The 72,089-nt window shown below is 37.9% G+C and overlaps 2 long non-coding RNA genes across 3 annotated transcripts in view; one reads left to right on the forward strand and one right to left on the reverse strand.

The window, feature by feature from the left end:
- The window catches only part of LOC103105199 (uncharacterized), a 15,924-nt gene extending 11,135 nt beyond the window's left edge, over nucleotides 1-4,789 (forward strand). For both annotated transcript variants that reach the window (XR_457448.3, XR_008915005.1), the window contains one exon: nucleotides 1-4,789. This exon is cut by the window's left edge. This is a non-coding gene — a long non-coding RNA (uncharacterized LOC103105199).
- A 37,507-nt stretch (nucleotides 4,790-42,296) lies between these two features.
- Nucleotides 42,297-54,112, reverse strand: LOC103106691 (uncharacterized). Its single transcript, XR_457451.2, has 3 exons — nucleotides 53,007-54,112; nucleotides 48,270-48,407; nucleotides 42,297-47,846 (listed from the first exon to the last, which is right to left on the reverse strand). It is a non-coding gene; the product is annotated as an uncharacterized LOC103106691 (long non-coding RNA).
- Nucleotides 54,113-72,089: the final 17,977 nt, after the last annotated feature.

A 72,089-nucleotide genomic window follows, 5' to 3' on the forward strand; every position in this document is an offset into this window, starting at 1 on the left:
ATTATTTCTTTGAGTGTAAAGCTCCAGTCAGAGTCTGTCAACTAATTAATAAATCAACCATTCAGTCAGAGTTCTGTCTACCAGTCTACACACTCCTGTTACAATATTGCTTTTCTAAAAAGGCATCTCTCAGGTAGTATCTTGACCAGAAGGTGACACTCTAAAGATTGTGTGTCATGCCAGCCACTAGGTCTGCTACCATCATGACCTTGTTGGTCCAGTGTCATCCATCACAAAGCTGATTAAAATGTTCTAACTGGTAGAAGTTGGCTCCTCTGACCCAAGACCCTAAAAGAAAATCATTTCTAACTGGTAAATGTGGAGCCATTTTAGGAAGAGTTCCTTCTCAATAGATTATTAAGCACCAAATAAATAAAATAAAACAAAAGAATGACTAAAAATGATATTTTTCTTGTATTTAAATTTATTTATTTAGAATATTTTCCCATGGTTACATGATTCATGATTTTTCCTGTCCCCTCTTCCTTCCCTGCTCCTGGAGCGTGAGAAGAAATTCTACTGCATGATGTGTGTATCATTGTTCAAAACCTATTTCCATATTATTCATATTTGCAATAGAATGATCTTTTAATGCCAAAAACCCAATCATATCCCCATTGAACCACGTGATCTATCATATGTTGAAAAACTCAATTTTTAAAAATGTGTTATAAAGACCATCCCATAGACTCTATGGCATAGAGTGTACTTTCCTAGTTCCCCTTGACCATAGGGCAGATCTTCCTCTGGCTGTGTTATGACCTGGTGCTAAAATAACTTGATTCTTTTGTTTTAGTATCAGTTGACAAACCTTGAGGGAACCTTTGGTCCATTCCCACTTTGGAGCAGAGGCAGAGGGTCAGAATTCTGTGTGTCAATAAAAGAAGAAGAATCTTCTTCTTGGTTCTCTCTTCCTTCAGTCTTCCATGGGGCATCATATAACAATGACAATGTCATTCATCACCAGCAACTTGATGGTGATTTCACCAATGTAGCAACTGGGGCAACAGGATCCAATAAGCTTGTGTCTGAGCCCTTGGCCATGTTTTCTGCCTTTCTTTGTTCTTCTTTGACCTTCTGTAATTAGGTATCTATTCTGAGGTGGACATATTCAGTCTCGAAAGTGACTTTATAAAAGGTTTAGAGATCCTGTGTCCACTGAGGGAAGCTGATGAGTATCTAGGTATCTATTCATTAGAGAAGATGACCGCCAAAAGAAGATTAGCCCAAACCTAGCCATTTTACCAGAAAACATGGTTAGGTAGCTGTTTGGACAGTACAGAACCAAAGTGAATGTAAAACAAGATATCTCACAAACTAGTTTATGTTGGGATGACTTTAAGGATCAGCTTCCCAGCACATTATAACAATTATTATAACTTACTAAATCCAAGAAGGATGATGACTAGGACTCTTGGGTCTTCAAGTTTTCCCTATAGAATAAAGACATAAGTACATGCTTTGTATGTATATCAAAGACTATTAATTAGATTGGGCTTCCACCACTTATATCAATTAAACAATTTCTTAGGTTGTTTTGGAAAGAGAATTCTACATGTTCTAGCATGGTTACATGCTATGTAACTTCAAGTGATATCTTCATGACATATAGAGCTGAAAAATCTGAATGCTGGTAATAATTGAACCTGTGCATGGAAGCATGTAGAATATAGAGATAAAAGAGCCAAGGAGAGAGTTTGGGTACAAGGGTACAGCTACATTGAAGGGATGGCAGTAGGATATTGGACTAAGGAAACAGCCAGAAAAGGAGCAATTAGAAAAGAGAGGGAGAATAATAATAGCTAGCATTGATCTAGTACTTTAAAATTTGCAAAGTACTTTATATATGCTTATCTCATTTGAACCTTACAACATCCTTGTAAGGTGAGTTGTGTTATTATACTCATTTTATAGAGGAAGAAACTGATTTACCCTGGGTCCTAAAGCTAGTAAGGGGCCCAGTTTAGGATTTGAATTCAAGTGTTCATGTCTGCAGGCACTCTATCCATTTGTTATCTTTCATTTTTCAAAGAGGACAAATGATATTATGGGGTGATATCTTGACTTGCACAAGTACTGGACTTAAATGAGGCAGAGTTGCATACAATCATCAGCCTCACTCTTCCAGAATCATCAAAATCCAAGAAGACAAAGTCAGGACAACTGGCAATGGCCCAGAATGCTGTGGATGACCTTGATGTCTTCAATGACTGACCAAGCTCTAGGTACTCCCTGAGGCCTGCTGCAGGCACCCTCATGGCCATTGGAACAATTGTTCTCATCTGCCCTTTCCTCAGGGGTGAAGTCTTCACATGCTTGGAGTAGACATTTCCCTAATTCATTAATGGGTTTGAGGGCTGTTGGTCACCCTCAACCTGGTTTAGCCTGTCTACTCAGATAGTTTTATTGAGGTGCATACTAGCATGAGAAGCATGCTAGAGCTTCTTGGAGCCACAGGTGAGAGCTGGGTGACAGATGGACACCAACAGTGGATGAACAGCCCTGAGAAGGGTTCTGCAAGCCCTCACACCCCATACACCCTAACTGCCTAGAGAACCAGAAGACAAGAAAAGGAGGAGAGCTCATTCAGGAAAAGAGGGTAGACAACAATGTCAAATACAGAAAAAAGGTCAAGGAAGATTAGAACTGAAGGAAAGGCTGTCAGATTGAAGAATTAAGAAGTCATTGGTTAGCATTAAGAAAAGTTTCATTGGGAACCAAATTGCAAGAGGAAAGGAGACAGATTAATGAGGACTATTTGAAAATACAAAAAAAAAAGTTGTTTATACTGTAAGAGTGCCTAAGCCAAGAAAAGTAAATAGTTTACTTATTAAAAATAAGCACTAAAGTGGAGCAGTGAGTGTCAGATGCCTTGCGAATGTTGGAGATCTGATTATGTGCTCCTTGTTGGAAAAGCCTACATTTCTCTACTTTTTTATCTTTCATAACAAATGATACAGTCCTCTCTTTGATGATTAATCAGTTATTATTGAAACAATAGCACAGGGCCTGGCAGGTAATATTTTCATTAGTTCAATGAATTGATTAACTGTAGCAATGTGTGGTAAGTAGTGGATAAGGACAGGACCCCTAATTTCATGGGCATTGAGAACTCCTGAATGGATGCAGAAACTCCTGTTACCAATGCAAATCGACAACTTATGGCCTTTTCTGCAACTTATGGTCTTAGAATTTGCCTGAGGTCAGTGAAAGGTGAAGTGATCTGTCCAGGGACACTGTATGAGAAGATGGACTAGCCCAGGTGTTCCTGGCTTTGAGCCTGGCTCTCCATCCACTCTACCACACTATCTCTCTTACTATATACAAGAGCTAAAAATCAGTGGGACAATTCTTCACACTGGGCTGTGGCTGCAGAAGCCTAACCTGTGGAAACAGTAGCCCAGGATGTTCTGGGGATTGCTGATTATCAGCTCCCCATTGATTATCTCTCTCCTTTCATCACTGAGAAAGATGAGAAAATGTTAACAAGAAAATAGCATCTAGTAAAGGAAGAGGACACAGATAAAGGCTTTGTTGTGTTTTAATGTTTGTCTTATTTTGTCCACAACAGTTGGAAGCAGGTCAAGTCATGGCTCTTCTTTTTTCATCATGGTGAATAGTAGTCATCATCAATTCCTTTTCAACGATTTTTGAATATAGTTCATTTGGTTTGAAAGAACACTATATAATTGACTTGGACAATAATCAGTATTCACTTTCCCAAATGGTGACAGGGAAGAGCAGAGCCAAGATGGTGGCTTAGTAGCAGCTAGAAGAGAAGCTTAGAGCAGCAGAGAGCCTCAAAATAGTCAAAACAACTGAAGTCACAGAACCAAGGAGATGGAGAGAGGGGGCTCTCCTGTGCAAAACAACTTGAAGGGTAGACAGAGAGAATAGTTTTTCATAGGATAATGGGGAGCTGGAGGTAAAACTGCACACAGAGGAATATGTAGGATCCACATCCAAAGTTGACATTTCTGAATTAACTTGATGCAAAGTCCTTTTCTTCACCATTCCGTGGGCTCCTGAGCCAGGGTCCTGGACTGTTCCCCATCAAGGTACAAAATGATATGGTGGTCAAGGTGGTTTGACTTGCTTGGTACATGCTGCCTTCAGCTAAACTGGCATGCCCTTCTATATCCAGCTTGCCTTTTACCCCTTGAAAGTTTATAATAAATTCAAAATGCTACTTTCAAACCTGTCTGACTGGTTTGTGTTTGACTCTGAACTTCTTTCAATTCCCTTCCATGCATTTTTAAAACAAACTTCACTGATGCTATTTATTATAAAATCTCATTAGCTACCCTCCCCTTCCCAAATAAAATCCATAATGCTTGTAATAAGCATAGTCAAGCAGAACAAGTCCACATACTTTCCACATGCAAAAATGTATATTTAATTCTCTTCCTGGGTACACGACCCCTCTGTCAGGGGCTGGGTGGCATACTTCTTCATTGCTCTTCTGGAATCAGAGTGAATCATTGCATTGATAAGAGTTCTTAAGTCTTCCAAAGTTATTTTTTCTTTTCACTGCCATTCCTGTTTAAATTGTTCTGCATGTTTAGCTTGTTTCATTCTTCATTAGTTTATGCAAGTCTCATCTCTTCTATCCTTTCCTGTTGTTCAATATCATTGCACTACTGATCATATCAATAGATGCAGAAAAAACCTTTGACAAAGTATAACAATCTTTGATACTAAAAATCCTACAAAGAATAGGCAGAAAGACCTTTTTTTTTTTTTCATAAAAAGCATCTATCTGAAGTCAAAACAGGAGTGAAGTAAGGGTGCCCACTTTTCCTATTATTTGATATAGTTCTGAAAATGCTAGTAATAGCGATAACATAAGAGAAAGAAATGAAAGGAATAAAGATAGGTAATAAAGTTTTCTTATGATGGCTTACTTGGAAAACCTTAAGGAATCTGCAAAGTTACTAATTGAGACAATTAACAACTTAAGCAGAGTTGTAGGCTACAACATAAATCCTTAAAATTAATAGCATTTCTACATAATAATAATAACAAAACACAAGAAGCAGTAATAGAAAAGGAAATCTCATTCCAAATAACCACAAAATCAATAAAATATCTGAGGATCAACCTCCCAAAGCACACCAAAATAAGAGTATTGATTAAATAATAAAGTGTTTTTAAAGAAATAAAGAACAAATTAAGTAACTGGAGGAATATTCAGTGCTCAGGGCTAGGCCATACCAATATAATAAAAATGGAAATCCTAAACAAATTAAATGCTATACCAATCAAATTACCAAGAGAATTCCAGAACTTGGTAAAACAATAATTCATTTGGAAAAAACAAAAACTCTAGAATACCAAAGGAAATGATGAAAAGAAGTAGTGACAAATAGAGAATAGCAATTCATGATCTCTAACTATATTGTGAAAGCAGCAATCATCAATACCATCTAGAATTGATTAAAGAATAGAGAGAGAAATCACTGGAACAGACTAGATAAAGGTGATGCAGAAACAATAGAACTCAATAACCCAGTGTTTGATAAAGTAGAAAACAAATTACTTAGGGGGAAAAACCCTTTATTTGATTAAAAAAAAAATCTCCTGGGAAAACTAAAAAGCAGTTTAGCAGAAATTGGACTTAGATCAATACCTTATATCATATTCCACAATACTTCTAAATGGATCTTTATTTTTAATATTAAACACCATAATTTTAATATTAAATACCAAACTTTAATATTTATTTAATATTAAATTTTTAAATTTTTAATATTAAATACCATACTTAAAAAAAAAGAAGGAAAACAGATCATACACCTCTCACAGCTTTGGATAGAAGAGAAGAGATAGTGGCAATTATCTAAGATTAAATTGATAATTTTGATTTCTTAAAACTGAAAAGCTTCTGCACAGATAATATTAATGCACCTAGAATAAGAAGGGAAGTAGTTGAATTGGAAATATTTTTTTGAAAAATTTTGGTTAGGGGTGTGTGTGTGTGTATGTGTTATATGGGAGATGTGTGTGGTAGCCATTCCCCAGTAGACAATCAAAGGTTAGGAATGGTTCTCAAAAATAGGAGAAATGCAAAGTTTTTACAAACACAACAAAAGAATTAGTAATTTAGGTCACTAATAATAAGAGATATGGAAATCAAAACAAACCTGAGTTTTCACTTCATACTCTGCAAATTGGCAAAAACGACAAAAATGGGGACCAGCAGCACTTTTTGTGAAAGCTAAGACTTTGAAACAAATTAGTTGCCAGTCAATTAGGGAATAGCTAGACAAAGTGTGGTATATGGATGTCATGAAATATCACTGTGCTATAATGTACATATTGTGTAATTGGAAATTGTGAGCCTTTGAACTACATTTCCCAGGAGTCCACTAACTTCCTGTTGTCATTTGCTGATGTAGGTGGGATAAAATGATTGGGGTTCCTGGTCTCGATATTTTTCCTTCCTGGGTTGGAAATTTTATTAATAAATCATAAAATATATTTGAAATTATTATATATTGATTTTAATTTATATATAAAGTTTTTGTAAATGTAAATGTAAAATTATATACATAGTGATGTATGTAAAGAACACAGAGAAACATGGAAAGTTCTATATGAACTGATGAAGAATGAAGTAAGCAGAACCAAGAAAACAGTATACATAGTAACCATAACATGTAAATGGAAAGAAAAACATCAAAAAATCAAAAGTAAATGCAACAAATTTTACAAAGATCAAGCAGAACTTGAATAAAATGGCATGAGAAAACATAAAGATGGAAAAACCACAGACATTATACACTGCACACATTTTTGGACTTTTACCTTGTATTGATTAGTTGTGCTGATTTTTTTTCTTCTCTAAAAAAATACTATTTGTCACATGGGATGACTCCCTCAGAGGAATACTTGGGATTCTTCTGTTGATGTAAGAAACAGACAAATAAATCCATAAAACTTCAATAAAAATAATCAATAAAAATCCATAAAAACTTCTTAAAAATTAGAATACAGAACATATTACATTACATTCATATATAATAATTTGTGTTGATGTATACCACTCTGTTCCAAGTTCTTTACTATAACTAAAAGTACTGTCATAAATGTTTTTGTATCTGTGGATCTTACTCCTTTTTCTCGATCTCTTTGTGATATAGGTCTAGTACTTCTATTGCTAGATTAATGCCTTTGGAGGCATAATTATAATTTGCTTTCCTGAATGTTTGGCCTAATTCATAATTCTGTTTCCCTGTTTCCTTATAGCCTCTCCAGGAACTTTCATTTTCCCTTTTTGTCATCTTTGCTAACCTGATAAGTGTAAAGTAAAATCTCTGAATTGTTTTAATTTTCATTTCTCGAATTACTAGTAATTTGGACCATTTTTTATGGTCCTCCTATCATAGATTCCTATGATCTCCTATATTTCTTACTTTGAGAATTGCTAGTTCATTTACTACAGCCATTTATTAAGCAATGGCTATCATTCTCACAAATTTGGATGTTTCTTATATGTCTGGATAACAGACCTTTATCAAAGAAAATTGGTCCAACGATTTTGCCATTCATTCTTTTACCTTATAATTCTAACTGCATTGATTTTATTTGTGCAAAAACTTCTCATTTTTATGTAATCAAAATTGGCCATTTCATCTTCTCTGTTCCTTTCTACCCCGTGTTTTGTTATAAACTCTTCCTCTATCCATAGTTGAAAAAGTTATTTTCTTTCTTGTTTGTCTATGATGTAACCTTTTCTATCTAAGATAATTTTCCTTTTGAAATTTGCCTAGGTATATGGTATAAAATGTTAATTTAGACCTAACCTCTGCCAGATTGCTTTCCAATTTTCCAGTAGTTTTTGTCAAATAGTGAGAATTCATACTAGCAGTTGATATTTGTTGTGTAACTAATCTATTACACTGATCGACTTTTCTGGGTTGTTGATCTCTTTAAAAGACAGTAACAAATACTTTCCTTCTCATTTTTTTCTTTACTGTCCTTGAGAATTTGAACATTCTGTTCCTCCAAATGAATAATGAATTGTTATTTTTTCTACATATCCTGAGAAAAGAAAGGGAATAAAGGAATGGCCCTGACCTCATGGTGAGATGTGTGGAAGAGGTATAGAGGTCCTATTCTGGAGGAGTGGGGAAGAGGCATGAAAAAAGAGAGGTTTTGCATCTGGGGTACCAATTGTAATAAAAAGATATAGAGAGATGCTGCTTGAGAGATAGATATTGCTAGAGGGGTGCTCTGAAGCTGCCTATTGATCCCTAATGGCTAATAAGTCCAGATATTTTCTGCCACCCTTCCTCCCTCACTCTCTCCCTTTTCCACCCTCTCCCTCCCAGTTTCTTCTGAAGCTTCCTCCCTCCCCCCCTGAGTGGACTAAAGATTTATGAGGAAAAACTCCTTTCTTTTCCTTTCTCAGGTAAGGAGGTTTATTGGGAAACAGGAGGAGGATTGAGGTAAAAGGTAATAGGGTTGACCCTAATCTCTTAGAGTGTGGGAATTGTCAGTCTAGTCACAATTATGACTCAGAGATAGCCAGAGAGATGGAGGACAAGTATTTTTCTTCTTTTCTTCCTTCTTCAGTCAGATAATCTCTGCTTGAGTAATTCAAGTCCAGACACTGTCAAAAAGCCAGTCTCTTTTAGTCAGGAACCCAGAGAAGAGATTTCTCCTTTCTTGGTCAGTCACCCCCAGAGAGAGCCAAAGTCCCAGTTTCTCTCCCTGGCCAGCTTCAACTGCCTCCTCCTGGGAATATTCTGTTTGGAATCTTCACCTTGATTTTGCAGATCAGGTCCCCAGCTTTGTTTCTTGCATGCTTGGCTTGTCCTGCAAAACTCTCTTTCTTCATGCCTCTTCCACAAGAGATAAGGTGAAAGTTCCTCTATAATAGTAGTGCTATTGTATATCCTACTAGAGAGATATACTATTCAACCTATTAAGTTTGGGTCCATTTATTCCTATGTTTTCTAGTGATTTTTAATAGAAATTAGTTTGTTTTTTTTGTCATACTTTATCTTCCATTTATTGATATAATCTGGTGGTTTTGGTTGTTTTATTAATACTATCAATTATGTTTATCATTTTAAGGAGATTTAACTAACTTATTTCTAGTGTAAGTCCCTTATGTTCACATTGTACAATTTGTGTGATGTGTTGTTGCTAATACAAGTTTCTGGGGGGCAGCTGGCTAGCTCAGTGAATTGAGAGCCAGACCCAGAGATGGGAAGTCCTGGGTTCAAATTTGACCTCAGACACTTCCTAGCTGTGTGACCTTGGGCAAGTCACTTGACCCCCATTGCCTACCCTTACCACTCTTCTGCCTTTGGTTCCAAGATGGAAGGTAAGGGTTTTAGGGGGGAAAAAAGTCCTGATGAGATGGATTAGGGGCTAGTTTTGAGGACAAAGTATAATATTAAAAAATTAATATATCAAATGTAATATTTAGAAATTGTTTTGGAAATATAATATTAGTAAAGAAATTGGTGTGGTCACCATTTATAAAATAATTAACCCTTTAGTCATGAGGATGATAGTAGCTTTTAACAATTTAATTTTAATATATAAGAAATAAGGAGGGGAGGAAATAGAAAAATATTTCCTAGCCTGCCACCCTAATCTTACCAGCCCATGTGGGTGTCTTCTGCTCAAGTTATCAAAGTCAGATTGTAGACAAGCTTCCAGCCAAAATTTCCAGAGAAAAAAGCCCAGCCTACTCTACAGTTTCATTATTATAGTCCTCCTCATCTCAGGAACCAATCAAAGTCTCTTTGTTAGGAGCTTTCCAGCCAAGCCAATGGACTGGTTCAGAAGAGCAGGGCATTCATGATCCTGGGAAGAAGGGGTTCCCTTCACAAAATAGGTAACATTTACTAAAATGAGAAAGACCAAGGCTTATGCTTTTTTTTTCTTATGATCTTTTAAAAACATTAAATTAACTTAAATTAATTAAGACTATTTTTCCTTGGTTACATGATTCATTTTCTTTCCCTCTTCTCTTCTCTCCTCCCTCCCAGAGCTGACAAGCAACTCCACTGAGTTATACATGTAACATTGTTCAAAGCTCATTTCCATATTAATTCATATCTGCAAGAGAGTGATCTTTTAATGCCCAAACCCCATCAAACCACATGACTGATCATATGTTGTTTGTTTGTTTTTTCTGCATTTCTGTTCCAACAGATCTTTCTCTGGATGTGCATAGCGTTCTTTCTCATAATTTCCTCTGGATTGTCCTGGATCATTGCATTGCTGCTAGTAGAGAAATCTATTACATTCAGTTGTGCCACAATGTATCAGTCTCTGTGTATAATGTTCTCCTGGTTCTGCTCCTTTCACTCTGCATCAATTCCTGGAGGTCATTCCAATTCCTCCAGTTTATTATTCTTTTGAGTATAGTAGTATTCCATCACCAACAGATACCACAATTTGTTCAGCCATTCTCCAATGGAGGGACACACCTTCATTTTCCAATTTTTTTTTCTACCACAAAGAACACGGTTATAAATGTTTTTGTATATCTTTTTCCTCTTTGGGGTATAAACCGAGCAGTGGTATGGCTGGATCAAAGGGCAGGCAGTCTTTTAAAACCCTTTGCACATAATTCCAAATTACTTTCTAGAATGGTTGGATCAATTCACAATTCCACCAGCAGTGTATTAGTGTCCCAATTTTGCCACATTCCCTCCAACATTTTTCACTTTCCTTTGCTGCCATGTTGACCAATTTGCTAAATTAACATGTTATACCCTATACCAAGATAAATTCAAAATGGATAAATTCAAAATTTGCTAAATTAACATGTTATACCCTATACCAAGATAAATTCAAAATGGATAAAAAAAAGAGCAAAATCATAAATAAATTAGGTGAATATAGAATATCTGTCAGATCTGTGGGAAAGGAAGGAATTTAAGACCAAGCAAGAGGTAGAGAACATTACAAAATGTAAAATGAATGATTTTGACTATATCAAGTTAAAAAGTTCCTGTACAAACAAAACCAATGTAACCAAAATTAGAAGGAAAACAACAAAATGGGGTGGGGGTGGGGTTGGTGGGAGGAATTGTGTAATAAAACTCTCTGATAAAGGTTTAATTTCCCAAATATATAAGAAACTAAGTCAAATTTACAGAAAATCAAGCCATTCTCCAATCCACAAATGGTCAAGGCAGTTTTCAGATGAAGAAATCAAAACTATCAATAAACACATGAAAAAGTGTTATAAATTCCTCTTGATTAGAGAAATGCAAATAAAAACAACTCTGAGGTATCACCTCACACTTATGATCCTTTGAAGAAAAATTCTTGGCTGCTGAATATTTAACAATGTAAGTGTATATCTGGCTCAGGTATTTCAGATCCCAGTCACTATGGGGGCAGAATGCTGAATTAAACAGAGCCTGATGTATCTGATATAAGTGGCGAAGCCCATTTTGAGTCGCCCAAGATGGCCTCCCATTTTGTAAAGACTGGTTTCTGAAAAGTTGCCCTTCCATCTGTATTCCTTCACTTGTTACCAGACATGATTCAGCTTCTCTGCAAATTCCTACAAGTTTTCCAGAAAATGGCTCTTCCAGCAGCAGAGAAAAACTTTCCCTTATTATTTTTTCAATAATGAGTTCCTGATCTGAGTAGGCTGCCTCCAGGTGTTTTCAGTAAAGTGCTGTGGAACATTTCCAAGAAGCCTGTGACATAATGGATGAAGTCTCACATTGACAAGAGAAAATTCTTCCAATTGGCTTCCTCAAAACTTGAAATCTGAGCTAAGAAATTATTAATCGGGCTATTGAACCAACATGGCTTCCCCTGCCTTTTCCTACCCTTTAGCCAGTAGAAGTCAGAGCTTTCATACCAGAATATGGTAGACCTGAATCCTTAGGGCCTTAAATCTAACTTAATTTTCTAAAAATCCAATGACTTTTGAGATACCATAGTTCGTCATGACTCAGACATAGCCCTGCAGACCAGCCTGCAGAGAAAGTCACATTAGCAAAGGTATGAAATTAGGTTAGTTGTTACTTTTAAGCTTGTCCAGAAAGATAGAATATTTTCTAGAACTTAAGATTTCTGAAACAGTTGAAATACTTCCCACTTTTTAAACAGAATCCCCCCCTTTCTCTCTCTCTCTCTCTCTCTCTCTCTCTCTCTCTCTCTCTCTCTCTCTCTCTCTCTCTCCTTGCCTTCCATCTTTGAACCATCTTATAAGCTTAAAATCAATGAACATAAGGGCTAGGCAATAGGGGTTAAGTGACTTGCCCAGGGTCATAAAGCTAGGCAATGTCTGAGGCCAGATATGAACCCAGGACCTCCTGTCTCTAAGCCTGGCTCAATCCACTGAGCCATCTAGATACCCTTAAACAGGTTTTGTCTGTTATTTCTTCCCTATAGGAAGTGACTCTTGTTTACAAAAGCCTTGTTTACCCTGAGGCAATTAGGTGACCACAGAGAACAGAGTACTGTTCCTGAAGGAAGACCTAAATTCAAATTCTATCTCTTACTAGGTGTATGACCCCCTTAAAGTCATTTAATCTCTCTCTGACTTAGTTTCCTCATCTTTAAAATGAGAATAATGGCACTGACCTTTCAGGGTTTGGAAAATTTTGCAAAATGCTTGGCACACAGTAGGGACTTTATGCTTCCCTCCTTCAAAAGTCGTATTCCAACCCCCCCAACCTCCCAGAAGCCTAAAACAGTTTATAAGCTTTCTATCCTAAAACCTTATATTCTTGTGAAATTGAAAGTGAGTTGGTGTTGTCCAGCCCTCATATTTAGACAGCTGGGCTGCACAGTAGATAGAGTGCTGGACTTGAAGTCAAGACGTGTCCATAGTCACACAGCTAGTGTGTCTATGTGTCTAAAACTAGGCTATCACTTAACCTCTGTGAGCCTCAGTTGCCTCACCTGCAAAATGGGGATAATTATAGCACCTACTTTCCAGAGTTATCTTATAAAGTATAACTATAAAATGAGATATTTATTAAAGTGCTTGAAAAATCTTGTTTATTGTTGTTTAGTCATGTCCAATCCTTTGTGACCCCATTTGGTGTTTTCTTGGCAAACATGATAGAGTGGTTTGCCATTTCCTTCTCCAGATCATTTTACAGAGGAGAAAACAAAGGAAAAAAGAGTGAAGTAACTTATCCAGGGTCTTGATCAGGTCTTCCTGATTCTAGGGTCAGTACGGAAAAACTAGCTGCCCAAATAATGCCCTTGCCCTAGAGGAGCTTACACTTCACTGGCAAGGATACCACATGTGCAAATATATCCCTCAAGAGATAGATTTCTGGAATTGCTCTTATCCCAGCCTCTCCCTTGTTGCAGTTCAAGCATTTCAGTCCGGTCTGATTCTCCCTGACCTCATTTGGGGTTTTCTTGGCAAAGGAGGTTTGTTATTTCCTTCTCCAGCTCATTTGACAGATGAGGCAAACATGCTTAAATGATTTGCCCAGGGTCACACAGATAGTAAGGATCTTCTATATTTGAACTCCAATCCTCCTGATTCTAGACCTGGCTCTCTATCCACTGTGCCACCTAGCTGCCCCACAACAACAGCTTTAGAAGTATAAGTTGGATTGCTTTCATTTTTTGTTTTAAGGTAAAGTTCTCTGTGAGAAACATCTGAATTTAGCAAAAAAAAAAACAATTAATTTCCAATTAATTTTTAATTTGCCTCTCCATGTACCTTTACTAACTATAATTTTGGTTGCATTTGAAAAGGTTGCATTTATTATTTTGAATTTAGCACAAAAAAAGACTGTCTTCATGCTTGTTTTTAAGTCTGAAAGACTAAGCTTAGTATGTCAGTGTGAGTTAGAACATTCTTTTTAATGGCTTCTTCTGATTCACATAATTATTTCTTGATTTGATCAGCAATGATCCTGAGGACCTTATCTTAAATAGCCATGGAAAGTATTCTCTAAACATACTGCCTTGGGATTCTAGATTTAGGCTCTCTGGATGGCTTCCAGATTAGTGCTCACTTCATTTAGAATCAGAAGTTGAACTTTGTTACCCCAGGCCCTGAAAATATCCTCCAGGGTCTGAGAATCCATCTTGAATTCTTCCAGCTTCTCACTCCATAGTCATTATCCAAAGTCTATATCATCACCAAATGGACAATTTGAAAGTTGAAGCAAAGATGGAACAGAAGCCTGTTTGGCTCGAACCCTGTGATTTTGGACCCCTTTCGGGTTAATCAGAGGCTAGTTGTATTGGTGTCAGTAATGTAAGCCCTTAGAGGAAAGATATGTGAAGGATTAAGACAAAGCAATTGATATTAACTGTTTCTTTTGGACCTGTCAAATTCAAACTCTCAGGATAAAAACCAACTTGCTTAACCAAACCAACTCCTGAAAGTTTCTTCACTTGTATCATTCCTTTAAAGAAATTCGTTGCAAATGCTGTTTTCTATGCCTGTGTTTTATTTTCAACGTCTCCTTGCTCCTTGTACTTCAGACAAAGGCTTCCCATCTCTGAAAGTGTTGGTTTTTGGCTTTGAAATTACTTCTCAGGTAGTCTTCATTGAAATGATCATTCTTGAGGTGAGCTGAACAATCACATCACAATTTGTTTATTTATTGAAAATTTTAATTAGTCAATTTAGAACATTTTTCCTTGGTTACAAGAATCATATTCTTTCCCTCCCCTCCCCCCATATTTTCCCATAGCCAGTGGCAATTATACTGAGTTTTACATGTGTCCTTAATCAAAATCTATTTCCATGTTGTTGATGTTTGCACTAGGATGATCATTTAGACTCTACATCCCCAATCATATCCCCATTGACCCATGTGACCAAGCACTTGTTTTTCTTCAGAGTTTCTACTCCCACAGTTTTTCCTCTAAATGTGGATAGTGTTCTTTCTCATAAATCCCTCCAAGTTGTTCAGGATCATTGCATTGCCACTAATGGAGAAGTCCATTACATTCAAAATTGTACCACAGTGTTTCAGTTTCTGTATATAATGTTCTCTTGGTTCTGCTCCTCTCACTCTGCATCAATTCTTGGAGATCATTCCAATTCACATGGAATTCCTTCAGTTCATTATTCCTTTTAGCACAATAGTATTCCATCACCAACAGATACCACAATTTGTTCAGCTATTCCCCAATTGAAGGGCATCTCCTCATTTTCCAATTTTTTGCCTCCACAAACAGTGCAGTTATGAATATCCTTGAACAAGTCTTTTTCCTTATTATCTCTTTGGGATACAAACCCAGCAGTGCTATAGCTGGATCAAAGGGCAGACAGTCTTTTATCACCCTTTGGGGATAGTTCCAAATTGCCCTCCAGAATGGTTGGATCAATTCACAACTCCACCAGCAATGCATTAATCCATATCCCCTCCAACATTCATTATTTTCCTTTGAAAATAATGTTAGCCAATCTGCTAGGTGTGAGGTCGTTTAGATTTGCACCTCTCTGATTATAAGAGATTTAGAACACTTTTTCATGTGCTTATTAATAGTTTTGATTTCTTTATCTGAAAATTACCTATTCATGTCCCTTGCCCATTTATCAATAGGGGAATGGCTTTATTTTGTACAATTGATTTAGTTCTTTATAAATTTGAGTAATTAGACCTTTGTCAGAGGTTTTTGTTATGAAGATTTCCCCCCCTATTTGTTGCTTCCCTTCTAATTTTGGTTGCATTGGGGTTTTTTCGTTTTGTTTTTGTTTGGTTTTTGGTACAAAAACTTTAATCAAAATTATTTATTTTACATTTTGTAATTTTTTCCAAATCTTGCTTGGTCTTAAAATCTTTCCTTTCCCAAAGATCTAACATGTATACTATTCTGTATTCACCTAATTTATTTATAGCTTCCTTTTTTATATTCAAGTCATTCACCCATTCTAAGTTTATCTTGGTGTAGGGTTACACCACAATTTAAAGCAAGGCCTTGACTGACAATAGTTTCCCAAGACCATGTCTGAATGTCATCTGACTGGTCAGCAGAGATGTTGTGAGTCATTCACAGTTGATCATTTTACAATATTGCAATACTCTCTGGGTTCTGTTTATTTTATTTTGTATCAGTTCATATAAGGATTTCCAGGCTTTCCTGAAAGCATCTTGCTCATTATTTCTTATAGCATAATAGTATTCCTTTGGGAGCCGTCCAGCAGTCTCCCTGAAGGTCCGGGCTTGCTCAGTTTAGATGTGATGATCCAGTCAAGTAATGGAGATGAGAGACACTGTGCGCTCGGGCCCACATGCATAGGTGTCACACGGTGTTCTGCCATAGCATGGAAGTTCAGTTATTATATAGGCTGGTGATTACATACTTCTTTGGCACACAATTTTCTATAGATGTGTTTCCATGGAATTTAACAGCAGACACATAGCCTAAGGAGATAGTCAATGAAACATTGTTGTTATAGATGAATGACATAGACAGGGTGACCTAGAGATTAGTTCTCCTTGACCTAGGAGAATCGTTGTTGCTTTTGGCCAGCTTTCACAATCAATTCATAGCTAGGTACATGGTTAGAGGGTATTTTACCAGGCCAGATTTGGGGTTTGCCTCAATTTCCAAATCACATTTTTCTTGTGTTTCACTCAGGTACTTGGCAATGTTGCTCTGGCTATTGTAATATAACAAACCAGATAAGTGTGTCTTGTGGACCTGGGCTTGAAGGTGATTGATGTTCTTGGCTTGCCTGACTTGTAATGGGAGTGAGTGTAACTCTGTGGAGAGGGAAAGAAGGTGGGAAATGGGTAGTGATCTTTAGGTTTTCATTCTGTGAATATAATCTTTTAAGGTAATAATCTGGGTGGATTAAGTTGGGATATATGTGTGTTAACCCTATAAGTCTTTGCTCTCATATTATTTCTCCTGTATTGGTGAGAGAGCAATAATCATCCATTATTGAGGGAAGTTAGAGAGAGAGAAATCACAGAAGGGGATGGGGGGGGGGGTGAGGCTTCATTCTCTGGGGGCTGCCTTGCAGTTCTCATCTCCCAAACTGTAACCTTGTCAGCCAGTGGGGGGTATGATGGCCTCCAGCAGTATTCCATCATAGTCATATACTATAACTTGTTCAGCCATTCCCAGTTGCAAATCTTTTGAAATAGACTGCCTCCCTCTGGGAAACCAACCTCTAATTCCTCAGGGGGAAAAAGTAACAGAATGGAAGCATTAGCCTGGGAAGGTAGGTCAGGTAGTGCTCTAGAAGAGGTTGTTATTGTCCAGTTGTTTCAATCATTTCTGACTCTCCATGACTCCATTTTAGTGTTTCTTGGCAAAGAAACTGGAGTGGTTGGCCATTTCCTCCTCCAGTTCATTTAAGTGTCTGAAGCCACATTTGACCTCAGGTATTCCTGACTCCAGGTCCAGCACTCTCTCCAGTGCACCACCTTACTTCTTGGTAGACACCCAGGTTACTGAGACTTAATTTCTTGGAACCATGAGTCTTTGAAAAGACTACTATCTGAATTTTGTGTAAGAAAACATGGGGACTAAGGATAGAGAGGATTCATTTTTTTCCTGTTTTTTTTAAATATTGGTTGATAAATATCAAAGTCAATAAAAATTTATTAAACATTAATCATACATAAGGCACCCTACTAAGTATGGGGATAAAGAAGCATCAGAGTCCCTGCTCTCAAGGAACTAAAAAGTTAAAAAGTCAGAATCATTGCCTTGGAAGCCTTGGGTGCTTATAGGGTAAAAGTGATTTCTCCTAGATCCCCTGATCTAGGAGCAAAAAGCAAACCATGGAAAGGTCTGAAGGGAAATCTTGTTAGGGATCATGAACTAAAGGAAATTATTACAAAAAACCTCCATAAATTTGGGACCAGATGAGTCAAGAATTGCTTTAAACATTTGGTCACATATATAAATAATAACATGGGCAATAGGTGTTTCAGTGGATAGAGTCAGGAAGATTCATCTTCATGAGTTCAAATTGAGCACACCTACTAACCGTGACCCTGGACAAATCACTTAGTCTTATTTGCCTCAGTTTCCTCATTTGTCAAATGAACTCAAACCAATCCAGTTTAAGCAAAGAAAATCCTCTTTTCCAAATGTTTCATTTCTAAGATGAAGATTAGAAAGATTAAGTGACTTGTCCAATGTCACACAGATTGGTAGGAAAAACTTGGATTTTAACAGAAGTCTCCTAACTCCAAATTCCATTCTTTTTCTATGCTAGTGTGTCTATTAGTACAGAGCTTAGTATTCTTCAGTAATCTTTCCCTCTCCTCTCTCCTCATTTATAAGGTAAACAATTTATAATCAACTTTTTTTTTTCCAGTTGGATGGTGATTTCTATATGAATCAGAAACATTTGTGTACAGGATTATTTATCATAAGAGTATATTGCAAGTATATTGCAACCCAATCAACAAAACTCTAAGATTGCATAAATGTCTTTTTTTAATAACAAGGAACACACTTGGCTCTAGAAATAACTCATTATAAAGAAGTTATGTACTAAAAGTTTACATATATCTGTTATCTAATTAAGATGGGTCTTGCTGAATGAAATAATGAAAACAAAATATAGTTGTACAAAAGAAAGAACATTGAGTTAGAAGACTTGAGTTTAAATCTAGATTCTCTCACATGATGACTTTTGGACAAGTCATTTAACTACTCTGAGTTTTAGGTTATTCCTGTGTAATATAAGAGGTTTGGCATTAGTAACTTCTGAAGACATACTCTGGCTCTAAATCTGTTTTCCTAATGCAGAATTCCATTGAATTGCCCCAACTTGGCACTCAAATTGAAGAGTTAGGGCTCCACAGAGGGACTGCTACCTTGAGGTTCTAAAGCGTAAACCTGTGGTACTATACTCCCATCCTTATAGCTCACAAGCCTCCATAAGTGTTCATCCCATTAACAAGCATCTTGTAGACACAGAGACACAGACTCCCAAAGCATAGTTAGAACAACATTGCCCCCTCATAAATTGGGGACATACTTTCCCACCAATACACAGCATCCATGGGAAGAATAGGACCAAACTTAGATTACAATAGTAGGATATCAGTATTGCAAAAGCAACTCACAAATCCTGGAACTACCAAGTCCTGGAAGCCCTTTCTTTCTTCATATATCTCCCTTTGAGCATAACATCTTCAGAGGACAGTTTGCTTGTTAGGATTCCAAGGTCTGCTCCTCTTGAGCCCAAAGCCAGATTTCCTCTCTGCTGCTTAAGACTGCCTTCACCTCTATCTCTATTTCCCACCAGATGGAATGTCTCCTACCATTGGAATGCCTCCACTTTAAAGTAACATGGCTGATTGGAGGAAGGGTATATTAGAACTAGCTCTTACCTCAAGTTCATTGTTAATCCTAGGTTTAAATCTGGAATCAGACACTTCCCAGCTGTGTGATCTTGAGCAGGTCACTTAACCCTAATTACTTAGCCCTTACCATTCTTCTGTCTTGGAATCAATACTTAATGTTGATTCTAAATTGGAAGATAAGATTTTTTAAAATAAAAAAAAGTTTCAGTTTGTATTCACACTTTGGAGATCTGCAAATGCTACAAAATGAGACTTGATTGATTATTTTGTTGATTTCTAGACTTAAGAAAGTAATGGAGAAAATGTTAATAATGCAGACTAACTTTGAAAACGTACTCCTCCTGGGAGGATAGGGATGGGAATGTGGAGGAGTTTGAAGAGAAGAGAAAAATTCTCTCCTCTTTCCCACAAGGATCTCCCCCATAAAATGCTGTTTTGTTTTGGTTTTTTAAACCCTTACCTTCCATCTTAGAATCAATGCTGTGTATTGGTTCCAAGGCAGAAGAGTGGTAAGAGTTAGGCAATGGGAGTCAAGTGACTTGCCCAGAGTCACACAGCTGGGAAGTGTCTGAGATTTGAACCTAGGACCTCCTGTCTCTAGGCCTGGCTCTCAATCCACTGAGCTACCCAGATGCCCCCTTAAAATGCTGTTTTAAGTCCCACCAAAGAATGTGTAATTTTCTCATATCCAATGAGATCATTCTCTTTAATCCCACCATAGAAAGCTATGAAGAGATTAGGGCATAGTTGCATCTTTCTAGCTATTTTAATACTTAACACCTTATAATAACATTCTAGGCCTTGGGAATAGGAGAGAATATAATGATCAGTTAAAGATCAAGTCAACTATGGCATAATAGAGCTAATATAAATTTTGGAGTCAGATGACACCTCTCTTAAATTTTTCCTCTGAGGTTTATTTACTCCCTGGTGGCCTTGGGCAAATTGCTTATTCCCTCTAAGCCTCAATCTTCTCATTTATCAAATGAATTGGTTGCACTAGATACACTCAGGAGTCCCTTCCAGATCTAAATATAGAACCAGACCTGAGGCCTATAATCCCTATACTACAAGATGTTTTAAATGATGATAATATTACATATTTTATTAAATATATTTATGATATAATTATTATATAAACATATAGTTACATAACATAATTAAATATTATAATAGATATAAATAGTTTTTACATAGAACTGTCAAATTTGCAAAGCAGTGTTATTATTATTCCCATTTAACAAATGGAGATACTGAGGCAGAAAGAGGTTAAAATCAGATGATCACCACAAAGAAATATCTTAAGCTGAAGGAAAATTTGAACTCAGGTATTTCTGACTCCAGACCTAGTACTTTATCCATTGGACCATCCATCTAGCTGCCTTTGCAGCTTTGTTCTAAGGAAGAAAAAAGTCTCTAGAAGCATTTATTGTGTTTGGACAATGAATACAATATTTACAAAGAGTTCTTATTATTGTACTTAATAGATTCTCAGAAACAACATTTCCTTACCTGAAACAATATTAATAATAATGATGATGATGATAGCTAGCATTTATATAGTGCTTATTATGTGCAAGGCACTGTGCAATTATCTTTTCATTTGATCCTCATGATAGTCCTGAAAGCTAGGTGCTATTCTCTCCTTTTTACAGATGAGGCAAAGATTTTATTTCTTTAAGTGACTTGCCTAGGATCACACAGATAGGGTGGATTTGAACTCAGGTCTTCCTGACGCCAGGTCCAGGGCTTTATCTACTGTGTCACAATAGAGGCTCCAGTAAATAGTAGAATAGAGAGAGCACTGACTAGAGTGGAAAGATCTGGCTTTGAATTCTGGTTCTGCTGCTTTTGAAATAGAGATATTTCATCTAGAAGGTTTCAGTTTCCAGTTCTATAAGATGGGACAGTTGGCCCATATAATCTCAAAGACCCCTTCTTGCTCTAAATGTTCAATGTGCTGTGATTACAATATATTCAAATATCTAAATTCTCTACTTTGAATCATGCCACTATCCCAGGTCTCAGTTTGATTAATAGGAAGGTGGAATGAAGAAGGAGGATCCCTGAAGGTGAGAGCAGAAGAATATATCCAGGAGATATGAGTCCATTTTTCATATTTATAGGTTTCAAGAAAAACTTTAGGGATAAAATTTTGCCATAGATTTGCTTCTTCTTGGGGCAGCAGTTAAAGTGTATATTGTATCTGAAAGTAATAAAAATGCCCCTCCCCCCCAGTAGATTTAAATTAATTTAGACAATTAATAAAACCCAATCTTCTTCTTCTTCTTCTTCTTCTTCTTCTTCTTCTTCTTCTTCTTCTTCTTCTTCTTCTTCTTCTTCTTCTTCTTCTTCTTCTTCTTCTTCTTCTTCTTCTTCTTCTTCTTCTTCTTCTTCTTCTTCTTCTTCTTCTTCTTCTTCTTCTTCTTCTTCTTCTTCTTCTTCTTCTTCTTCCTCTTCTTCTTCTTCTGTCCCAATCTAGAACCCCCTCTTCTAATGAAGGTCAAGAACTTCTCCTCTTAATTCTTTGGGGGCACTGAGACTTGGCTAATAGGTATCAGAGTTGGCCAAGTCTTTCTGACTATAAGATTTATTCTCTATCCACTACCCCACACTGTCCTTTATAGATTAAAAATCTGAAAGTGAGGGTGGTGATAAAGAGAAATCTTGAAGAGGGAGCATAGGAAGGGGTTAAACCTAAACTAAAATCTCATACTGCTTTCCCCAATTAATCAAGATAATGAAAATAAAACAACATTCTAGACTTTTTCTACATCTTCCCTTTAAGTCATCATAAGAATGGTTAATGGAAACAAAGAGGGATTATACCAAAGCTGAGCCAATCACTTCTCTGCTTGGTCTGTGGCCAACCCTGATGAGCAACCAGGGGATTTTGGCCCAAAGCAAACTGATGAGATTATGTCAGGCACATCCTTCTCTCAGGATAATAATAGCAGGATGTATATGATGTTCTACATGTTGAAGAAAATGACTATTTTTATTGCAGATGAAGCAATCCCAGGGATCATTTGTAAGGCATTTGAGAGAACTTTTGAAGTGAGCAAACAGTTAGCAGCAGCTGCAAACATTGATGGAATACTTCCTTAGTATGAGGTAGTGTGCTAGATTATTGGGATGCAAAGAGATGTAAGGTGGCTCCTATCCTCAATAAGCTTGAAATCTCTTCAAGGAGCTAGTACCAGTATGGTAGGGAGAATGTGACATGAAAGAGACTGACTTTGGGCAAGAAGTGACCCGAGGGAAGACAATTACATTGGCACTTCTAGAATTTTTAGGGGAAGAAAATAATATTTAGAAGGTTGATGTGTAGATTGCCTAATATGACAGAAAGGGAAAATGACAAATGTTGGAGGGGATGTGGGGAAATTGAGATACTAATGCATTGTTGGAGTTGTAAACTGTTTCAACCATTCTACAGAGTGATTTGGAACTATGCCCAAAGGGCTATAAAATTGTGCATACCCTTTGATAAGGTCTATCTCCCAAAAAGTTTTTTTAAAAAGAAAAAGTACATATTTGTACAAAAATATTTATTGTGTTTTTTTTTTTGTGGTGGTAAAGAATTAGGAATTGAGGAGATGCCCATCAACTAGGGAAAGGCTGAATAAGTTGTGGTATGTGATTGTAATGGAATACTGTTGTGCTATAAGAAATAATGAGGGGCAGCTTAGGTGGCTCAGTGGATGGAGAGCCAGGGCCTGGAGATGACAGGTCCTGAGTTCAAATGTGACCTCAGACACTTCCTAGCTATGTGACAAGTCATTTAATACCAGTTGCCTAACCCGTACCACTTTTTTGTCTTGAAACTGATACTTAGCATCAATCCTAAGATAGAACGCAAGGGTTTTAAAATAAACAAACAAACAAAAAGAAATAATAAATAGGTTGTTCTCAGAAAAACCTAGAAAGACTTAGCATGAACTGATGCAAATGAGCAGAACCAGGAGAACACTATTGAGTAACAGCAATTTTGAACAATGATCAATTGTGAACAATTTAGCTATTTTTAGCAATACAACAATCCAAGACAATTCTGAAGGGCTTATGATGAAAAATGCTATCCAGATCCAGAGAAAGAACTGATGAAGTCGATGCAGATGGCAATATCCTTTTTTTAATTTAATTTTTCTTTTTGTTTTGTTTTGTCTGTTTTCTTTCAGAAGTGAACAAAATGGCAATGTTTTGCTTCACTACACATGTATAACCACTACCAAATGACTTGCAATCTCAGGGAGTAGGGAGAGAATCTGGAACTCAAATTTTTCAAAAACAAATGTTAAAAAATATTTTTACATGCATTTGGTTATTTTAAAAAATTTAAGTGTTTTTCCATGGTTACATGATTCATGTTCTCCCCCTCTTCCCTTCCCTCCCCACTCTCAGAGATGACAAGCAATTCCCCTGGGTTATACATGTATTATCATTCAATAACTATTTCCATGTTATTCATTTTTGTAATAAAGTAATCTTTTAAAACCCAAACCTCAAATCACATACCCTTATGAACAAGTGATAAATCATATGTTTTCCTTCTGTGTTTTGGCTCCCACCATTCTTTCTCTTGATGTGGTTAGCATTCTTTCTCATGTCTGTCGGGGTTGTCCTGGATCATTTCATTAGTCTATCACATTTGATCATCCCACAACGTTTCAGTTACTATGTACAAAGTTCTCCTGGTTCTGCTCATTTCACTCTGCATCAGTTCATTGAGGTCTTTCCAGTTTATATAGAAATCAATCCATCACCATCACATACCACAATTTGTTCAATCATTCTCCAATCAAGGGACAACCTCTCATTTTCCAATTTTTTTGCCACCACAAATAGCGTGGCTATAAATATTTTTGTACAAACATTTAACAAAAAATCTCTTTGGGGTACAAACCTGGTAGTGGTATTGCTGGATCAAAAGACATGCATTTTTTTAAAAGCACATTGGGCATAATTCCAAACTGCCTTTCAGAATGGTTGTTTACATGTAATTGGGAAAAATAAAATTCTTTTGATGTATTTATTACTCTAGCAGAGTAAGATAAAAAACAAAGGTTGATGCATCTTTAATCAGGCTGGTCTACACTGGGGAGTTGGGAGAGGCAGAAAGGTAGAGAATGATTATCATTCTACAATTCTCTTGCCCTTCATGGCTAAACTCCTTGAAAAAAACTTTTTAATTGTGCACAGTAATAGCAATATTGTAAATATGATCAATTACGAATAGTTTCATATATTCATATAATGATTTCATATATATATTCATAGCTACTCTGTTCAATATAGTGATCCAAGACAATTCTGAAGAACTTATGATGAAAAATGCTGTTCACCTCTATTGAGAGAACTGATGAACCTTGGTGTATATATTGCAGTATCTTTTTCCCCCACTTCATTTTTCTTGCTGTTTTTTTTTTTGCAACATGACTAATAAAGAAATGTTTTTCATGAAAAAAGAAAAGAAACTGTTCACACTAAGTGTTACTTCCTCTCTTCTTAAGATCTTCTAAATCCTCTACAGTCTAGCTTCCCACCTCATCATTCAGCTGAAATTGCTTACTCCAGAGTTACTAATAATCTCTTATTGGCCAAATGCAATGGCCTTTACTCAGTCCTCATCCTTCTTCTGAAGCATTTAATACCTCCAAACACCTTCTCCTCTGAAATGCTCCTTTTTAGGTTTTCTGAACACTGCTATCTCCTAATTTTCCATCTACCTAACAGTTCTTTCTAGTCACAATTCTAACTCTGGATGCCTCCCACTCCCAAACATGTTCAGAGCCCTATTCTCTTTTTTTTCCCTTCTATTCTCTATCTTTTGAAGTTATCATCTCCCATGATTCATTTATCATTTCTTTGTAGCTTATTTGCAGATCTATATATCTATCCCTTGTCTCACTCTTGAGTTACAGTCCCATACCACCAACTGCCTTCTGTACAACTGAAACTGGCATCCTAAACTCAACATGCCCAAAGCAAAACGCATTGTTTTCCCCCAAAATGCTTTGTATCTCTTGAACTTCTCTATTATTGTGGAGACCAACTCCATCCTCCCTTTCAGTCAAGTTTGGAACCTTGAAGTTATCTTTTACTCCTGTCATTCACCCCTCATACACAATCTGTTGCTAGATCTGATTGTTTCTATTTTCACACCATTTTCACAGTTTGGTCCCTGGATTACTCCTTGCCTAGACAAATGCAATAACCATATCCCTGCCTCAAGTGTCTCCACACTCTAGCCTATCTAGCTCAGCTGCAAAAGGGATTTTCCTAGTGTGCAGTTTTGCTCTTATCATTCTGTCTCCCTACCACCACTCCCTACCACCAGTGAATCCCTCTTACCTTCAGGATAATGTACTGTGTTAACATTTAGTGGTCATCATAAGTTGGCTCTTTCATATCTTTCCTATCTTCAGTTCTCCCTATAATCTACCCTGGCTTACTTGCATATTTATTGAATGTGGCAGTACACTAGCCATCTCCCATACCTGAAATGTTCTGCTCTCTTTCCTACTGCCCCAAGCTTTTTAAAAATTCAGCTCAAATTGATCTCAATTTTTTCCAGAGGCTTTTCCCAATTCCCAGCTACTATTGTCTTTTCCCTATAAGCCTGCCTCTTCTCTTCCTCCTTCTCCTCTTTCTCTTCCTTCTTCTGCTTCTCCTTTATCTTCTCTCTTATACTATATATAATATAAGCATACATATTATATACACACATGCACATATATATGTCTTGTATATACTTACTTCTTTTAAGTGTTTTCTTCTCCATTAGATTGTGAGCTCCTTGGTTGGGATGTTTTTACATTTTTACATTTTATATTATTGGTGTTTTTACATTGCTTTGTAGCCCTATCTATCACTTAGCACAGCTCCTGTAACATAGTAAATTGCTTTTTGATTGATTGATTAACAGGGGAAAATGGCAGTTATGTACGGGGGTTCTTCTTGTTGACATTGATCCAGTTCTAACAATGTGATTCAGAGGACATTTTTTTGACTGATGAAATACAATCAAGGTGAGGGAACAAGCAAAAAACAAAACAAAACAAAAAAACTTCTGAATAATGAATTAAATGGGTAGTGGGTACAGACCTTTGTGTTAAATGCCAAGAGAAGATCTTGGAGATCAGGGGAACATACTGTCCATCACCAAGTCATTCCAGTCTAACTGACCTATAGCATCTAAAGCTAAGGGAGTAGTCTATTTTCCCTTCATAGGCTATCCTTCTATATGGTTCCATTACCCAGATGGAGAGAAGCTCATGTCCTCTCTCTCTCTCTCTCTCTCTCTCTCTCTCTCTCTCTCTCTCTCTCTCTCTCTCTCTCTCTCTCTCTCTCCTTCTATGGATTGTAATTAGCAGAGCCACCAGTACCTCTAGCTACATTTGTGATTAATAGATCCATCTTTCCCACCCCTCCCTGTCTGTGTAATCCAGAAGCTGGCTCTATGGCTCATCCTGAGTCATAAAACAAGCACCAGAAGGTAGATACAACTTTGTGCTTGAAATCTGACTAGCCCTGGGATTCTTTATGAAGGTCATTTTGTTGATGGGCTTGAAGGAACAATCAAATCCATCCCTTTCAGAAAACTCCAGATTGTAGCTGCAGATTTTTTCCTTCAACTTTTTCTGAAAAATAATCATGAGTTGATCTTACATACTTTAGATCTCCCTCTCCCATATACCACTTTCAATCTGTGCATTTTGAGATTCTAAGTCATATCAACTCCCATTCATATGTTGCTCTGATATAAGAACAAATGCATTTGGGGGTCTCTATTTCTCCTTGCTGGTATAATGTTAGTTTTCAATACTTTTCATATTCTCTACTTAACTTGAATCCAACAATATGAAATCATCTTCCCTAGACTAAAGATATTTAGGAGAAGGAGCAGATGTATTATATTCAGTCTGGTATCTCCTCTAGAAGGAGAGCAGAGTGGTTTGTCTCATGGCCCCTTCTCCTATTCCTCTCTTGACAGGAATCATCATCATCATCATCATCATTGTCATCATCATCATCGTTGTCATCATTATCATATTTGGCATTTTTATATACTTCAATGTCTGTAAAGTGCTTTCCAAACATTATCTCATTTTATCCTCACAATAGCCCTAGGAAATAGGTGATAGTATTATCCCTATTTTACAAATGAAGAAACTGAGGCAGGCAGAAGTTGAGTGACTTGGCCAGAGTTATAGAGTTGGATTTGAACCGAGGTCTACCTAGCTGCCTAGGAATCAGCATCTTACTTGGAGAGAGGTAAACTAGGTTCTTGAAATACACATTAAGCCTCTATTAAAGTTGTATTTAAACAACCCACTTGGATATATGCATAATCTAGATGGGCAACACACAAACTACATGTATTTTTGGAACTGATTAATGATAGATTCATTGACTGAAGTGAAGCCCATTCAGCTGAATCAAATATTTTGGAAGAGAACAAGGAGTCTGTCCTCGTAACTTAAAGAATCTTATTATTAATTAAGAAGTTTATTACTGGGGACAACTGGGTGGCTCAGTGGATTGAGATCCAGGCCTAGAGATGGAAGGTCCCCCAGACACTTTCTAGCTTCATAACCCTGGACAAGTTAGTTGACCCCCACTGCCTAGGCCTTACCACTAATCTGCCTTGGAACCAATCCACAGTATTGATTCTAAGACAGAAGGGAAGGATAAAAAAAAATCTTATTATTAATTAAAAGAGGACTTCTATCAAGAACCACCAAGGAAAACTCTCAACAACTCCATTTTTCTTTTTCCGTCTTCATCCCCTCTTCAAGCACTAGCTTGCAGCCTTTGCTTACATCCAAGTTCATGATGGTCATCTATTCTGGTCATGCATCCTGTCTGTTTCTCTGGCTGGAGCTGATCTCTCAGCAGAAGCACATCCTGTTTGTTCAGTCCCCCTTTGTCTGCCTCTGAGCAGCAGGGAGAGGGGACTCCTCTGGGTCCCTTTGCTTTCCACTTTAACATGGGATCCTAGCACACCTGATTGCATTAAATACCTGGAAATGGTCAGGAATTCCGATGGCAGAGGACTCTTGTTTAAAGCTCTATGTGTCAGGAAAGGGGAGTTGGAGCCCATTGGTACAGCACTGGAAGGGGCAGGATGTGTGGCCAGGAAAAACAAATAGACAAGTTGAAATAAAATTCACTTGAAAAACGGCCAGGAACACCATCCCTTAGCAATATATGAACTGCCTCTGACAACACAATGTGGGACTTATATTCATCTTGCACTCCTTATACATTCCTAGACAGAAACACCCACTTCCAGTAACACTACACCCAAGAGCAATAGCCAAGAGAAGCAAGTTTGGCTGCCTTTATCTTTTCCTAGAGGGACAGCTGCCTCTAGTGCCTCAGCAGAATAGGAAAATGGAAGTGGATGGATAATATAACAAAGTATGCAATAGTAGATGAACCAACCGAATAAATTTGTTTTCATTAAATGCCTACTATATGCCAGGCACTGTAATAGGAAGGAAGGAAACAAGTTTTTATTAAGGATGCCAGACACTGTGCTCAGCTCTTTATAATTATCTCATTTGATCCTCACAAAAACCCAGTGAGGTAGGTGCTATTATTATCATCCCCATTTTACAGATAGGGAAATTGAGACAAATAGAGATCAAGTGACTTGTCTGGGGTCATACAGCTGGATTTGAATTGAGATCTTTCTGACTCTACTAGATCCAGCCACCTAGCTGCCTTAGCAGAATTTTTAAATACATATGGTTACAAAGGAAACCAGTTACATAGAAATGCACCAAAATTTTTTTTCCAGGCCAGATTCATTGGTATAAAGGTCAAGAAGGTTAAGAATTAGTCTAAAAGTTAAAAGCCTACATTCTGCCAGATATCAGAATGTGTTATAAGAGAGAAGAACCTGTGACACTTCTGCTCTCGGTATATCATACTGCAGCTCATCAAACAGTAGGTGATGTAGACAATAACCCAGTTACTTCACTGAGAAGGACCCATCTGAGCCAGGAATGAGTTCCCCAGTTAAAGAGACAAATACATGATACTGTAAAACAGAAAAAGGATTGTTTTACTGGACCAGCAATATGAACAGCGAAGGATCTAGAAAGTAGGACTGAGGAGGGAGTTGATAGAGATAAAATAAGGATAACTTTAAAAAGAATAAAACAAAACCTCTCACCTTCCACTTTAGCACCAATAATGTATTTTGGTTCTAAGGAAGAAAAATATTAAGGACCAGGCATTGGGGGTCAAGTGACTTGCCCAGGGTCACCTAGCTAGGAAGTGTCCAGAGTCCAGATATGAACCCCAAACTCCTGTCTCTAGGCCTGGCTCTCCATCCACTGAGCCCCCAATGTGCCCCTAAATAGGATAACATATTACATACATATTGGTGATTAAGTGTCTAATTGGAGCCTGGGGCAACTCTGTGTGACTATTTAGGTCAACCCCTTCATTCTGCAAATGAGGAAACTGAATCCTTTGAAGGTAAATTGACTTATCCAAAGCCACACAGGTAATAAATAGCTAAGGCAAGATTCAAACAGAAAACCTCTGACTTCAGATCCAGTGTTTTCTGTTTGAATCTTGCCTTAGCTATTTATTGAAAAGATCATGAAGGCTAAAGTAGACCAGCCAAAAAGTCAGTAATACTGTCCACCTGGGGTTTTAAAAGATAATGAAGATATTATTTTTTTCCTTGAGATGAGATTTAGTTCTGAAGAGAAATGAAAAGAATTTTACCCAATGAAAGTGTTTTCTAACTTGTTTGTCTTTGAATGGCTTCATAAGGTCATAGATTTTAGAATTAGAAGATACTTCAAAAGTCCCTGTTCCAACTCCTTCATCTTATACATGAGGAAACAAAGAGAGAGGTGAGATGACTTGTTCTGGGTCACATAGAGAGTATGAGGAAGAAGCAGGACTTGAACTTGGACCTTTGACTCCAAACTTAGCATTGTTTCTGCTTTACCAAGACACCTAACCTTTTGTACATTCTGTCTTCCCTCAGTTGTCAAAATTCTGAAAAATAAAGCTAGATATTAACAAAAGCCATTGTTAGCCATCAAGAGGCTTTAGATTGGAAAACTCACTTCACATTTGCTGAAACAAATATTTAGGGTAAAGGTTGGGACTTTAGGACACTCAAAACCACACCTATTATTCTCTCCCCAAATATTTAATGCTGCTCTGTGTATAATTGAAAATCTGTTACTCCAAAAAAAAAAAAAAAGAACTACATATCCCAAGAGTCTGCTGACTTCCTGTCATTATGTACTTCCTGTAGACAGTGGATAAAGAGAGTGGGTGTTGAGGCTCCTGCTCTCTTTTTGGCATGATATAGAATCAGTAGTGATGGTGGTGAGTGGGGATTTTGAAAATGACTAACCAGCCATGGGCATGTGGTTTTTATTTTGTATCCTCTTTATTCTTTGATTTCTAATGATCATTTAATAAACCTCCTAAATGATAATATTTTTATTATTTGAGATATAAATGTAATTTTTATATCTGTGAGCAGTAGAACTTAGGAATAAGTTCTCTCCAAAGATTAGTCAACAAAGGTCACTCTGCTGGGATCCTACTTAGTTACAGCACTGTGGAATAGGACTAGCTCTAGGTTCTCAAGGAGTAGTTAGAGGATCGTAGTAGTCTCACCAAGCTAGAAAGATAGTCCTGTGTCTGCTATCCAAGAACCAACCTAGCTAAGTTTGGTAGTTTTGATATCAGGTGATAAGGCAGGGACTGTTTTCTTTCATCTTTGAATGAGACCTAACACTTTCTTTTGCATGGATCAGGCAATGAATACACTTTTATTGCATTAAATTGAATCAAAGAAATTGGGTAAAGAAATAGATTGGCAGTAGTGGTAAAGTGCAAAGAACATTCTGGATTTTGGACTACATGGCTTATGTTCTAGACCTGGTTCTGCCTTATATAAGCTGTATGACCTTGGACAAGTCATCTCTCTCTCTCCCTCTCCCTCCCTCCTTCTCTGTCTCTCTCTCTGTCTCTCTGTCTCTCTGTCTGTCTGTCTGTCTCTCTCTCTCTCTCTCTGTGTCTCTCTCTCTGTCTCTCTCTCTCTCTCTGTCTCTCTCTCTCTCTGTCTGTCTTGGTTTTACCTTCATCATCTCTCTAGGTCTGTGTTTCTTCATCTATAAAATGAAATGATTGGACTAAATGATTTCTAAGGTCTTATCCAGCTATAAACCCAGTAACCTCATACAACATAAGTCCTATAAGACCTTAGTCCTATAATTGGAGTACATGAGACTGCCCATGAAGGACATGTAGAAGGAAGACTGAGAACAGATATTTGCATTGTTTATTATTGAGTTTCCCCAGAGTCTAGTTGCTACATAGACTATATTAAAGAATCATAAAATATAGAAGATTTTTCATAGATTCATTGATTGAGAGCCAGAAGAGACCTGTCTTAGGCTAGGTAGATGCTATTTCCCAGATGGAAACTATGGGTCTAGAGAAATTGAATAAATGAGGCAAATAATAGTAATGACAACCCCTTAGTAAGCTGGTGATAAATGAGAGCAAACACTGCCACTACAAAGAAGGCAGTCCACTTAACCAAAAAAGGGGCCAATAAACAAAGCTGACTTTCAAATCTGTTCCAAAACTCCATCTCATTTCCTGAGAGTGATAGACCAAATCTAATCTCCAGGTGTTACAGGATTTAGCCAAATTGTGTATTATACAATAGATAAAATAGGTCCCTTAATCAAAGAAAATGACAAGGGATGGACACAAGAAAGAGATCTGTCCACAGCATTATTTCATTCAGTTGAGGTCATTGGTTAACTGGTTGACCTGAATGTACCTTTGGCAGTGTGACAAAAGTTCCACACACTAACCCTGTTCCTCTAGGGGGTCCCCTTCATGGTTCAGCCTGAAGCATTTAAACTCAATAGCTACAGCCCCCTGAGATCATCCATTTCTGCCATCCCTCAAGGACTCACTAGAAATTAGATTGAGCTCAGCAGAGAAGCAGCAGCAAAAACCAAGCTCACAATGGTCAAAGAAGTTACACTTCACACAGAGCACTGGGGCAAGTCCTCACTAGTAGGCATCCAAGTAGCCAAAAGTTGACAGTGATAGAGAAAGAACCTCACTAGCAACGGTGTCTTGGACCAGCTCACCTATTCCTCTGTTAAATTTAGACTTTATCATTGTCTCCAGAAACTCAGTTTCCTGCAAGATCAAATGAACTTGGCAACTCATACCTTCTTAGCATCTGCTGCTCTTTGCAGCTCTCCCTCTTGCATATTGGAGAAGGTAGAGGACGGACATCTCAGAAAGATCTTCCTAGATTTTCCATTCAAGGAAGGGGCCAGGGCAGATACCTCATAATTTCCTTCCTGACTACAAGACTTCCCTTTCCCATCCCTTCCTTCTCTTCCTTTCCCTTGTATAAGTGGAAATTTTTATCTTTTGAACTATGTCCCCCAGAATTCCTTTTAGCATTTCCACATTTGCATGGTCACGTTTGTATATAGTTTGGTGTCTCTGCCCTATTCTCTCTCCTTTCTCACGACTGGGAGCTGGATTAGTTAGCATTTTTTACTTTAGTTATTATTAATAAACTTTTAAAAATATAATAGTTATTATGTATTAATTTTATTCTGTATACCCTTATCTTCTTTCTCCCTTCCTTTCTTTGTCCTTCCCCTTTCAACTTTGTTGAGCTTCTTGAGGGCAGTAGCTGTATTTTGTCTTTTTATTTATCCTATTTATTACACCAGTATTTGTGTAGAGTATACATATATATTACCTCTGGTTTGAGGGTTTGCTGAGCCCCCCTTATCCATTTAAAAAAAAATCTTTACTTTTGTCTTAGAATTAATACTAAACAATGCTTCTAAGACAGAATAGCAGTAAGGGCTAAGCAATTGGGATCAAGTGACTTTGCCAAGCTAGGAAGTTTCTGAGATCAAATTTGAACTCAGGACCTCCCATCTCCAGGCCTGGAACCACCTACCTGCTACTTTACAGGGCTGTTCACACTCCTTTAGTGTCTACTGTCCACTCAGCTCTCATCTGTGCCTTGGTCTCTTCTCCATACCACCATTAATCAGAGGAAGACCTCATGAATTTTGGAGTTGTTGAGAATTTCCTTTTTTTTCCATCAACATCCTGATGTTATCCCTGGAATAACTGATTATTATAGCTAAATCAAGGATTTAACAGACTAGAGATGCAGAACTCTCAAAAGATTCCAGAAAAGAAGCTATTTCATGCCCTGTGATGGAGAGAAAAAAACTTCTAACAACCAAGAGATATGTTGCCCCTTTGCCACATGCAATTGTTTAAGTTTAAACCCATTTTTCCTGTACTCTATGTACTAGTAGGAGAAGGTGTCACAGACTTTTACGGTAACATTCTGTACCAACTTTTACTTATTGTACACCTTAGTAAATACATTTTTTTCTGAAACAGTTAAAGTTGGCTGACTAAATAGTATAGTGGTAGTCCCTCGGTGACCAAGAATGACAATTGTCTTTGTGCATTATCATCTATTGATGTACCCTCATGTGGCTTTGGAGTCCAAAGGCTGAGGCGCAAAGTTTGTGGCACACGGGGCATGGGACGCCAGTTGTTACGGGAGGTGCGGTTGTGGCCTGGTGTCAGCGTTCACGCACAGCAGCAAGACATCGATGTCGTTCATCTTCAAAGGTGGTGGCAGCATGGTTAATGTGGGTTCGCCAGCTTCTTCTGTCAGAGGCAGCAAGTTCTAGTTGCTTTGGTGTAATGCCAGCCCACTTCAAGTTGGACTTTAGCTGATCCTTGAATCTTCTCTTTGGTCGGCCTTGTTTCCTGAGTCCAGCTGACAGTTCACCATAGAATACCTGTCTTGGTATTCGCTGTGGGTCCATGTGGATGACGCGTCCAGACCATCGTAGCTGGGTTTTGAGGACCAGGACTTCGATGCTGGTGGAGTTGGCTCTGTCGAGGACTTCCTGGTTGGTGATTCGGTCCTGCCATCGGATCCTCATGATTGACCGGATGGAGCGTTGGTGGAATTGCTCCAGCTGTTTCATGTGCTTCCGGTACAGTGTCCATGTTTCACAGCCGTACAGGAGCGAGCTGAGGACCACTGCGTTGTACACTTTGAGCTTCGTCACAGTGCTTACACCTCTGTGTTGGAGGACTTTGCAGCGCAGCTGCCCAAGTGCCTGGCTGGCCTTTTGGATGCTGGCATTGATCTCGTGGTCTAGGGACCCGTCGTTGACAATGGTGCTGCCCAGGTACTTGAAAGTGTTGACGTTAGAAAGCTGCGTGCCGTCGATTGTAATGCACAGCTGGTTAGTTGGCCTCCCTGGTGCGGATTGGAACAGCACCTCTGTTTTGCTGAGGCTAATGGTCAGGCCAAACAGTTTTGTTGGGGTAGAGAACCTGTCCACAATGGTTTGGAGATGATTTTCTTGGTGGGCCATGAGAGCACAGTCATCTGCAAAGAGAGCTTCCAGGATGAGTCTCTCTGTTGTCTTTGTTTTTGCAGTCAGGCGGCAAAGGTTGAATAGTGAGCCATCCAGCCAGTATTTGATGTAGACGCCCAGATTTAGATCCATCACAGCATGTCATAATACTTGGGTGAAGTATAGGTTGAATAGGACCCGAGCAAGGACACAGCCTTGTTTCATGCCATTGGAGATGTTGAAGCGATCAGAAGTCTCTCCACCAGATAGGACTTCCACTATCATGTCGACACGAAAGAGCTGGATCAGTTTGACGAATTTTGCTGGGCAACCGAGCTTGCTAAGATCACCCACAATGCATCCCTGTTCACTGTGTCGAATGCTTTTGTCAGGTCTATGAAGACAATGTAGAGACTCAGGTTCTGCTCAAGGCATTTTTCCTGCATTTGCCTCACCGTGAAGACCATGTCGAAGGTGCTGCGATCTGGTCAGAAGCCACATTGTGATTCAGGCAGGTTCTGCTCTGAAACAGATGACAGGAGTCTGTTGAGTATAACACGGGCGAGGATCTTTCCAGCAGTGGAGAGTAGTGAGATGCCTCTGTAGTTGTCACAGGCTGCTCGTGCACCTTTGTTCTTGTATAGGGCTATGATGGAGGCATCTCTGAGTTCTGGGGGCATGTCTTCCTCTTCCCATATGCTGGTAAGTAATCAATCCATTATCATGGTGGGAAGCACACTTAAGGGATGGCAAACCACTCCAGAGTCTTTACCAAGAAATCACAAGGAAAGTATGGTCCATGACTCATTAATTGTCAGCCTCTTCATTTATATAGCATTAGAAAGACACCCCCAACTTTTCAGAAATATCCCTAGATTCCTAGATATAGTAACCACAGTTTGAGTTGACTCATGACCTTGAATGTTAGGGTTATAGGGCATATAATTTTGAGTTGCATCTGGAGCTTTTGGGGGAGGATATATATATATGTTCCATTCCCTGCTTCAGTTTCTGGTGGGTACAGAATAGTCTTGTGTTATTCAAATTTCCATTCCTTTATATTTGAAGGACTTTCTCCTGGTGGTTTGCAGAATTTGTTTTTTAATACTGGAATTGTTCCATTTAACCATATAAAAGTTTAAGTTTGCAGCATGGGTTTGTTGTCATTGTTTTCTGGATATGATCTGGTGATTTTTTTTTTGATTTGCACTATTTTCTATATTCAGAATTTCTGGAAAGTTGTTTTGTATTATTCTGTGCATTATGGTTTTCAGATTTCTTTTTACTGGTCATATTTTTCTAGAGAACTCATAAGGTGTTGCCAAGTGCCCTGGACCTCAAAACTGTCTCAGCCTTTTCCCACCTTAGGGAATTCACTTTTTAGTGGCATTGGGATCTGCCAAAATAACTTCTCGAGGAAAATGGCCCCAGCTTTTAGCTAGTGCCCTTCCCTTCAGACCTCACATAGCAAATGCAGGCTGATTTTCCTTTGTTCTTCAGTTGTCTGGCTGATTGCTTCTATCCCAAATTCTGTACATCCTCTTTCATAAATGAATAGGCAAAATTGAAGTCTATTGCTGGTTTCCATGGAATGGTTGGGTGAAAGCGGAGGTATGGTGGGTATGCTGGCAGAGACTGCAGCAGCCAGGTAATTCTCAATGTAAATCCTAGAGCATACCTATGAGCTCATTAAGGATTAACATTCTCTATAGTTAATTCATAAAGCTATTATTTTATTGGGCTTCTTGATTTCTTGGCCTATGGACATGCATATAATTGTCCTACCTTGGGCATAATTCTTCTTTTGAGAGTTTTTGGAATTTAGTGAGGACTAGAGAAAATGTCTAATTTTCCAATTTGTTGATTGTATTTCCCCACTCCCAGCTCATTAATGTGAATTGGGATAGTTGTCTTAAAGAATATGTTACATATATAACCAATTAAGAACCCCCATCTCTTTCAGATAACCTTCCACAGACAGATAAGAACAACTTCCTTAGAGAATTCATCCTTAGAGAATGTGAAAGAGAATTCTTTACCCTATGTCTATCCTAATTTAAGTACCTCACTAGATTGTGAAGACAGGATTAACTCTCCTTTGTCTACCTTTTGATTGAATCAACACAAGCTTGAAGGAGGTGGAGGAGCTCACTAACCACTTAGTGAATTCAAAAGCCCTCAGAAATTCTATCAGCCAAGATGAGTATTTATCTCTCCAGAAGGTGAATTTTAGAAAATTCACACCCTTAGATGAGAACTTAATCTTCAAAAGGTGAGAACTTGAGCTTCAGAAGGTGAGAAGTCTATCCCACAGATACTGCCCCCTGGGCAGTGCTAGACAATTTGAAAACTGTGATTGGCCCCTGTGAAGAGGGGCAGGGACAAAAACTCACTATAAAAGCAAGCCCAGAACTCCCTCAGAGGAGATTGTCTTTGAGAAGATAGTTTGAAGAGATTGCCTTCTGGAGATAGTCTTCTGACTGGGGAGAGTCTTAGAGGGAGCTTCACTGGAGACTTCATCTTGGATCGTGGGCTTGGAGCTCAGCTTCAATTTAGACTCACTCCTGGATTACTTCATTGGGTGAGTGAAAGGCTGACTCCTTTCCTAGTCTCCTAAGAGACTAGCTTCCATCTTGGAGGAGTTAATGGGGTTACTCACTACCAGCCTGGATTAAGCAAACCCAGAGTAAACTCTCTAACCTCTTCACATTTCTCTACTTTATTGTTTCCCTTTATTTTGGTAAATAAATTTCTGACTCAAGATATAATAAATATTGGCGACCACATAATTTCATAAAATTATTGTCCAACCATTAATTTTCACCTTTACAAGAAGGAAACTCATTGTTAACAGAGATAAGTGTGGCTGATTCCCACTTAGACCCACTAGAAGAGAAGAAAAAGGTCCCTTATCCTGATTTGCAGAGGGCATCAAAAGGCTTTAAAAAGGGGCTAGCCTCTATTAATAAATTAATGTCCACTTCCCTTGTTGGTAAACAAATCAGTCAGGCCTCTAAACCTTCTCCTCATTCTGGCAACATTCAGCCCCTAAATGACTTATTTCCTGAAAACTCACCAGTTTCTTCCAAAGTTGTTAGAACATGCTTGGGGTGGTAGATGACTCTGTCCCCCAGGATCCCAGACTTGGAGGGCATTAGGATGGGTAGGAGCTAAGATAAACTTAAAAAATGAGAATAGGGGAGACTTCCTTACTACAGTCTCTACTTTTCTCCTGAATTTTAACTTTAGAGGCTGAATTTCCTAGTAATAAGATTAAGATCTTTTATGTTACAATCCCCTCCCTTCTGGAACACCACTGCTCTGAGGAAATGGAATCCTTTCCACCACTGTCACAAAGTCCATCTACTGGGGCAGCTAGGTAGCACAGGAGATAGATTACCAGGTCTGGAGTTGAGAGATACTGGGTTCAAATGTAACCTCAGACATGTCCTAGCTGTGTGACCCTGGGCAAGTCACTTAACCCCATTTGCCTAGCCTATGCCCTTCTGTCTTAAAGTTATTACAAAGACAAGGTTTTTTTTTTTAAACTCTAAGGTTTTTTTTTTAAAGCATATCAATCATCCCTCTGTTTTCCACACATGTGCAGTTAATTCTCTCTTATTTAATTTCAATTTAGTTAAGTCAAGGGTCAACCTTGTCTTGCCTTGCCTTGCCCCAGGCTAAAAGTACATTGGCCATTCATGAGCTCAGTTCCAATATTAATCTTTAACTTTGAGCTTTAACTCAGCTCCATTTTTTCTGACTTGGACTAGTCTGCCCCTCCTTAAGTGGTAGTCTGCTCTTAGGAACTCACCAAATTGATGCTGAGTTTAATGTAGATACCCAATTGGCTTTATCCCTCCTGCAGTCCAGAATTCCCAAACTCCAAATGATTCACTGTTCTTAGGCACCCCAGCCCCAAGGACTACAGGGCATAATTGCCTGGCTCAAGGGCCAGCTTTTCAATAGAAATGAGCAATAGCCAGGGCCCTTTATCTCCTACTGGGTGGGTAGGGGCTTCCCATCTATCCCCCTGAAGGAATTCATCTCCTACAGCCCACAATTCCTCTGCCACCAAATAATAAGGGAAAATGTTGGTCGATTCCAGTAATTAGGGTACTCCAACTTTCTTTCCTTTGCTCCTATCATCCATTTGTCCTTCTAGCAAGCCTTGAGCCTATCTCACAGAACTTCCTGACCATGCCAAATGTCATAGGCCAGGTACACTCTGGTCCCCAATGCAAATTCCAAATTTGAAGAGGCTGAATCAATGAGGCAAATAATTTTTTTTACTAAACATAAACAAGCATGAAGCAAGGGGAATAAGCAAACATTCAGCAAGGATATAGTTTACAGCAATCCGCGTCTACCCACAGGGACTTACCGAGATCAAAAACAGCCCATGAGGAAATAAACATATTTTCAGATCTGAAGAGCTTCCTTGTCTTATTGATACCAGTTTATATATTTTGTCCAAAGTAGACCTTAGCACGCTTTTTTTTTTAACTCTTACCTTCTGTCTTAGAATCAATACTACATATTGGTTCTGAGGCAGAAGGCAGTAAGGACTCAGGAATGGGAATTAAGGGACTTACTCAGGGGCAAACAGTTACAAAGTGTCTGAGTCCACATTTGAACCCAGGACCTCCCATCTTTAGGCCTGGCTCTCTAATCCACTGAGCCACCTAGTGTCCCCCAACAAGCATTTATTGAATACTAAAAGGCCTTTCCTGCCTCCCCCTGTGGCCCCCGAAAAAGTCAACACAATATAAAAACCAACCCCTGCTCTTAAAGAGGGATTGGGTTTTATTTTTTGTTAGAATTTATGAATTAACACTTTACAGAGCTGCATACCTCATATCAACATATAGGGTTTGTTTCAGTATAGGTATAGGAAAAGAAAGTAGGTTGGCAAGCATTTCTTAAGCATCTAATTTATTCCAGGCACTGTGCTAAGATTGGGGGGCCAAAGAAAGGCAAAAGACAATCCCTGCTCTCAAGTAGCTTCTAGTCTAAGGGGGAGAAAACAATTAAATAATTATGTACAAACAAGATCTGTACAAACAGGATAAATTGGAAATAACCAATAGGGAAGGGATTAGGATTAGCAAGAATCAGGACAGTTTTATAGAAGTTGGGATTTAAACTGGGACTTGAACGAAGTCCAGGAAGCCAGGAGGAGAAATTGAAGAAGGAGAGAATTCCAGGTATAGGGAATAGCCAGTGAAAAAGCTGAGAGTTCGGAAATGGAAAGGTCTTATTTGAAGAAGAGCAGAGGCCAGAGTCACTGCATTGCAGTCTTCAGAGGGATGGGGGACAGCAGATAAAAAATGTCAAGACTGGAAAAGTAAGGAGTGGTAAGGTTATGAAGGGCTTTGGATGCCAAACAAGGACATTGCTGAAAGATGCAGCCTTTTTGTCAGCATCTTGCATTGAGGCAACAGAAGGAAATTAGACTGGGTTTCACTTTATGCTGATTGTTTTCACTTTCTGACTTTTACCCAATGCAGGTGCTCATTTTTCTCTCCCCTGACAATAGATCATTTCCTCTAGTGGGCCCCAGGGCATCTTGTCACCACTGAAATGCCATATATTGAGGGACACCTTTTTGGAAAAACAGATCTAACAGGAAAGATATAAATAGAATCTGTTGGGAAGAAAAGTAAAGTCCAAGGAGGCAGTGCACTGAATATAGTTCAGGGCCAAAAAATAGAAACCTACTTTCTTAAAAGGAGATTCCGGTAGAGAAAATAATTTGCATCTAAATTGCCTTGATCCAAAGGATCAAAAACCACCAGAATAATCTTTCCCCAGGGGACAAGTAGGGTAGTTGAGGCATTCAGTTATTGCCTAAGGCAGTTTTCCCCCAGGAAGGGTCTGGAAACACCTGGAGGAAAAGAATCCTTATGGCCAAAAGATGTGGCTGGAGAATATTATAGAGGGGAGGAGGTTTCAAGGAACTGAAAGAGACATTCTGAAGAGAGAGAAATGAGCCTTCGACATTTTTTTGTGAGTGTTTCTGACATTTTGTGTGTGCCTGTGAGTGTTTCCAGCAAGAGGTGTCAAAGGGAGAGGTGGGGAAATAACAAGCGAGAGGGATGAAAGGAGAAGAGGAAAAAGATGGGGGATTTGAGAATCCTAAAGATAAATGATTACTGGGGAACATGACACAAGGAAGAAGTTGGTATATAGTCTGAAATTGGAATTCACAGCTTCCTCATTATCCTAAAAGGGGAATCTGTAGAAAAAAAAACCCCAACACAACAAAAGTTTTCTAGATTATTCATTGGCATTAACAAGCAGTTAAGGAACCCCTTGCCCCTATTGTTCCTTACTGGCAGTCTGTATAGTTATTGGATGCAGGAGGTCATGGTTCTTGGGAAAAGAAGGAAGAATATTTCTTTGGTACCTGCTCATAAAGAAATTAATTTAGATTACTCATTGGAACAACACATAAAGAAGCTGAAGCTTAAATACTTTGTCTATGTACTGAGAAGATAAGGCTCTTTGGGGAAAAAAAAAAACCCTGATGTGGGAAAAGATTGAATGAAAAAGGAGAAGGATTTGGCAAAGGATGAGATGGATAGATAGTGCCATGGAAGCAATGAACCTGAGCTTGAACAGACTTTGGGAAATAGTAGAGGATAGAAGGACCTGGTGTGCTATGGTCTATGGGGTCATGAAGAGCCAAGACACAATTGAAGGAATGAATAAACAATGAGGGAGAAATAGAGAGCCCAAGTTTTCTTTTAAAGGTTTTGGGGCTGGAGGGACAACAGTGTACTTACTCCTCTCTCTTTTTGAGGACAAATTGAGACTTGGCAATACTAGTTTAAAGATAAGTGTTCAACCAACTATAGCCGGAGTCAGTAGAGTCTTGACCTTGACATTTATATAACAAAGAATGTATTTTGGTTGTTTTGGTTGGTTTTTATTTTTACTTTCCATCTTAGAATCAATACTAAATATTAATTCCAAAGCAGAAGAATGGTGAAGGCTAGACAATTGGAGTTAAGTGACTTGCTCAAAGTCACATAACTACAGTGTCTGAGGCCACATTTGAACCCAAGACCTCCCATCACTAGGCTTAGCTCTCTATCCACTAAGCTACCTAGCTTCCCCCCCACCCCCCAATTGTGACATTTTGCACCATAGAACAGTTTGCTTTAGTGATATTTTTACATCTTATAAATGAAAAAAATTGGGACTAATAGAGGTTGGGACTTTCTCTAGTTTATCTAGTTAGTTCTAAGGTCTCTCACTCTAAGCAAAACATTCACTTTAGAGAGTATTTCTGCTCAGATTCAGGACTTGAGTAAATTATTTAGGAAATCTCTCCAATGCAGAATCTGTGATTCTGAAGTTTAAATTAACTTTGATTGTCTTAATTCTGCTGTTGGTCTTTTTCTTCATCTACAAAATGAAATAGGTAACAGTAGATAGTTCTTAACTCACAGGTACCCAGGATGTATCACTATTTCCAGGATTGTTGAGTCCTCTACATGGGAAGAAAAAGATTGGAAGAGATCAGAACAAATCAAATTTCTCACCCTTACCTGCTCTTAAATCCTACTATGGCAATTTGCCTAGAACCTTGCATTTAATGAGCCTGTATGATGAAGCTGCATAAGATTTTAATTTTCTTTGCTTTTTTCTTAATTTTTCTTTTAAATTTATTTTTAAAAATATTTTTCCAAGTTTACATGATTCATTTTCTTCCTTCCTCTTTTTCCTCCCCCCCTCCCAGAGCCAACAAGCAATTCCACTGAGTTGTACAAAAGTTATCATTTGATATCTATTTCCACATTATTCATTTTTACCATAGAGCAAGATTTTAATTTTCTTAATAGAAGCAAGCTTGGAGTTTAGAAGAGCTTTTTTGTAATGGTGAGTATTTGGAGGATGAGATGACTCAAAGTTTTCTAAATGTCCAGAATGAAGGTAAAGTATATTAGGCCTTCTCAAAAATGGCCTAATGATGTCAGACGACAGGAGGGTGGCTAGGTGGAAAGATTAGACTTGTTTTGTTTGGTTCCTTGGGGGGTGGCATATGTATAAGAACTAAGCGCAATAGATGAAAATTCTCTGGAAACTGTATCTTAATTTATATTTATTTATTAAGTAATAAAAAGCAAGACAGACAAAGAAAAGATACCAGTCACCCAAGACTAGCTGTTCCCTTTGCATGTCTTCTCCCCCTGACCAGGCAGGCTGAGGGCAGGGGCTCCCCTAACTAGCACTTTCCTAGCCCCCTAGTATCATCTCACTATGATTCCAACTCAAAAGAGCCCCTTCCTTCCCTGGTCCTGAAACTAATATCTTCCATGATGTCACTTTTCTGAGCTTTTCTGATTTGCTGGATTTGACCTGAGTCTGGGTCAGAGGCTGGACTTCTAGATGCCAGGAGTTCAGTGGGACAATAGGCAAACGTCTTGGGGGTGCTTGGGGCTTCTGGTGTCCTCCTAGAGTGTGTGTGTATCCCACTTATACAAATTAAGACTCAGATCTTGTTTTTAACTCAAAGGGTGGAATTGAGCTGCAACCCCAAAAGAGTAGGGGGTGAGACTAGTAAATTCTCACACAGTTTTGAAGACGTAATTTTGGGTTTAATGTCAGGAAGTATGTTGTAACAATTAGAACTAGCCCCAAGTAGAATGTGATACCTTTGGCTTGGGGTGATCTCCTTCCTTGGAGAGGCTGGATAACCATTTGTTGGCTTTATGGACCTGAGAATTCTTTTTCAGGTATGAGTCAGGCTGGATGACTATTGGGATGCTTTCTAAGTCTGAAAAATTCTGCCATTCTCCATCCTCCCAGCATAGGACTAGGATTGGTATATTATAACTGCCTGGCAACCGAAAAGGGATTTCTATGTCTCTAAAATAATATTCTCCTTTACTAAAGAAAAGCTAGGGCACTAATGAGAAATAGATGGACTTCTCTTTCACCAAGGCTTAGTGTAGGCTGTGACTAGAAGACAGTAATAGTGGGATTTTGAGATTTCTTCCCAGACCATCTGAGGATACTATCTGTGTATAGGGAAGGGCACATTGGGGACAAGGACAGACGGACAGGAGCAATCAGGAAGACAGCCCCAAGGCCCTGCCAGATTTCCTTCCATGCAGACCTCTATGCAAGATAATGTCAACTAGGGCTCTGCCCACAGGACAGAGCATAATAAATTCCCCTCTGGCCTCCTCCTGTGGTTATTTGGTTATTGTTCTACTGTAGGATTTGTTTTGAGTAGGAACAAAAGGAAGGAAGACAGCTCTGCTATCAGGCTGGGGAAGAAGGATGCTGCATTGACAACTCTTGTTGTCCTTGGCCGCCCTCCTTTTAAATATGAGGAAGCTAAAGGGCAGCATGCAACCTAACCCTGTCTGTGTTAATGAGCAGCAAGCGCAGCTGGCCCAAAGACAGAGGGGGAAACTTAGCTGGGGCCTTCCTGGGGAGACAGCAGGGTCCTTAGCTGCCTCTTCTGCTGGGTTGCCTTTGTCATCTTGCCTTCCTTTGATGCCTAGCGTAGGTGGGATTGGCTCGTTGGTAGTCTGGGCATAGGAGTGTAGCTGGGAGTCCCCCATTTAGGGAGATCTGACCCTGGGGTTGACCAGAATAAACCTGGAACACTTAGCTGATTGTTTAGCAACCAGAGCGGGCAACAGGACCATTTCTCACCAAATCACAGGTGGTACAAATAAAGAGGAAAGACCTTGGGAGCCCATTGGTTCAATGCCCTGCCTAGAAGCTCTGTGTATTAAACTACCCAGGACATATGACTTTCAATACTTCTGGTTCCTTCATATGCCCAATCTTGAAGACTAAATATATGCTCTGGAATTGGACACTATGCTAACTCAATAATGGCTAGATTTCCGTAAAGAGTTAGAACATAAAACAATGGTTCTTCCTTTAGAGGTACAAAGAGAGGTTCTCTGTTTGTCTTCTGACAGATACCCAGACTGAGGAATTCCTTTGCCTTGTCCGTCTGCTCTATTACACTCATAAACTGGAATCCACCAGGTGTTTGGATTCTCCCAAAATGGTAACCTTTGTCTCAGCTGGAAAACCATGTCTGAGCAATCAAAGAAGCCTGATTGGGAGAAGATGTCAATGTGCTTTCTCAACCAGAAAGGTGGTTTGAGTTTGGCCAAAGAAATTGAACCAAACAAACAGGCGTCTGTCAAAGAAAAGCCGGGTGCTGCTGGGAGATCACACACTGACAAAATGGAAACCATTATCAATGACAGTTCTAGCTAGAAAAGGGGAAATCCTTTGAAGCCACAGACAAGCTGAACAGAGCTTTCCACCTGAGAGACGCTGTAGACTGGAGGTCAGGCCATGCTCAACCCCCACAAAAACTGATGAAAGCTAGCTGCAGAAGGGAGGGGGTGCACAGCTGCAACTCAGAATCTCCCCGTGGAGTTGCTGAGGTTTTTCTGTAGCAAATGGAGCCGCCTTAACAACAAGGCCTGTGGGAAAAGCCCTACAGAGTTGGACTGTAAGAACAGCCCTGCTAGAGCTCTGCTGTGAGAGCAAAAAAACAAGACTTTTGGTAATCCTGAAAAGGGGGTAAGGGGGAGACAAATTAAAAAAAAAATAACCCAAGACCACCCACCTGATGAAGGTCTCCATTTTGGAAACAAACAATTGCTGGTTTCCAAAGCTCACATCTGAAAGAATAGACAAATTCAATACTCAGACCCAAAGTTTTATGTGTTGAGGGATCTGAGTGAATTCATGATCTCTTATAAGATTCGGAAGCATCATTTCTAATGTGTTGGCTTTTGTGATGCTTGTCAAGGGGTTCTCTTTGTGTTTGTTTTCATCCTTGGTGACAAGGAGAGTGATGAGTCTCCTTTTTGACACAGGGTCATGCTTAAAAGGAGGGAAGGGATCAAACATTATTTATTAAGTGCCAGTCACTTTACCACTTGATCATCACAACAACCCTAGGTGCTATTATGCTCTCCACTTGATGATGAAGGAAACTGAGGGAGATAGAAGTTAAGTCACTTGTCCAGGGGTCACACACCCAGGAAGTCTCTGGGGCCAGATTAAAATTCCAGATTCCAGGCCCAGGGCTCCATCCATTGTACCATGGAATTGCCCAATATCTCTTAGATTGGAGGTTTGTGTCTCTTAGGAGGGATAATATTGACTAGCCAAGATCAGATGCAAAGAAAATAAACAAAGAGCCCATTCATGGCAAAGTGATGTAGTGGGTAGAATGCTAGACTTGGATTCAAAAAGACCTTTGTTCAAATGCTTGCTTCTGACATCTTCTATCTCTGGGACCGTGAACTTGCCATCTAACCTCTCTGTCTCCTTATCTGTAAACTGGAGACCTTAATGCCTATGGGATCTACACTATAGATTGGCTGTAATTCTCAAATGAGGTAATAAATATAAAGCATTTTTAAAATCTAAGGCACTATGTAAATTTTAGTTGTTACTAAAATCATGAATCAGTTCATACCTGTGATTTCATCAGTGTTGAGAATTTGCTAGTGTGGAAATTCCTTCTACTAATGTAGATAGGCAAATGATTTGCAACTTAGAGTCTTGAGATTTAGATGACTTGCTCAGGGTCACATGGGCATTAAGTACCAGGAGTGGCATTCCTACCCAGGCTGTCCTTACTCAAAGCTAGCTCTTTTATCCATTATTCCACAGTCAATTTGTTTGTCTGTCTATCAACCCACCCACCCACCTACCTATCTACCTACCTATCTACTTACTCATCTATTTAAATTATGATTATTACTTTTTCTGGCTGGGGTTATTTCCTTTTGTTTCTGCCCCATGTCATTCTTCTCCTCTACCTAGTTTTAAATTGGCACAATAGTTTAGCTTAGGCCAAAATCTAATCATTTCTGAAGAGGGTAAAGTAAGGTTATTGTTGTTTTCTCCTTCTGAAAAGTGGGGATAGGAATGAGGACAAGGACATGGAGAAATATGTTCCAGGAATCCTCACAGTGGTCATGGAAGAAGTATATGAATTTTTAGGTTATCCTTCCCAAATTCCTTTTAAAATGGATTAACATTAGCATCTTATTCCAGGCCTCAATTATCTGGAATTAGAAAGGTACATAGGGGTTCTCTAGTGTTGTATGCTGCTCCAAGAACAAGGACTTGGTCGAGTTTTTTACTATCAGGCAATATATTCAGAAAAATGAATAAATTCAAATTCTTACCATCTTGACCTGGTTAATAACCTCTAGTAATGAGCCAAATAAAATGCTGCTCTGCATGTTTGGAGACTCCCTTCCTTTTTTAATTTTTATTGAGGGAGGTAAGATTGATACATAACAAAGTTTATATGGACCCCTCCCAAAAGAGGACTTTTATTTAACTAATTATTTAATTAAAGGAACTCAGATAAATTTTTTAAAAAGTTGAGTAAGCAGGTAATAAAACTTCACAGTAGTGTCTTTTATCCAGGAAATTAAAAAAAAAACCCATTTACAGCTCTTAATTACATATCAATCCACTTCTGAAATTAGTAGAGGCTAACTAATAGCATTTCTGTTTTAGAGAGAACGAGAGGAAAAACCCAGGCTTGAGAGGCATAGGAGTTTTGATGGCAGGACACTGTGAGTTAGAGTAAAAGCTAAAAGGAAGGTACCTTCCCTATCCAACCACATTTGCACATAACACCAATATTCTGCTGTTTGCATCAAATTAAAATGTTTTAACCTGTGTTTTTGTTCATTTGTAGAGCTTCGGTAGGTTTGCTGACATTAACGTTGATTCTTATCAATTGGGTAAAAAAATTGTGGTACCTGAATGTAGTGCCATATTATTAGGGTAAAAGAAATGATAGGTACGATGAATACAGAGAAGCATGGAAAGATCTATATGAACTGATGTACAGCGAAGTCAGCAGTCAATAACTACAAAAAAGTAACAAAAAACACACTACAAACAAACCAAAGAACACACCAAACAATCAAAAGCAAATGCAACAAAATTATAAAGATCAAACAGGACTTGAATGGAAATATATGAAAAGATACCCCCACCCACCCCTTTCTAGAGGCAGGAGAACCACAGATATTTTACATTCATTGCACATGTTTTTGGACTTTTCCAAAATATTGATCAGTTGTGTAGATATTTTTCCTCTCTAAAAAACAACCATTTGTCATATAGGATGACTCTGTGGGAGAGGGAAAAAAAGAGATATGTGGGATTACTATGGTGATATGAAAAATAGACCATATTAATAAAAACATATATATATATTAACTTAGTATTGGTCACTTTTGGATAATAGGTTCTGGTAGGACAAGGACTATATCTATGGAATTCTTATGTCACTAACAGACTTATTGTCTTTTTCTTTTTATGTACCAAATGGTATAGCATCCAGATTTTAATTTTTTTTATTTAAATTAATTTATTTAGTCAATTTAGAACATTATTCCTTGGTTACAAGAATCATATTCTTTCCCTCCATCCCCTCCCCCACCCTTCCTGCAGCCCACACGCAATTTCATTGGGTATTACATGTGTCCTTGATCAAAACCTATTTCCATGTTGTTGGTGTTTGCACTAGGATGTTCATTTAGCGTCTACATACCCAGCCATATCCCCTCGACCCATGTATTCAAGCAGTTGTTTTTCTTCTGTGTTTCTACTCCCACAGTTTTTCCTCTGAATTTGGATAGTGGTTTTTCTTGTAAATTCCTCCAAGTTGTTCAGGATCACTGCATTGCCCCTAATGGAGAAGTCCATTACATTCAATTGTACTACTGTGTATCAGTCTCTGTGTACAATGTTCTCCTGGTTCTGCTCCTTTCTCTCTGCATCAATTCCTGGAGGTCATTCCAGTTCCCATTTATTTTTATATTTTATATTTATTATTCTTTTGAACACAATAGTATTCCATCACCAACATATACCACAATTTGTTCAGCCATTCTCCAATTGCAGGACATCCCCTCATTTTCCAATTTTTTGCTATCACAAAGAGCACAGCTATGAATATTCTTGTACAAGTCTTTTTCCTTATTCTCTCTTTGGGGTACAAACCCAACAGTGCTGGATCAAAGGGCAGACAGTCTTTTAGCACCCTTTGGGGATAGTTCCAAATTGCCCTCCAGAATGGTTGGATCAATTCACAACTCCACCAGCAATGCATTAATGTCCCAACTTTGCCATATCCCCTCCAGCATTCATTACTTTCCATTGCTGCAATGTTACCCAATCTGCTAGATGTAAGGTGATACCTCAGAGTTACTTTGATTTGCATTTCTCTGATTATAAGAGATTTAGAACACTTTTTCATGTGCTTATTAATAGTTTTGATTTCTTTAACTGAAAATTGCCTATTCATGTCCCTTGCCCATTTATCAATTGGAGAATCACTTGATTTTTTGTATAATTGGTTTAGCTCTTTATAAATTTGAATTTATAAAATGGACCTTTGTCAGAGGTTTTTGTTATGAAGATTGTTTCCCAATTTGTTGCTTCCCTTCTAATTTTAGTTGCATTGGTTTTGTTTGTACAAACCCTTTTTAATTTGATGTAATCAAAATTATTGATTTTACATTTTGTGATTTTCTCTAGCTCTTGCTTGGTTTTAAAGTCTTTCCTTTCCCAAAGATCTGACATCTATATTAGTTTGTGTTCACCTAATTTGCTTATAGTTTCCTTCTTTATGTTCAAGTCATTCACCCATTCTGAGTTTATCTTGGTGTAGAGTGTAAGATGTTGATCCAAACCTAATCTCTCCCACACTGTCTTCCAATTTTCCCAGCAGTTTTTATCAGATAGTGGATTTTGGTCCCAAAAGTTGGGTCTTTGGGCTTATCATAGACTGTCTTGCTGAGGTCACTTACCCCAAGTCTATTCCACTGATCCCCCTTTCTGTCTCTTAGCCAGTACCATATTGTTTTGATGACTACTGTTTTATAGTATAGTTTGAGATCTGGGACTGCAAGGCCTCCTTCCTTAGCATTTTTTGTTTCATTATTTTCTTGATCTTTTGTTCTTCCAAATGAACTTTGTTATGTTTTTTTCTAATTTAGTAAGAAAGTTTTTTGGTAGTTCGATGGGTATGGCACTAAATAAGTAAATTAATTTGAGTAGGATTGTCATTTTTATTATGTTAGCTCTTCCTGCCCATGAGCAATCAATGTTTTTCCAATTGTTTAGACCTAGTTTTAATTGTGTGGAGAGTGGTTTGTAGTTGTGTTCATATAGTTCCTGTGTTTGTCTCAACACATAGATTCCTAAGTATTTTATATTGTCTAGGGTGATTTTAAGTGGGATTTCTCTTTCTAATTCTTGCTGCTGAGATGTATTGGAGATATATAGAAATGCTGATGACTTATGTGGGTTTATTTTGTATCCTGCAATTTTGCTAAAGTTGTTGATTATTTCAATTAGCTTTTTGGTTGATTCTCTAGGATTCTTTAAGTAAACCATCATATCATCTGCAAAGACTTATTTTGATAATGGTTTTTGATGATGGCTGGAGAGGAAAAACTATTAGAAGACAGAAAGAGATATCAATAGTTTTCTGGGAAGAATGAGAGGGGAAAAATATGAATCCAGAGTTATTGGAGTAAGTAAGTAAGTAAGTAACACTAAGAATATGGCAGCCTGAAAAAGAGAATAGAGGGAATGGATATTAAACTGAAAGGGAGAATCCTTGAAAATTAATAATTGTGGCTACTAAACTTGCGGTTATACATAATGGATTTGCTATCAGAGGAGCTAGTTTCAAATTCCACCTAGGTCACATACTACCTGTGGGATTTTGAGTGCTCCATATCTCAGTTTCCTCACTTGTAAAATGGGAGGGTTTGTACTAGATGACCTGTAAAGTGTTTTCTACCTCTAGATCTATGATTCTATGACCCACTACTGAGAGAAGTGAATATTTGCATCTAGGGATTGAGATGGGCTGGCCACAAAGGAAGAGGCATTATGGCAATTCTGCTTCTGAATCTGGAGTTGAAGGTCCTGGATTTGAATTCCTTTTCAGTCACTCAGTGCCTAAGCAGGTAGGTGGCACAGAGGATAGAGCACCAGATCTGGAGTCAGGAAGACTACTCTTCCTGAGTTCAAACCCAGCTTCAGACACTTACTGGCTTTATTACTCTGGGCAAGTCACTTAACTCTGTTTCTTCATTTGTCAAATGAGCTGGAAAAGGAAATGGCAAGTCACTCCAGTATCTTTGCCAAGAAAACACCAAATGGATCATGAAGAGTCAGACAAGACTGAAAATGCCAACAACAATAACAGAAACACACTACCTACCTACCCATGTGATCAAGGGAAGGTCACTTACTGATTTCCACATCTGTAAAATGAGGAGATTAGACAAAGTGACCACTGAAGTCCCTTCTAGCTCTAAATCTTGTCACCCTATGAAACTTGAGAAATAGTTTTTATAGCATAGTAAAATTGCTTCTAAGAATTTAACATCATAAAGTTTATGTAAACCCCCAAAAGGAGAAACATAAAGGAAATGAGATCAATTTTTTAAAAAGTCAAGTAGGAGTAGATAATAAAACTTGATAGAACTATCTTTTATCCAGGTAATAAAAAATTATATATCAATATTAATTACAAGTCAATACCACATATGGTTCAATAGGGCATTCAGAGAAATCTGTTTACCCATTGTGTTTGTTCAGGGGGCAGGAGACTATAAATCTTACCCATGTTCACTTAAGCATAAAACTTCCTGAAAACCTAAAGCAAACTATCCTGAATTTTGAATGCAAAGAACATAGGTAGATTGAGAGTCAGGCCCAGAGGTGGGAGGTCCTGAGTTCAAATGTAGCCTTAGACACTTCCTAGCTATGTGATCCTGGAAAAGTCACTTAATTCCCATTGCCTAGCCCTTACCACTTTTCTGCCTTGGAACCAATATACAATACCAATTCTAAGATGGAAGGTTATTAGGGTTTTTTAAGAAATAAAAGAACATAGATAATAATGGACGGATTTTTTTTTAATCACTAGAAAATTCACTGAGAGCTAACGGAAATCTCTGTAGCATGATATCTGATTGTTGTTGGGGGGGGTACTTTATTTTTTTTTTATTATTTGATATAACAGCTAAAAGAGATAGGCAGAAAAAAACTGATGTTACCATTCCCATTTTATGGAGGAGGAAACTAAGACTCTGGCAGTAGAGTTGGGCTTTGTTTCTTCATATTGTGTAATATATCATGTATTTTTCAATTCAATTTAACAAGTATTAATAAGTGCTATCTTTGTTTTAGACTGGGGATACACAGATAAACCAGGAAGATGTTCCTGTCAAGTCAACAAGTGCTGGGAAGACAAGGGTAAAAAATAATCCTGGCTCTCAAGAAGTGTCCAGCCTAATGGGGTAGACAACTTTCAAACAACTAGGTACATATAAAATAGGTAGAAGATGAATTGGAGGTCAGAAGGAATATACAGCATTAATGGGGATCAGGAAAAGCTTTTTATTTTTTTAATTTTAAAAATTTTATTTTTTTTTTCAATTTTATTTAAAATTTTTTTTCATGGCTACATGTCTCTTGTTGTTTCTCTTTCCCCTTTTCCTTCCCCACTCCCAAAGTTGACAAGCAATTTGACTGGGTTATACATATATTATCACTCAAACCCCATTTCCATATTATTCATTTTTTATTACATGAATCTAGAAAAAGCTTTTTAGTAGAAGATGGGATCTTAATTAGGACTTGAAGGAAGCCAGGAGATGGGAATGAGGAGATGGAAGCACTCCAGGCAAGGGGACAAGCTATGCCTGAAGTTGGAGTGCAGTGTCTTGTTTGAGGAACAATGAAATAAAATTAATACAGAGTGATTTCAAGAGTGCTAATAAGAGGCAGCTGGGTGGCTGAGTGGATTGAGAGCCAGGGCTAGAGACAGGAAGTCCTGGGTTCAAATATGGCTTCAGATACTGTGGACTTTAAACCCATTTGTTTAGCCCTTATGATTCTTCTGCCTTAGAACTAATAGTAGTATTGATTCTAATTTTTTTTTTAAATATTATCTTCTATCTTAGAATCAGTACTGTGCATTGATCCCAAGGCACAAAAGTTGTACGTGCTCTGCAATGGGGGGTTGAGTGATTTGCCAAGGGTCCACACACAGCTAGAAAGTGTCTGAGGTTACATCTGAACCCAGGACCTCTGAGCTTGGTTCTCAATCCACTGAGCCAACTAGGTGCCCCCTATAGTATTGATTTTAAGATGGAAGGCAAAGATTTAAATTAAAAAAAAAAAAGAATGCTGATAACTTGGGAGTTCAGGGTAAGCCCCATCCGAAAGAAATTTGAAAGCGTAACACCTGGATAGTCCTTACCTTGTTTCATGAAAGATGTCAAGTAGGTAGTTGTTACAAGGAACTACAGCAACATCGGGATTGCTACTTAGCTAGCCCCAAATGGACCCGAATGGATCGATTTCTGTGTCCTTCCACCCCGAGCCCCAAGACACTAAACTGCATATAGCTGGCAAGAGAGGCTCTGGCAGGAGAAAGAGGTGTCTGAGAAAGCTCTTAAGATGGAGTCACGGAATTTCTCTTGTTTAGTCATCTCTCTGTTCTCGTTCTGGAGAGGGAATGTGTCCCTTGCGACACACAAGGGACCACAGATGAAGAAATCTTTCAAGTGATCCCAGGCAGTGCTTATTCACAAGTGAAAAACACAAGCAGGAAATGGGACAGGGTTCCTTTTGTCCTCCACTTTCACCCCTGCCACCCACACAAAATGAAAGAAATGCATAGTCCCGCTGCCCCCGAGGTCTCGGGCTTCCCCTCTCCCTACCTGCGCTCTGTTACATAAATGCGCCCGCCCGTTAGTACTGAATGAAAAGTAACTGCCTCAGATCCCGGAGGGTGAGCGTTTTTGACTGAGGCCATAGGAATGTGGCACAAGCCGGCTCCGAAGAGACCCGGCACGCAGCCTAGGAGGATCATTGCCTGTATTAATGACCAGAACCTTGTTTATCTAGAGTGCCAACTCTTGATTTATAGTCAAAGAATATGGATCAGAGGGAAGAGGAGGGGTGGGGGGCAGCCTCGCTTCTCTGTCTTTTTTTTGCAACACGGAGAATAATAGTGCCATGCATTAACCCAGGATCCTACCTAAATGTGATGTTTTCTTAAATGCAATTTTCAAAATGCTTTCCTCTTTAATTATGCTGAAGTCATCTGAGCATGTAATCCTCCCAACTAATGTAAACTTCCTCCCTGTCTCTATTTCTCTGTGTGTGTGTGTGTGTGTGTGTGTGTGTCTGTGCATGCGTGTGTTTATCTCTCCAGTAAGTCTCCACTCCCTCTCCACAGAGAAAAGGATTCAGTTCCTGGAACCTCTCTGATCTTTAAGAGGCTAACTTTGGTCTTAACTTCCCCGGGTGCCAAGCCTCCATAGCTCTGCTATGGATGTTTCTAGCCATGCCACATCCTCTGCCTCTTTCCAGCTTTCTTCTTAGGCATCGCTCCTCTCCCCCCCAGCTCCTCAAAGAAACAGCTATATAGTTGCTTATATTTGTAGCCTTAGGCAGCTAGGTGGCACAGTGGATTGAGCACTGAGCTTGGAATCAGAATGTCTTATTCTGAATTCAAATCTCCCTTAATATGCTTGCTAGCTGCACTACCACCTGCAAATCACTTAACCCTGTTTCCCTCAGTTGCTCATCTGTAGAAAGAAAGAAAGAAAGAAAGAAAGAAAGAAAGAAAGAAAGAAAGAAAGAAAGAAAGAAAGAAAGAAAGAAAGAAAGGAAGGAAGGAAGGAAGGAAGGAAGGAAGGAAGGAAGGAAGGAAGGAAGGAAGGAAGGAAGGAAGGAAGGAAGGAAGGAAGGAAGGAAGGAAAGAAAGGAAGAAAGGAAGAAAGAAAGGAAGGAAGGAAGAAAGAAAGAAAGAAAGAAAGAAAGAGAAAGAAAGAAAGAAAGAAAGAAAGAAAGAGAAAGAAAAAGAAGGAAGGAAGGAAAGAAAAAGAAAAGAAAAGAAAGAAAAAGAAGGAACTGGTGAACCACTTTAGTATCTCTCTTTTTCTGCTGTCTCTTATCCCAGACCCAGAAAGCCTTTTTATTTGACTTTATTTTTATTCTAAATTGGTTTATTCCACAGTATAGATGCATTTTTATATGCCATATTCTTTTTTTTAACCTTTACTTTCCATCTTAGAGTCAGAGCTATATCCATAATTTCACTAATGTTCTTATGTATCATCATGAAGGGCAGTGACCAACCCAAGTTTCTAAAGGGCTATGCCAAAGAAGAATAGACTATGCCAGCTGCATCAAACTGGGAAGGATGTATGTCCACTGTCTCCTAAGGACCAGCCCAGCAATTTTTAAAATTAGTTTTATTTTTTTCAATGAACAAAAATCAATTTCCTTCCCACTTTCCTTTCCTCAATTTAAAAAAAAAGGGAAAAAATCTCTGTGGATACATTGATGTATATCAACAAATTCCCATGTTGGCTATGTCATGTACATCTTTTCATGATTCCTTATAGTAGAGTGATATTCCATTAAATTCAAATATGATTTGGTCATTCATTCCATAACCGATGCCCCTACCCAATTTAGTTTCTTGTTCTTTGTCACCACAAAAAGTTACTATAAATATTTTTGTACTTATTGGTTCTTTTTCCTTCTTTGATTTATTTGGGGTATACAATCTGGCAGATTTCAGGGAGGTTCACCACCAAAAGATTGGCTCTAGGCCAAGATATTATCTGACTTGGTAAAAGTTCTTCATGGGCAGGTAGGTGGCTCAGTGGATAGAGCCAGGTCTGGAGATAGGGGAGGTCCTAGGTTCAAATTTGACCTCAGATATTTCCTAACTGTGTAACCCTGGGCAAATACCTTAAGCCTGTTGCCTAGCCCTTACCACTCTTCTGCCATGGAACTGATAACTCAGTATTGGTTCTACAACAGAAGGCAAAGGTTTTGTAAATTTTAAATATCCAACAACTCCAAGTATTGTATTTTATAAGATTTATTAGTAATCATTTGAAGTAGAAGAAATACAAGAAATGCAAGAACAAAAGTAAAAGTCTCACCCAACCACCACAGCTGCTTTCCCAGGAGCAAAAAAAAAAAGAGGGTGGAGCTACATAAAAATATATCCTCCCTATATATGTAGGTAGGCATGTGTGGATATGCAAATGGGATGCTAGGAAAAAAGAGTTCAAGAGAGAAAATTCTAATTACACAGTTTAAAAAAGAAAAGAAAAGAAATGAAAAAGGGAAAGAGTCTATAAAATAGAATGTTGCTCTACCAAAATAAACATTTTGTGGTTTTTTATTTTTCTTTTGTAACTGACAAACAATTGGAGAGATGTTATGGTAATGACATCTGCTAATTAATTACAAAATAAGCACGGTATAGTCCATTGTTAAGTATTACTTGTGAAACATTGCTTTTCTCTACTACTATCATCATTGTGAATGTTCTTGATTTATGTACAAGTGATTCTCATAAAAATTTTGTATGAAGAGGTCAGCGGCTATTACTTTATTCTCAGGAACCTTTTTTTTTCATTAATAGGGTCTGACTTTTTTCATTATTTTGGTATCTTCACTTTTTTTCATATACCTTATTTATGTATCCCTAAATGTCCTCACAATGCTACTTCCATGATAGATGATGATAATGATAATAATAATAGCTAAAACATAGAGTACTTGTTATGTGCTAGGCACTGTGTTAAGCACCATACAATGATTATTTCATTGATCCTCACAACAACCCTGTTTATAAATGCTATTATTATCCCTATTTTATGGATTAGGAAACTGAGGCAACCAGAGAATAAGTGATTTGACTAGGCTAGTATCTCATTCCCTCTATTCTCTCTGTTATAATATGATATTATATGTTTATATAACCAATATAAATATAAATTTACAAACTAATATTTTTGGTTTGTTTTTCATTTTAAAAATATCTGCTTGTCAAATAAAAAAAAAATTAAGACTTCTTTATGAACCTGTTGACCAATCTGCAGAAGCAATTTTATTTTTCTTTTTAAGGTCCTAGATATTTCTGAATACAAATGAATAGGGAAAACTTATTTCAATGGGAAAATACACCACAGTTAGTTTTTATCTTATCTAAATAAGAAACAGGAATTCAAATGAAAAACTTATGTTTTGACTACTGAATAAAGAATTCTCTGAGTATCAAACAAAGCAATTTGTTTTACTACTATTTATTAACATCTTATTTCTGCAAGATGGATCTTTTTTCTATAGCTGTTAAGAAAATATTCATTGTGATTAGCAGTGAGAAAAGAATTATTAGTAGCAATATCATAAATGACATGACATTTAGATAAAACTTTGTGCCCCAATGCCCACTCAACTTATATTAACAGTATTACTACAATTATTTTTTGTTACAAATGTGAAAATTATGAAGGATTTTCTCAATCAATAAATATCTGCATGTTACATTAATTTAATTGCATATTTTAAGATTTGTCATAAACTTAATTTTTTTGAATAAAATACTAGCCAATAAAATTATTTGCATAGACTTATGAAAAGTATAGGGAATTATGTGATAATTTTTGTGTTTGTTGAATGTCTTGTTATCACAAAAAATTTGTAAATCATTGTTGTCCATACATGAAATTCTGTGATTCCCTAAGAAAAATTGAGAGGCAGAAGAGTTCCACCAAGAATTTAAACTGAAGTTTAAATTTAAATTACTATAGCAGTAATTTCCTCACTACTCTGTGCCCTTGAAGAGGAAGTAGAGAAAGAAGATTATTCAGGGAGCCAAGCTTAGATAAAGCCAATAGCCTCTTTGCTGGCAAAAGCAAACAGTACCATATAGCAAATGTATGTATATGTTTTGGGGACTTGGAGGATCTCATATCAGTTGGAGTTTCCAGGAAGTACAGCAGGATATCTTTAAGTAAAGAGCTTCGGGGGCAGCTAGGTAATACAGTCGATTGAGAACCAGGCTTGGAGTGAGGAGGACCTGGGTTCATACGTGGATTCAGATGCTTCCTAATTGTGTGACTCTAGGCAAGTCATTTAAACCCTATTGCCTAACCCTTACCACTCTTCTGCCTAGGAACCAACACACAGTACTGATTCTAAGACAAAAGGTAAGGGTTTTTTAAAAAGAGCTTCTGAGAAAGACTAAATATATGTGCCTGTCTGTGGACTGATTTCCCAGAAATTGTTCTACTAATCTCATATAATACTGTTCACGGTGGTATTGCATAATGGCTGGGGTACTAGATTTAGAAGGACCTAGGTTCAAATTCTGCCTTTGATAATTACTGACTGGGTGACCTTAGGCAAGTCTATCAACTGTAAACCTTAAAATTTCTGGAAATTTCACCATTGGGAAATTTCCAACATTTATAAGTCTAAGAAATTTTAAGGTTTACACAACCTTGGTCTTTTCATCTGTAAAATGAAAGAATTGGACTAGATGGCTTCTAAAGTCTTTTTCAACTTCTAATTTGCAGTGATCCTGTGTAGATCCTTTGGGAGTTCTGTGGCCAGTGGATGGAGTACTGTTTTTGGGATCAGGAATTTGTTGTTTTAGTTGTTTAAGTTGTGTCTGACTTTTCACAACTCCAATTGGGATTTTCTTGGCAATTATATTGGAGTGACTTGCCATTTCCTTCTCCAGATCATTTTACAGATGAGGAAACTGAAGTAAACAGGGTTAAATGACTTGCCCAGAGTGACAGTGTATCATTTTTGTAAGTGAATAATCTTATAAAACCAAAACCCCCAATAATATTCCCAAATAAATAAGTGAAAAATCATATGTTTTCATCTTCATTTTTTACTCCAACAAATTATTTCTCTGGAGCTGGATAGCATACTTTTTCCCAAGTCCTTCAGAATTGTCCTGGATCATTGTATTGCTGTTACTAGCAAAGTCCATTACATTTGGTCATTCTACAGTATTTCAGTTACTGTGTATAGTGGTCACCTGGTTCTGCTTATTTCACTCTGTATCAGTTCACGTTGGTCTTTCCAGTTCATTCTCAAATCATCCTGTTCATCATCCCTTATAGCATTTCATTAACATCATATACCACAATTTGTTCAGCCATTCCCCAAATAAGGGACATCCCTTTAGTTTCTAATTCTTTGCCAAAAAGAAAGTGAAGCTATAATTATTTTTGTACCAACTGGTCCTTTTCCATTCATCTTAGCTATTATTGATAATAATGTCGTATTATCTTTTTTTTGCAATGGTAGAAGAATTTTTTGAGCATTACCTCTGTAGTCTCAAGGTCAGTAAATGGCTGTCAAGAGCCAGAGAAAGGAAGCTGTCAGGCACTTGTAGATGTTTTTAGAAAAAATCATTATGTTCAGACCACAGAGGACCAATACAGAACCACAACTAGCCTGCTGACTCTAAAACCTGCTCTGAGATATTGCCCAGAATCTAGGTATATGCCTGCTGAGAGAAAAATCAATAGTGCAGAGGGGGTAAAGAACAAAAGTCAGGGGACAGGAAGTGGCAGGAGTTTTTAATCTGGGGTCTCAATTTGGACAGGAAAAAAAATTCCACTTTTATTTTCAAACCCTTCTATCTAAAATAGAGCATTTCCTTCAATTATTTAAAAACATCATTCAGAGAAAGAGTTTTCACCAGACTGCCAAAGGGGTCCATACACAAGGAAAATTAAGAAACTCTGGGTGGTAGAACAGAAGCTATAAATGGGAGTAGTTGTCTTTCTTCCATCTAATTAGACTGTTCTTTATGTGAAATATCTGTTGATTCCTTAGCCAAAGCTTTTGTGTACAGTGTGGAACTCCAAAACAGGACAGTAATCTTAAAAAAAAAATTGACTTCCAATTTTCTTAGGAACATAAACCCAACCAATGCCAAAGGCAAACATAACTGATACAATTTCTCTCTTGAGAAGCCCCACTTCAATGGTTTAGAGAACTTTCTGCATACAGCTCAGGGAATTTAGCTCATGCCTTTATTAGGTCTGCCCCTGATTGAAGGACCACAAAAGGAAATAAGTTTCCAAGGGGAAAGAAGAATCCTACATTTGACTCACATGGTTCAACTTATTTGTCTTTGAAAACTCATGAAGAGATTTAATTAAATTCAGCTCAACAAATATTTATGAAGTAATGTCTGTGTGCAAAGTTCCTTGCTACACTAGAGGGATAAAACAAAAGAGTCTTCCCTCAAGAAGCTTACAATTTACTGATGACAGAACTTTGTTTACTTCCATGACAAATACTATTTATCCTTCTCAGACAATTTCATGAACAGAATTACCTGGCCTCACCTCTTTTCTCAGCTTCTGACTTTCTGGATTTCTTCAGTAAATGTTAGCTGCTTTCTCACCTTGGAAGATTCTCCCTCTTCTTGGACCCTTTCTTCTCAATGGTGAATTTTCCTGGAAGAGGACCTCTATTAGTGGGAAAGCTCTAGCCACCCCTACCCATACTAACTTTCTTTTATGAATGATCTTCTCCAATTAGCATATATGCTCCTTTAGGGAAGGGTCTGTCTTTCTTTTTCCTTTTATTTGTATTCCCAGGATTAGCACAGGACCTGGAATGTAGTAGTAAGCATTTAATAAATTCTTGTTAGCCAACCTGTAAAAATCTTGGAACTTGTTTGGATTACATTTCATAGAAAGTAGGATTTTTTATTAGGGAAACTAACCCTAGGCAGCTTATTTGGTGTGTGTCCCCTACAATGACTCCACTCCCCACTTAGTATAGATCCTTTCCTGTGCCTCAGTAGTACAGATTGGTTTTCCCAGATCTGTATCTGATTTGCTTAGGGTCACATAGACTGAAAGGAACCTTATAGGACATTATAAAATGTAAGGAATTTGTGTAAGACTTTATATGAAAAGACACAACCCTCTCTTGACTTCAACAATAAAAGTAACTGTTGTCTGAACCTGTCCAGCAAAACCATCAATACCTGCTCAACTATGTATTGATCTTGGTTTGAACCCCATCACTTGTAACAACTGCCTGACAGGATGCACACTGTGACACTCTAGGATGCATACAATGGACAGTTCAAATTAAAGGGACTACCCAATTAGGCTCCTGAAAGTTCCCCTGTAAGCAAATACATTCCAAGGTCTTGATTGGGCTATCTACTGAAAATATGAATTTTTTCTCTCTTCTTTAAAAAAAAATTTTTTTTACAGATTACATGACAATAAAATTTTTAATAATAGTTTTCTGACATTTTGTGATACATGTTCTTTTCCTTCCTTCTATTCCCCCCAAGATGGCAAGTAATATGCTTTAGATTGTACATGTATTATCACATAATTCATATTTCCATGTTTGTCATGGAACAAGACACATATTGCTTGCACTGGAGAAAAATTCATGGAGGAAATAAAGTGAAGAATGTTTCAATCTACATTTAGACTCCATCAGTTCCTTTGATGATGATGGAAAGCTTTTTTTTTTTATCATGAATCCCTTGGAGCTATCCTGAATTATTCTTATATTGTTAGTATTAGTTAAGTCATTCATCATAGACTATCATTGTTATTGGATAGAACATTCTCCTGGTTCTACTCACTTCACTTTGCATCACTTCCTGTGTCTTCTTTCCAGATTTTTTGTATGGTCTTGTTTGTCATTTCTTCTGGCATAGTAGTATTCTAATTACAAACACATGCCACAGCTTTTCAGCCATTCCTCAATTGTTGAACATTCATTCAATTTCCAGTTCTTTGCCACCATAAAAAGAACTGCTATAAATACTTTTTTTTTACATATACATTGTTTTCCTTTTTCTTTGCTTTCTTTGGGATACAGACCTGGTGGTGGTATTGCAGTTTTATGATCCTTTAGATGTGGTTCTTAATTGCTCTCCAGAATGGTTGTATCAGTTCACAATTCCACCAATAGTATATTAATGTCCCAATTTTTCCAAGTCCCTTCCAACATTTATCATTTTCCTTTTTTGTCATTTTAAGCTATCCCCTTTCAGCAAAAGTTATTTTCTACCACCACATTTTGATTCTCCCTGTCCTGGTCCTTACATTATTCCAACCCAGGGCCTCTCTGGAGTCATGTAATCTAATTCTATCACTTTTACAAATAAGGGAAACTGAGATCTAGAGAAGAGTCTTGACTTGCCCACAATCATATAGTAAGTAATAGAACAGGGAATGGAATCCAGGTTCTTGATTTAAAATCTAGCACTCATGGTGACACATTCTTATGGGATTTTATTATATGGGTTTTTTTTTTTTAGCTTAAATACTAAAAAAATAACATTTCAATATCCACAGCAGAATACAAAAAGAGGACTATATATGGAAACTATGAACCTCCATTTCATGCCATATTCCATTTCATACTCTAAGTACATATTAAATTCCACACATTTATTTCAAAACTGTCTTGTTTATTTGTGCTTCCCCCTGAACTTTTCTGTTCTTTTTTCTTCATTTTGAAAAACATTTCAGCTCCTTTTTTAGGTGTGTGTGTGTGGGGTGAAGGAGCATTAGTGTTACTAACCCCTCCTTTCCATTCTCTCCTTTAAGAAAAAAAAAAGTACCCTTGTAGAAATAAGAATAGTCACACCAAACAAATTTACAAAAGGGATGCTTCTTTGTGATCTTAACTACACTACTTTATCTCATTGTCTTCTTTCCTTGCCTATAAAATGGCTGCCATCTCTTCACAGAATTCTGCCTGCTTTCCTGTGCAGCATTGTAGAGGGCTTTATTTTTTATTGCTATCTGGAAATTGGGGATCATGCTCCCCTTAAAGATAATTTTTTAATTATCTGAAAAACACCTTTTTATCTTTTCCTTAAAGATATTTTTTTTTGTTTGTTTGGAAGAAAAAGTTCTTTTAAAATGATCATTATAGAACCTGTGGGTTCTGAAAAACTACAATTCTATGTGATGGACTTTCTGGGTAGAAGATGAATGCCCATCCCAGTATAAGGAAGGGAATCTGGGTCTCTCCATGCATTCAGGCTGAACTGCTTATTTGGCCTTGTGCCAGTCCCTTGATCACTCTTCTCTCACTTTGTTAATGCCCTCTTTGCTAGCCCTAGCTCTGCATTCCTGTAGTTGGGTCATGGCAATGAACCTCATGCTTTTTCCTTAATGTCTGGACTTTTTTGGAGATCCTAGGCCCATTCAAGCCAGTCTCTGATAAGGGAGAATTACCAAGAATTACCACATGATCAATGATCAAGAATTAACAGATTCTTATTTGTTTAGTACATTTGTCCAGCCTCCTCTCCCACCCTGAGCCTTTCCTTTCCATCCCCATTGGCGAGACACACAATTTGTAATCCCCTTAAAACTGAAGAAGAGAGGGTTCTGATGCATGGAGATTAACATCAGCTGCAACCTATTAATGTGTCCCCCCTCCCAACCCAAGGAAACAAAAACACTGGACCAAATTAGACTGAGCAGGCCTCTGTCTCCAGGGGAGAGAGGTGGAGTAAGAGTTGGGGAGGGTGGAGAGGACTAGGGGATTGCCATGTGGTTTTAATTAATTTGGATTCTCTTTCTGAAGCTAATTTACCCAACACAAAGCATGTTCAAGGAGTAGCTGCTGCCAGTTCTGGGAGCTTGGCTTTCTCTGATAAAGGTCCAGAGCCCTGTTCAGGAGGCTGGAGTTTGTTGTGTCTCTATAATTAACAGGTTTCAAAGTGGTTATTTTGGAAAAGGGATTTTAGGAGTGTGTGAAAGTCCTTTCAATGGCCATCAGACTGCATCCCAAGGTCTTCAGAAGGGCCTCTCTCTCCCACAGTTTGCTCAGGTTTTTGCATTTCCAAAGCTCTGCCCTAGAAGCTGGAGGCTCCCACCATGGATTTTTATTGCACTAAAGGTTGCTGTGGTTTTTGTTGTTGTTGTTGTTGTTTATTTTTTCTTATTGTTTTTTAGTTACTAGGTACGTTTTTTTAAATGCCCCTGTGGTTCCTCAGAGTATAAATAAAACCAATATGACCCTTGCTTTCCTAGGGCTCCCTTGTCACTGCTTTCTTCTAGGGAAATGGATTGACTATCTAACTATTCATAATGAACACAGTGATGTCATACAGACCATAGAATCATAGATCCCAAAGGGATCTTACTTATTTATTTTTATTTATCATTTATTTATATTTATATTTATTTATTTATTTAAAAGAAGGAGATTGATGGCCAGAGAGGTACAATGATTTGTTCAAGATCTCACAGCTCATTTAGTAACAGACTTGAAGTCTTTGACTTCCCAGGGTTTATTCTTTCTACTACATCAAGTAGCCCTTCAAATGAAAGGAGGTGCCTACCCTCTTTTCTTCTTTTCTTATACTGCAAGTTCCCTAGAGTCCAAGAACCTGAGTTCAAATTCTGCATGTTACTCTTCACTCCCAGGGACTAATGGTCTTGAGAGTCCCTTCTATCTCTAAATCTATGATCTTCCCATGCTACTCTCTACTGCCTCATGACACTATGAAAATGGATTTAATCTATGATTAAATTAAATCTATGATTAATTTTTCAGCAGGTATAGAGTGGTCTTATATTCCCAGTACTCTCTGGCTTTTGATGTTGTTGTTGTTTATTATAAAAACAAAACCAAAAAAAGCTGAAAAAAGAGCAGGGGGTCGAGGCAGGGATTAACTCATTCATTGGAACTCTCACCCTGGACCAAGTTGAAAACTCAGCCAACCCCAGAACAGACCAGGCTTCACACACCATACAATGGTCTGCTCTATCCCTTTTGCCTCTCACATTGCCTTTGCATTGCTTTCCACTCTTGTTCTGGGAACTGTAATCAAATCAGTACTATTGGACTAACATTGTTCTCTGAAAGGCTATATTAACCCCATTCCTCTACTAACTGTCCCCTTAACTTCCCAGACCCCAAACCACCATTCTGTATTACACCCCCCCTCCCCATAATTTATTAGAATTTAAGCTCCTTGAGGGCAGGGACTGTCTCAATTTTGTATTTGTATTACTCACTCTTAGAACAGTGGTTGGAACATGAAGAGTAGATCATAAATGTTTTTTCATTCATTTGTTCCACATTAGGGTGACTTAGGTTGGGGATGGACAGTGCCTAGGCATGAGTAGAAGAAAATACAAATTCTAGCTCCAAGGACAATGTATTTATTTTTATTTTTTACAAACCCTTACCTTCTGTCAGAATCAATACTGTATATTGTTTCCAAGGCAGAAGAGTGGTAAGGGCTAGGAAATAGGGGTTAAGGGACTTGCCCAGGGTCACACAGTGTCTGAGGCCAAATTTGAACCTAGGACCTCCTGTCTCCAGGCTTGGTTCTCAATCCACTGAGCTACCCAGCTGCCCCCCCACCCAAGAATAATTTAATTAGAAGCCTGCTCTCTTCAATATTTCCGAGGTCCCTGATATCCATTCAAGTACCCCTTCTACCTACTCGTCCAAATTATGATCCTTTTGTCAATAGATGGACTTTTTGAGCTGTGGTTAAAAAAAATGTATTTATATATGCATGTATATATACATATGTATACATCTATACTATATATGCATGTATATGTGTGCATACACACACATAGATATATCAGTAATCTAGCAGCAAATCTTCCCTTAAATTCATCTTTTTTCCAATCCAATTTCCTTACCTCCATTAATCAATATAACCTATTGTCAGGCTTAGAATTCATTGATCTAGAAATGGAAGGGGATTTTTTAAAAAAGTATTTATGCTTCCATTTTATTGTTTTTAAGAATTAAACTGCTACCTCAGTAGTCTTCAGAGCAATATAATGAAACACATACATTTCATTCAGACTCAAGTCCATCATAGTTTTAAAGGTGGAAGGGAATTTAAAAGCCATCTAGTCTGCCCTTCTTACTTTTCAGGTACAAAAACTAAGGTCTTGAGAACCAAAGTGACTTGCCCAAGGTCATACAGGTATTGTTATTAATACATGACTGGAATGGGAATGGGATTGAACCCAACTCCTCTTATTTTAAATCCTGTTTTCTGATAGTATAGATTTCAAAAACCTCGTGTCATCATGATGCCCCAAATGAAGACTTGCATGCAGAAGGATCCCTGCTTAGGCTGTGAAAACTCGGCTTTAGTTTTTAAAAAAAAACTAAAGAAGGTAATTTAAAGATTTTAGGCTGGGTTTAGAATTCCATCAAAAGCATTATGTTCCACACAAATTTATTTCTTGCATACCCCAAAAATAAATCCCCTCAAATTATTGTTCAACATATAAAGCAAAACATGCTTTGTAAGTGTTGAGAAACAAGATTCTTCTTGGATTACGGTAACTTATATTGAGCCACTGTTATCTGATCCAACAGGGTAACGAACTGGCTTCATTTCCTGGTTTGACATCTGTTTGAACCTTCTTTCACTGAAGGTATCCTAAATGCTCAGGGAGAAGTATTTTTACATAGCTTCAATGCTTAATAACAGTTGGTGGTCCCAAGAACACAAGGCTCTGCATGCAGACCCATGTGAGAATGAAGATTTGAGTTCGAGCCTTCCTTCACCCACGAGAAAATGGAGGCACACTGGTTTGGGAATAAGATGAACTGGACTCATACCTTGCCTCACATACTACCTGTGGATTCTTGCATAAAGCACTTAAGACCTGTCACCTCAGCTTCCTCATTTTTAAGGTGAAGGAGCTGGATTAGGTGGTCTCTGAAGTCTACTTTATCTCTAGTTTTATTAAATTCAAAACTAGGATATTGCTGATTTCCCCCCCATTCTTATTTTTTTTTTGGTTGGTGGGGAGGGGAATGGAAGAAAAAGATATATTCCTTGAAATTTGAATGAATTTAGAATACTCAGGATAACAGGAAACTCCTAAAGCAGTTAGTGCATGGGAGATCCAAGAAAAATCCATGGATTCATGGGGGATCCATGAGCAATACCTGTCTTTTTTTGTCTGTAGCAGATGTGATTTATAGGTACTGAACTTTATTGCACTGTATGTAACTAGAGTTTAAGTGGACAACCTCCCTCTCCCATGAAAGTTTTTACTTCTTATGGGACCTTTAGATACTTGGCCTAAAATAATCTGCCTAATAGGATCATTTAGAGCTAGAAGAGACCTCAGGCAATCAAATACAGAGCCCTCATTTTACAGAGGAGGAAATGAAGGCCTTAGGGTCAGGATTTTAACCCAGGTCGATTGAGTCCTGAGTCAATGCTCTTTCCAAAGGATAAATTAATCAGCAAGTATTTAATAATTACCCCCTTTGTGCCAGGCTCTGTGCTGAGAAATTTACAAATATTTCATTTGATCATCTTGACAAACCTATGAGAAAGGTATTATTATTATCATCCTCATTTTACAGATGAGAAAATGGAGATAAACAGAGTGACTTGCCTGTAGTCATATATCTTGCAATGTCTGAGCTAGATTTGAATTCAGGTCTTCTTCACTCTGGTCCCAGCACTCCATCTGCTATACTAAACTAGGTGCTTTCAGAAGAAATAAGGGAATTTAATCGAAAGGTGGGTTTTGAGGGAAAGATATAAATTCTATTTGGGATATATTGGGACTTCTAGTTTGTTCAGTTAGTGATGTAAGAATGGAGTTCAGAAGAGAGAATAGGAATGGATACTCTGTGTCTGTGTGTGCATGTGTGGGAGTATGAACATGTGTGTATCTGTAGCTCTAGTAGCTTTCTGCAAAAGAAATGATTCTTGAATCCATAGGAACCAATATGGTCACCAAGAGAGAAGAGAGTTTAGAGAAAGAAGAGAAGAGGATTCAGGACAAAGCCTTGAGTTATATCTATAGTTAGGAATCATAAGTATGGTGAAATAGCAAAAAAGACTGTGAAGGAACTAGAAAAGTAGAGGAGAGTAAGAAAACCCAGAGGTGAGAGAATACAGAGGAGGAGAGGAGAGTCAGCAGCTCCAAATGGTCAAAGGCTTTAGAGAAGACAAGATGGACAAAATACTCTAGCAATAGAGAGGGCTTTGGTAAAATTTTGTTTTTTCTTTTTGTTTGTTTTCGCACATTTTATTTAATTGATTAATTAATTTAGAATATTTTTCCATGGCTACATGATTCATGTTCTTTCCCTCCCATCCACCCCCCCCCATAGCCAACATGCAATTCCACTGGGTTTTAACATGTGTCATTGATCAAATTTGGTAACTTTGTAAAGAGCAGTTTTAGTTGAGTTTTCAGGTTGGAATCAGATTGCAAAGAACTGGGAAGTGAGTGAGAAGAAAACAAATGAAAGCAATGATTGCTGACTACTTTTTCTCTAGGAGTTTGGCTGAGAAATGAAAAATAAATAAGCCACTAGCTTGAGGTAATGGTAGAATCTAGGGAAGATTTTTATTAAAATAGAGGTCACTTGGGCATATTTGTAATAATAGGCAAAGAATCAATAGGCAGGGAGAGACAGATCCTTTTCGAAAGAGAGGAGATAATACTTGTGGGGCAAATCTTATGGAAAAGATGAGAGTCAAGGGCATTTGTAAAGGAACTAGGCTTTAATAAGGAAAAAGCCTACCTTATTATCAGTGCTTGGAATAAAGGATGAGAGAGAATGTGGGGAGAATGATGATGTCGAGGGGTTTTGAGTTGTAGAATAGGAAAGAAGAGGTGCTCACATTGAATAGTCTCTGTTTTCTAAGTAAAGTATAAAGTGAAGACCTCAGCAGAGCAGGTAGGGAAAGAAGAGATGTGGGAGGTTTAAAGAGAAAAGAGAAGGTTGGAATAGTCTCTATGGAAAGTAGGAAAGAATCAAAATTAGAGAAAGAGAAAAGATTTACTTTGCTTTGGTAAAGGCAGAGTTGAGCTTTAGATGGCATAAATTTGTAGTGGACGTGGGTAGCTGATTGTAGGAATTACTCCATATCCATTTTTTTCCAGATTATATGTTGATATAATTTTTAATATTCATTTTGCAAGCCATGTTTTTTCCATCTCTCCTACCCCTCCCTAAGAAGGCAGGTACTATGATATAAGTTGTACATATATTATCACATAATGCATATTTCTATGTTTGTCGTGTGAAATGACACATTGTTTACACTGGAGAAAAATTCATATACCAGGGCAGGTTTCCATCTGCATTCAGAGTCTGTCTGTTCCTTCTATGGCACTCATGAGTCCCTCGCCATATCCATTTAATGGCATACAAGTAGGAAGAGGAGGCAGATACAGGAAATCAATCCAAGCCTGGGGTTGTCAAGGCATTTGAGAATAGAACTGTTGAACTGGTTAATTATAGAATCAAGTTTGGGAAGGGAAGGAAGAGAGAAGGACTTGAGTCAAAACTTAAGGGTAAAGGGACTGGCAATCATAATGAGGGTAAAGAAAACTCATTCTTTATGAGGGGCAATTCACAGAAATTTTTAATCAGATAGAGGAATGGCAGAATTCTTGATCATGGAAATGTAACACTTTTGGTATCAGATAGTTAGGTCTAGGTGGTGGCCATCTCTGTGTGTGACTGAAGGGAGAAGTTGGTGATGAGAACTGAGTTGGGGAAATTGGGAGGTTAGTGTGTTTGAGGCAGCATCAACATATATGGTGAAGACCCTTCATATAAAGAATAAGAAGCATGTAAATATTTTGTGGATTTCAGTGGGAGTTAGCTATGCATTTAAAGAGAATACAGCCAAGTTTAAGGAGAAAGCAGCCTCTCTTGGTATCAGCCCTAGGTTAGAAAGAGAAAATACCTCGATTTATACAGGAGAGGATAGGGAAGATGAATCACAGAATAAGTGTCTGGGGCATTCATTCATTGGGGGAATTTAAGGCAATTCTCATTTCAGGGATAACTATGTCACCAACCACTAAAAGTAGTTTCTTCTGGCAACCCATTGACTGTGCTGACCTCTTCTTCTACACTGCCTGCCCCTGAAAACCACTTTCTATATATTTAGGACACTAAGTCTGGCTTCCTAGAGCAGGAAACTGGACTTTGAGGGTCTTGGGTTCGGTTTTATTTCTGGCATCCTTTTTTGGTTTATTGGGCTTCCTTAGTTGTCACATCCTTTAATTAGGCCTTTCATGTGTTTTCTTGTTTGTAAAATGGGAGATAGTCTTTGCTAGTTATTTCATGAGGATGGGGAAATCAACAAAGCTCTATATACTCTATTTGTTATTCTACTTTAATTAATTAGTTCATTTAATAATTTGGAATATTAATGTTTGGAATTTGGAAAAATAACGTTTATTCATTCAGGATCTATTCTATCTAAGGCACGATGCTAAGGTTCTGAAAAAGATACAGAAACAAAATATCCCGTTCTCAAGGACATTTATAATCCTTTGAAAAAAATAACTGTTACATAAGTAAGCAGAATATCAAATGGAACATCATAATTACATGAGAAGTATGGATGAGGTGCTATCCAGACTGCAGAAATATGGAAGAGCTGATCCTTGAAGGATGGGTAGGATTTCTTTCAGTAGGTAGAGGTAGGGAGTAGTCAGGGCAGAGAGAAGGGGAAGGTAGAGGTAACAATTTGAACAAAGGCTTGAAAGCAAGAAAGTTCAGGCTCATTCCAGAAATGACAGAGAGTCTAGTTGGCTAGAGCTAAAAAATATGAGGCACTGAACCTAGGCTGTGCTGAGCAAATAATATCTTGAGTCTTTGTCTTATATATAAAAAGATGTAGGAGCTATAAGAAAGGGAGAGTCAGAGAAGTCCTAGAAGAGAGGGCCTGATTTTCTTTGGTCAAAACTTGATTTTCCTAGAGTAGCTTCCTGCTCACTTCGCCTCATTCTTTTCCTAACTCTTGGTTGGCACAAAATATACATTTTGCATTGTTAACTACTCAAGTGATTTGGTACAGTGGGAAAAACTGTGAACTTAACATTGCAAAATCTGAAGTTGAATCCTAGCTTTACTAGTTATCTTCATGACCTTGAGCAAGTCACTGAAGGTTTGGGCCCCAGTTTCCTAATCTATAAAATGAGAGAATATTAAACTAGGTCAAGGGGTTCTTAGGCTGGTATCTGTGAATATTTTTTGAAAAAAAAAAATCTTGAGAACTATGTCGCTGTAATTGATTTCCTTTATAATCTTACATATTTTTTTTTATGCATTTAAAAGCATTATTCTGAGAAGGAGGTTCATAGGCTACACCAAGGGGGCCATGACATAAAAAATTAAGAATCTCTGGAGGAATTCCAGCTCTAGATCAGTCATCCTATGATGGAGAGGTGTGCTGGTAAATATTTAATAAACAACCCTCAAAAAAAAAAAGAACATGTACACAGTACTTTTAAAATTTAATCTGCATTATTAACATTTTTTCCATCATTTTCTTAAGTCTAGACAATCAACAAAACAATAAACCAAACCTCATGTGTGGCTTTTGACTATTTCTGAACTATAAATACTCCCCCTGAAAATGTAACAATTGACTATTGCTAGCTCAACCCTGTATCCTATAAGTCTTCTATCCTAGTTAGGACCATAAACTCCTGGTGAGCAAATTCGAATCTTGATGTCTGATGGAGTAAAGTTTTAAATTTAATCTGATCTAATCTGAAAAATGTTTGCTTTCATCTTGACCAGGATGAGACCTCAGCTCTGAAAGTTTTATTTCACCTTCTGGTTGACACGCAGTTACTATGGATCCTAGAATAGAAAACTCCATGGAGCTCCATTAAGCCACTTCCCACTTTTTCTAGAACTTTCTTTTCCCCTCAATAGTGATTCTGCAAGAGCATAGCTGTTCTCTTTACAGTTCTGAGGGAGGAGGGCTCACAAACAGCCCTTTTCAATATCTCAACCAGCAATCAGGCATTCAGTTTCTACTTTAGGGGTTTGTTGATGTTTAAGGTTTATTAACTAAAGGCATTTTGGTGGGTGGAAATTGGGATTTGCCTGGGGCTGGTAGGAAGTGATTAGCCATGGCCCTGGATAAGGTGTGGTTAAAAAAAAATTACAGCTAAAATCTCTTTCACCTGCTTAATTTGTTTCAAGGCAGATTTGTTTTTAACTTCCAAATTACCTACCAGGATTTCTAGTCATTAAATCCTATCTCGAATGATTATTTTCTCTTAAGAACTGCAACAAAGAAAAGAAAGGAAAATAAGAGGCTCAAGAATGCCCTTTCTTGAGTATTTTTAAATACAACAGAATAGCCTGTGGTTTTCTTGAGGGCCCATTATAATTTAGTTATCCCATAGAGCATTAAGCAGAAGAAATCTAGGTATGGTTTTACACAGCACCTAATTTAGACATAAAAATTTGCCTGCAGGACTACATCTGGCCTGCCTTAGCGGCATTATTCTGAACAACAACAACAAAAAAAACCCCAAACCCTTCCTTTTTTTTTATAGTCAAAAGGCTTGGATTCCAATCCTATTTCTGTTACTTTGTGATTTTAGACTTAACCTCTTCAAATCCTTAGATTGTGCCTCTATGAGATGGTATAATGGGGTTAATAATACTTGTGCTATTTGTCTCAGATGGCTGTTAGGAGGAATGAGTTTTGCAAAATTTA

Source organism: Monodelphis domestica, chromosome 1 (assembly GCF_027887165.1).
Source record: "Monodelphis domestica isolate mMonDom1 chromosome 1, mMonDom1.pri, whole genome shotgun sequence".
In the NCBI taxonomy this organism is placed as follows: Eukaryota; Metazoa; Chordata; class Mammalia; order Didelphimorphia; family Didelphidae; genus Monodelphis; species Monodelphis domestica.